A 70,827-nucleotide genomic window follows, 5' to 3' on the forward strand; every position below is an offset into this window, starting at 1 on the left:
TGGCACAACTAAGGGAGCTCCGCGAGAGACTCCCTTGCCCGGCCCAAGCTGGCACTGACTCCTTTCCCATTGCTCCTTTGGCAATGCCTGCTTCCTCCTGGCATCCTCCTGGTTTCCCGAAGCACCCCCACTCCACCGCCGGCGGCCTCCGGCTTCAAGCCCTGACAGTGTCCTGGCTGCCCCCATCCGCTCCTCTGATCTCTGCCCTGGCAGCCCCTCTTTAAGCCCACTGCCTGCCAAGCCTGGGCAGCACCCCCTCTTCATGCCCAGGCCCAGGATTTGGCTTGGGCCTCCCCAAATCTTCAAGCCTCAACACTGTCCTCGCCCACCCATCCCTGGGCGCTAGAGACTCGCTGACTCTTGCCCTGAGTCGGCCTTGGCCATCCCCCTGCCTCGGGGGGCCAACCACCTTCCTTTGCCTCCAGCTGCTCTGGGCATGGGGAGGCCTCAGTCACTGCCTCAGCTTCTCTTCTGGGGTGACAACTTCATTTACTCCTTGGTGACAGCGTCACCTGGGTCAACATCATCAACATTAAAGGACCTGGAGCTTCCTCAGCTCATGAGGACACAAGTGGTGACAGCTACAAACCACAGTGGGCCACCTGCCACCCTGCCCGCACGCAGCATGGCCTGATGGTAGGGTGGGGAGACATGCCAGGAGAGCTGTGCAAGTGCAGCCGCCCATCCCAGGCTCCCTTCCCTGCTCTCCACCCGTCCCTCACACACACACACACACACACACACACACACTGTCCGACTCTATTCCATGCGGGGGCACCCCATCTCGTGCAAGACTAACTCTATTTGGTTTTGTTGAGCCTCCGCTGGCTCTCAAACCCCCCCTTCCCCAACGCTTTCCACAGTTCTCTTATGCTTTTTCCGTTTCAAGATGCGCTAATTACATGAAGCACATCAAAGAGGACAGATCACAGCCCAGCCAAGCCAGAGTCCCCGCCACTCCAGGAAAGAAATCCTGGGGGCAGGCGTCTGGCACAGTGTGGGACACCCACATTCCATAGCAGTATGCCTGGGTTTGAGGCCTCCCTCCACTTCCAGTTCCGGCTTCCTGCTAATGCACAGCCTGGGAAGAAGCCAGTAACGACCAGTCAAGGCATTGGGGCCCTGCCACCCACACAGCAGACGCAGAGGAAGCTACAAGCTCCAGGCTTTAGCCTGGCCCAGACTCAGTTATTCCTAGAACCTTAGAGTGAACCAGTGGATAGCTCATTCCATTGCTCTCCGTCATTCTGATTTTCAAATACTACTACTACTAATAATAAAATTTTAAAAGGGGAGAATAAAAATGTAATTGCAGAGAATATTAAAACCACCTGTGTCTTTGCCCGCCCTCCCTCCTTCCTGTGATGGGTGGCTGCCTGGGGTTGACCAGTTACTCCAAGAAAAATCTGCCCGCATGGGTGTGCAGCTGTTTGTAATAGAAGCCTGCTTTCAAACCCACATAGATGAAATTGTGCTTCAGGCACCTTTCAGTTCTTTGCTTCCTCTGCACAACTTTTTCCAAGTTTTACCCATATCTATGCTGACAGGCTAATTTGTCTGTCTTCACTGCTGTGTAGTATTCTGATGCCTGTTCTATTCATCAATAACCCCAGGCCTTGCCCCCTGGGTGTTGCCCTTGGGATGGTCACAGGCATGGCAGACTCTCCACATGGACCCTTCTCCCAAGCCAAGACCTCACCCTCCTGCCTGCCATCCTTCCCTCCAGCGATCAGGCCTGAGGCACTCTCTGCTCTGTCAATGCCCCCAGCCCTAGAAGCCCACCCCCAGGTCGCCCTGCCCTGGTGCATTGACCTCCATATCTCTAGCCCTCCCACTTCCAGTTCTTCCTCCTGATAGCTTCCCGTGCCGCCCCCCCCCCCCGGGCCCCCCGGGCCTCAGTGCCCTGCCTACCACTATTGAATAAAGCCCAACCCCTCACTCAGCAAGACACTCAAGCCCTCGTGGCATGGGAGGGAGTAGGGTGGCCTCATCTCTTCCCTCTTTAGCTCCCAGACTGACTGTACAGAGTCTTCTGGAACTTGGTATCTGTGAGACCCACCCTCAGTCAAGCATCTGCTGCCATGCTAGTCCCATGGCCCAGGACAAATGGGCTCTCACCAAGCAAAACAGCCTGTGAGAGCCACTGACCTTCCCTGCAGCACATCCCCCAAGCTCTGTCAAAGCTCTGTCAAAGCTCCACTCACTGCTAAAGATCCCTGGCCCAGTCTGCTGGTGCCAGAGACCCCTGCCAGTGAGCGCCATGGGCGTGGGCTCACTGCAGAAGCATGGGAGCAGGGAGCTAGCCCGGCCTGCAGGGCAGAGCCCAGCTTGCCTCCTTACTTGGACACTTGTCCTGAGGACTCAGGATCCTTATCCTGCCTCAGGCCACCACCCCTGCTCCCTGCCACAGCACTCACAGGCAGACCCATCACAGTCCCAAGGCCACCCCCTCCCATTCCCTGGGGACAGAAGCTGTAGGAGGGGACAGGAGGGCACAGGCAGCCTCTCAGCTGCATGGGCAGTGGTCAGCTTTGCCTTGACACAGATGCGATCCTGAAAGGGCAGGGCCATGCACCACTGTGCCTGCTAAGCTCCTGGCTTGTGGGTGCCATGTCTGCATGTCTGGCTCCAGAGCCAGCACACTGCACTGCGTGCAGACAGCTGGGGACTGGAGGCTCCACTCAACAGACAAAGGACAGTGCACGCTAATTACATTTCCAATTAGCCATTTGCTTTCCTCCCGCACTTGCTAACCAAGATCCAGGAAGAAAAGGCTGATTTTCATCAGGAGCTTTCTGCTGCCGCTAATGGGGTCAGGCTCCGGAGCCTTTACTGCCCACCAGCTCTGAAAGAAGCAAGGTCTCCGGAGGCTCAGCCTTCTTCAGAGCCACGGTCAAAGTCAGGGCAGGACCAGAACCCCCAGCCTTCGGGGCCTTCCAGCCTCAGACCCCTCCCAGCTTCTGAACCTTACCTCTTAAGGTCCTGGAGAAGGAGATCCGGCAGAGAGCTCCTAGTCCAATGGGGGAGCAGTGGCTGCTTCTACTCTTGGAAAACTCTCAGCCCGATGGCAAAATACCAGGGAACATCCTCTAGAGACTTTACCTAATCTGGGCTTTCCCAGGAAGTACAGATGGCCGCCATTGCTGCGCTCCACAATCAGATGGTCAGAACTACGGCTGCGTGGTAAGTGCCTGCTCTGTGCACTGATTCACTGAGCCATAACAGTGAGGATGTCCCCGTCTTGTACACAAGGTTAAGTGAAGGAACGTATAGTAATTGCCTAAAGTCACAGCTGATGGTAAGTGCTGGGGCCAGAATTCAAACTCAGACTATTACATTTGCTTTAAGTTTATGTATTCTTTGACTCATGTGAAAGGCATCTTCCAGCTGAGTTCTTCCCTCTATTGATTCACTCCCAAATGTCAGGTGGAAGCCAGGAGCCCAGAACTTCATCCAGAGTTCTCACATGGGTGTCAGGTGCGAAAGCCCCTGAGTCACCACCTACTGTTCTCCCAGGATGCATTAGCAGGAAGCTGGATCAGAAGCAGAGTAGCTGGGACTTGAACTGGCATTCCAACATAGGATATGGGTGCCCCAAGTAGTGGGTTAACCTGCTAGCCAACAACCCCTGCTCCACATTATCATTATTTTTAAAGAAGCACTTGTTTTTATTTTATTTAAAAGACAAACAGAGGAGAGAGAAGAAGGGAATGGGAAGAGAAGGAGAGGAGGATGAAGAGGGAAGAGAGAGAGAGAGAGAGAGAGAAGAGAATCTTCCATTTGCTGGGTCACTCCCTACATGCCCAAAAACAGTCTATGTTAGGCTGCAGCCAGCTCAGAATTCGGTCTGGGTCTCCCCACATAGGTGGTGGGAACGCCAGTACTTCAGCCATCATCTACTATCTCCCCAAGTGCACATTAGTAAAAAACTGGATCAGAAGTAGAAGAGTCAAGGACTGGAACCAATAGAACCAGGTACTCCAGTATGGGAGGTTGTCGTCTTAGCTGCTAGGCCACATGTCTGTCCTCATCATATTCTTTTTTTAAAAGAAGACTTATTTATTTTTATTGGAAAGGCAGATATACAGAGATGAGGAGAAACAGAGGAAGATCTTCCATACTTCACTCCCCAAGTTGGCACAATGGTCGGAGTTGTGCTGATCTGAAGCCAGGAGCTTCTTGCAGATCTCCCACGTTGCCGGAGTCCAGCCCCAGCTGAGTTCGGAACTCGCGAAGGGTATGTGGATGAGGCGCAAAGAAAGAAAGACCACTAGGAACTCTTGACCATCGTGGACGATGCACAAAAGCTGTCCGCTTTATTTATACAAAATCAGTCAAACTCTGGCTCAGGCTTTTTACGTCACGCTCAAGCGGGGGGGGGGGGGGGTTTCTAAAGATAACTCTGCCATTAGTTTCACCTAAGGCTAGGTTGCTATTCACCTGGCACCTGGCGCCTGGCTAGGAAAAGGTTTTCAATAGATGATGCATATCAGTCAGTAGCACATTCCTACCACAATTACTTTACAGCTAGGTCTTGAGACAGTCAAGGAAGGAAGGGGCCTAAAAGATCAAACAAAGAGGGAAAGAATAGATTCCCACTACACCTGAAGACAGAACACCCTTGATTAGCATAGGATCAAAAGGGGGGATTTAACACTCTTGATTAACATATTGCCACAGGATGCAGCCCTAACAGCAATAACAGCTCTTTGGCTAAAAACAGCAACAGCAACATTAGCTTCTAAGCTCCCATTGATATTAAACAGTAACTCCGCAGAGGCAGACAATGCCTAAATAGATTTCAGAAATCTCAGTGGGGTTGTCCGGTGTCCATGCAAAGGGAGGCAGAGCTGCATTCAGGTGTTGTAGAGACATCCACCGGGCCTTGCCACACAGCGGGACATTCCTTGCGGCCTTGCCTGCAAAGGAAGGATACTCTTCACACCTTCCTGTCTTCCACATCCATCACACGGACCCCAGCACCACGTGGGAGCCATCCTTTGCTGCTTTCCTAGGCCATTAGCTGGGAACTGGATTGGAGGTGGAGCAGCTGGGACCAGTGCTTATATGGGATGTCAATGTAGCAGGCAGAGACTTTACCCCACAGTGTCTGTGATGCGGGTGGAGGAGATGCCTGATGATGAGGATGCTATCAGGGACTGTTTTGAGTCATCCACAGAACTCCAATTAGCCAGGAGTGAAACTTTCGAAACCGTATAACAGCTTCAGGCCCTAGCAGCGACACTTGGGGCCATCACGGAGAGAAAGGAAAGCTGAGACCAGGTCATCTGCTCACACAGCCTCTGCAGCCTGGGGCAAAGACTGCATCTGCACGGAGGTCCAGGCCTAGTGACAGGGCTGGAAGAAATATGTGAGTGTGCCGGAGGGAAGGAGTGTGGGGGCCTTGCTCCGCAGGCCCGAAGCACGGCAGTGGCCACACGGTGTGGTTTAACTTTGACGCTTCTTTCATCTCCTCTCAGTTTACAAGGTGCTCGGTGAATGAAGGAAGGAAAGGAGGAGAAAGGGAAGGAGAGAGAGGGAGGGAAAAAGAGAGAAGGGAAGAGGAAACGAAACCTCAAAGATGGAGGGTTGTTGCTTTTTTTTTTCTAAGTTGAGCTTGGAGGTACGGAGGGTGGAGGGCTGGGAGTGCACAGGGAGCTGACAACTGCCCCACGCATGGGACTCCTGACTACTTCCATTCACCGCCCTCCTGCGCCCCGGGAAGGGCTGCGCTCCCAGCCGCAGGACCTTAACCTCGGCGCCTCACACCCCGCCCCTGACTTTGCTGCCTGCTCCTCTGCCAAGACACCGGTCATCAGCTGCAGGACGCGCCTGGGCCTGGCCTGGATCCCGCCAGCAGCGGGCGCTTCCACGCGGGGGCGCTGGAAAGGCGCAGGAGAGGCCGACGCAGGGCCCGACTGGAGAGACACAGTTGGTCACCTGACCGCGGTCCCTGGCCCCAGCAGTTCCTGCAAAGCTGCCGACATCCCTCCCCTGTTGTCTCGCGGTCGTCAGTACAGGTGGAGGCAGATGCAGGTTCCGGCGTCTCCCCCGTCCAGGGCTGCCCCGCCTTCTCCAGGGCACTCTACCTCCTCCCACCCGTGAAATGGAGCCGACTGTCCCGCCCACTGAGGCCCGAGTAGGGTCTGCGCACGGTCAGCTTCCTGCCCGCCCCTATCTCGTGTTTCCTTCTTCTCCCTCGGCTTTCCTTTTCTCTTCTTAATCCCTCCCCCTCCCTTTTCTCCCCAGGGCTCTGCAACCTTAGCCAGCCCGCAGCCTTTAGCAATCCTGCGGCGCGCCCGGCGCCCGAAGAGCTTCGCCGCGGTCGCCAACCACCGCCCCACTCCGCCTGGCACCGCCCCGCCTCCACGGAGCCTGCCCACTGAGAATCGCACCCCGAACCCAAACCAGCCCAGCTGGGGATGGCGCTCCTGCCTTGTCCTATAGGCTTCGTTTTTCCTCGGGCTGCCGGCAGCGTGCTCGCTGCCAGGGCCCAGCAGGACGCCGCGGCCAGGGCCGTGCCCGGGTGGCGGAGGGCACCGGGCGGGGCGCTGGGCTCGACTGCCGGGACCGCCAGCGCCAGGCTGACCGCAGCCTGAGGGCTTCGCTGCAAATAGCCGCGGTTGGCTGCCCGTACACTGCCTCCCTCCTGGCTGCCGGAACTTGGGGTTTTTCTCTCCCTTCTTCCTACCGTGTCTCTCCCCTCTGCTCCATGCTCGCCACGCTGTGAGCCCACCACATCCTGCCCCCTGGCTCCTGAACTGGCGCGGGTGGAGGGAACTCAGGCCAAGTCGGCAGCCCAGCTCCGAGGTTTGGGGGTGTGGAGGTCTTAAGGATCCCAGTTCAGGAATGATGCGGGGTATGCCCGCGCTGTGCTGAGGGCTTTACCCGCAGGAATTCATTACATCTTCAGTCTGTAGATAGAGAAACTGAGGCTCAGCTCCTCCCTTTGCACTGCTCCAGTGGGAAGCCATTTACCCTGTTCTGAGACCCCATGAGGAGTGGGGAAGAGCTGGCTGGGGGTCTGAAAAGCAAGTCAGCCCCGCAACCTTAGTGTGAGCCACAGCCGGCTTGCCTTAGTTTCTGGGTCTGTAAAATAAAAACAATGAACAGTGGACCTCTGTTCCCTGCTAGGAAGGACTCGTTATCAAAGATGGAAAAATCCAAATAGCATGTGAGCCTATGGGATGCCTGCCCACTACCCTCCAGAAGCCTTGAGACCCAGCCACCACCAACACAGGCTGGGTGGGGTCAGGGCTGAGCCAGGGACATCAGCACTTGCAGGAAACTCCTCTCTGAAGCCATTTGGTTTGCCACTCACCAGGAGCACCTGGAATAAGATGAGACACCTGTGTGGCCAGTGCAGAGGACAGAGGAGATACCTAGAAAGGGGACCAGGACCAACCCCCTCTTGCTGGAGGCAGAGATAGGAAAACTGCCAGAAAGGTCAGGAGTAAGCTGGCTCCCTAAGGAGTAAGAGTTCCCTAGGTGGCAAGGGAGCTCTGGGCCAAGGCCAAAGCTTTGGGCTGGGGAGTCTAGGCGTGTCCTGGGAGCAGGTGCTGTGGGTGCCTGAGACAGAACTGACGGCAGACTAGAAAAGCGAGCATGCCCTCCCCTGCCCCGCCCCCCCCCCAGCTCCACTGTGGCATAAACAGATCTGAACACGGTTTATCTGCCAGTCAGAGGTCTCCCTCCTGGACTGAAACAGTGTCTGATCCATCTTCAGGGGCCCAGTGTCTCCTTCAGTGTCACTAACAGTCTCAGTAATAATGGTTAAAGGGCATTAAATATTTACTGTCACACTGGTACTCAGCTACCCTCAGACTCTGCACACAGATGCTATTATCAATCCTGGTTACATCTGAGGAGCCCAAGATTTAGAAGGGTTCCATAAAGTGCCCACGGTCACCCAGCTATTCAGGGATGAGGCTGCAGGCAGAAGTCAAGTCTGACCACAAAGTCCTTGTTCTAGACTGATGGATGGACAGAAAGATGGATGAACTCAGTGGATGGGAGAGGGAGGAGCTAAAAAGACCATGAATGTCATGCTAGGGGTCTGGAAATAAACAGAAGGTGACGAGGAGATATTGGAAAGACAGCTCAGGGGTTTAGAAGATCATTTTGACAACACAGTCAATAGAGTTTGGGGGCAGACATTGTGACTCAGTGTGGAGAGCCACTGCTTGGGACACTCTCATCCCATATCTGAGAGTCTAGAAAGCCATCTGACCTCCACTTGCAACCCGCCTGCCTGCCTGTCAATGTGGCTTAGTTAAGAGGATGCAGATGATGGCCCAAATGCTTGGGTCTCTGCCATCCTGTTGGGTGACCCGGACAGAGATCCTGGCTGCTTACTTCAGCTTTGTCCAGCCCTGGTTGTTACAGCCCTCTGGGAAGTGAGTCAGCAGATATAACAAGTCTGTCTCTTACTCTGCCTTTCAAATACGTTTTTTTTTTTTTTTAAATAAAGAAATATTTAAGGACTGAAGCCTTAGTACAGTAGCTTTAACTACTGCCTTCAGTGCCAGTATCCTGTATAGGTGTTGGTTTGAGTCCCAGCTGCTTTACTTCCAATATAGTTCCCTGCTAATGGTCTGGGAGAGCAGCAGAAGATGACCAATGTCCTTGGGCCTCTGCTCCCATTTGGGAGACCCAAAAGAAGCTCCTGGCTCCTGGTTTTGGCCTGGCCCAGCTCCAGCCATAGTGGCCATTTGGGGAGTGAACCAACAGAAGGAAACTGTCTCTCCATAAATTTGCCTGTCAAATAAAAATAAATAAATCTCTTTTTTAAAAAAAATTTATTTATTTTTATACTTGATCTTAGCCAAAAGGCCGAGAAGCAATGATTTATTTATTTTTAATTGGAAAGGTGGATATACAGAGAGGAGGAGAGACAGAGAGGAAGATTTTCTGTCTGATGGTTCACTCCCCAAGTGACCACAATGGCTGGAACTGAGCCAATCTGAAGCCAGGAGCCTCTTCCAGGTCTCTCACGTGGGTGCCAAGGCTTTGGGCCGTCCTCGACTGCCTTCCCAGGCCACAAGCAGGGAGCTGGATGGGAAATGGGGCCGCCGGGCTTAGAACTGGCACCCATTTGGGTTCCCAACGCATTCAAGGCAAGGACTTTAGCCGCTATGCTATCATCCCAAGCCCTAAATAAATCTTTTGAAAAAGATTTGCAAATGATGCCATTTTAATGGCACATCTCAACTCACCTGCGAGAAGCCACATTTCTTTTTGAAAAAGCAATATTTATTTTCATTTTACTTGAAAAGCAGAGACACAGAGAGATCTTTCATCTGCTAGCAAGTTCGCACCTCAAATGCCCTCAACCACCAGGGCTGGGCCAGACAAAGCCCAGGAGTCCAGCCTGCAACTTCAGCTGGGTTTGCCATGTGGGCAGCAAGAACTCTACCATTTGAGCCAGCACCTGCTGCCTTCCAGGGCATACATTAGCAGGAAGCTGGGTTAGAAGCAGAGCCAGGATTCCAGTATGGGATGAGGGAATCTCAAGAGGCATCTAAACCACCGTGCCAAAAGCCCAGTTCCTTGAAGCACTATGTCATTTCTTAGGACAGGACATGCATTTTTTTTTAGCACTCATGGAGACTACGGATGGAGCAGAGTGCTGAAAGGGGGCTCTGAAGCAGAGGGGGAGACCAATGATAGGGTCTGATTCAGCCCTGGGAAGGGCCTCCCGGTGCAGAACAACAAGACACCTGGAGCCACACAGTCCAAGAAGACAGGGCTCCCTTGTGGTCTGCAGCCAGGGGGCTGAAAGCTCCAGGCCCCACACACTGCCCCATTGTGCACCTGTCACGGGAGGGAATGCAGCCAAAGGTAAGGCAGGTGTTGCATCAGAGTGGTAAGCCCTGGGAATCGAATGTTAGGGGGCGGCAGGGGGACGGATCTGTTCCCTCCTCTGGAGAAACTTTGGCTGTCATTGGCCTTTCCAGCCAGGAGTGGGGGTGGGGGAGGGTGTTAAATAAGCTGAAGGAAACAAAGCAGGATTGCTGGAAAGAGAACAGGGGAAGTGTCCCCCCGCTCACACTCAAGCAGCTGAAGGGCAGGCAACAGCCTGCTGCAGGTGGAGTCTTCAGGCCCTGAGTGAGGGGATCCTGGAGGGTCCCAGGACACAGTAGCCCTTGTCATGGTGCCCAGCCTTCCCCTGCTGCTCCTAATGGGGCTGTCTGTGTGTGCTGTGGCAGGTGACGGTGGGGATGAACTGACCCTCGGCACTGAAGCAGGATCCTGGGTAACCGTGAACCTGCAGGTACTGTTGGGGGACGCTCTGCCCAGGGAAGGGGGTGGTCCCCACTGGAGGCGCTGCAGATCTCCTCCACAGCTGCCAGAAGGAAATGCCATTATTAGACTCACTCTGAGCACAGGGTCAAGCCACGTTAAGAGTAGCAAGAAGTGTGTGTGTTGAGGGGAGGGAGGTGAGACACCTGCTATGTTTCTGGCTCCACCACTTAACACTCTAAATATTAACTTATCTAAGCTCAACTTCCTTGGGGAGGGGACCACAAGATTTCCATTTCACAGAGAAGGGAACTGAGACACGGAGAGGTCATACTACTCATGTAAGGCTGCACAGCTTTCCAAACCACCATACGTTCCATCCAGGGTCTGCCTCTGTGCACCTGTGCCTCAGACAGCTTCCAGAATTTGCTCTCAAGGGCATCCACTTGGGGCAGAACTACTGGTTCACCTCATATGGGGGAGATTATCTTAGATTTCCTGACAGGGACTGATGTGTGGTTTCTTCTACTGACCTGAACCAAATCCAGTCGCTGGGGAGAGGCCTATAGCGAAAGACCCAGCACCCACAGCACCCCCATCCTGCCCTGGGTTACAAAGATGCTAGCTTAAGAGAGTTCCCCATCAGACACGGATCAACACCAGGCATAAACACAGAGCAAGAAGAGACTACCAGTCAGCAATGGGTGAAACCTGGCTCATTCCCTTGGACAGGGAACACATGGGGGCATGGTCCTAAGGCCATGTTGAGGCCCCCTGGAAGCTCTTAAAGATGGGACCACAGGAAGAACCAGGCATGGCCACTTCCTGTCTGATTGGTCTATTCAGAGTGTGTGTGCAGCTGGAAGGCAGCACACTGGGAGACCTGGGTTCGAGTCTCGCTTCTGCACTGCCTCCTGTTGCTTGCTGGACATCAGCTTCCTGGCCTGCAGATGCGGGCAGAGGAAAAGGACTCCCCATCCCCTCCAGGATTTTCTTAAGCTTTGATGAGGCTGTTGTTGCAATACACTCAGTAACTGTGGGCTAAGTTGTGGGCCAAATCTGTCCCCACCCATCAGACACATCATGCTGTAGCTGGGGCCAAGCTTTCCTCTCTCTTCCCTGTCATTTAATCTCCTGTTGCTTCCCAAGGTGGGAAGGGTGGGGACATGGGAGGGGACACTGGGTTAGAAGACAGGAGGGACTCACACCTTAACAAATATCAGGTTGCTAAGCATTTATACAAACGAAGTGTTGAGGTGACCGTTGAGGTGGGAGCGCCTTCCGGGATGGGGTGGTGGCCTTCCAGGCTCTCAAGGCTTCCTGCCCGCAGCCATCCTTGGAGCTGGGGGAAATGGGGGGTGAGGAGGGAGGGCTAGGGAGTGTTAGGGGATGACAGGAGTCCTTGCTGATGGCCTCTTAATGCCCAGCTCCATGTAGAAACCGTTGAATCCATAAACAGCCCTTCTCTCTGGCTTGCCTTTGAAGGCCGCCTTTTATTCAGGCAAAGTGGTTTTCATGGGCAGAAATGGGTCCAAATCTCCGCAGAGACTGTCCGTCCGGGTTTCTGGCCAGGCTGGAAGACTCCATCGGAGACAGCTTCCCCAGCCACTGACGCCCCAGGAAGGAAATAGACAGATTGGAAAGGACTGAATTAGTAAAAGGCTTAAGAAACAATCCACCCTGGGGCCGCAAAGGGGTTTCTATGGCTCCCACTCCCCAGGCTCCTGCTGGTCCCAAGAGCTCCAGGGGGCTCTGTAGGGATTGGCAGGGAAACAGGCCCTGACTCAAGTCCAGCACCCAGCCTGCTGGTGGGCAGCCTGCATTTACCAGGAAGGTTGAGCCTGTAGAAAGGCCTCATTCCCTGAAGCCTCAGGTTATGGTCAGGACAGAGGGCACAGATCAAGGTCTCAGGGCTAATGGGGGAATAAGACGCTCCATCTGCAGCCCTGTTCAGGATGTCTGCCCCACCTGCTTGATGGCTCTGCCAAGGGACAGCCATGGTCCTCTTGGGAGGTATAGATTCTAAGGTAGGGTGAATCAGGGCCCTTTGGGGAAGGCCTGGAATGATGGGGGAGCAGGGGTGGGGGCCCGGGAAGGGGCCAGTCCCACCCTGAGTGCCAGGGCTGCCCCTTCCTCGTCTACACCAGGAACGCTTCCCAAGCTGGAACAGAGTCTTGCACAAGGGCCAGACTGAGTGGGACTCAGCCACTGCCTGTGTGACTTCAGGCAAGTCTCAGCACCTCTTCACATCTCAGGTTTTGCATTTCCTACTTGTGATGGTGACTGTCAGGATTAAATGGGATTGGTGCTGTAACACAGTGGGTTAAGCTACTGCTTGGGATCCCCTATCAGTGTGTCTGTCTTGACTGTTTCACTTCTGACCCAGCTTTCTGTTGATCCCTGGAGGCAGCAGGTGATGGCTCAAGCAGTTGACCCCTTGCCCCCAGAGGGAAGATCCAGATGGAGTTTCAACCCTCTGGCTTAGCTTGGCTCTGCCCTGGTTATCATGAGTACTTGGGGAGTAAATTAGAAGAGGGAAGACTTCTATTTCTTTTTTAATTAATTAATTTATTTTTATTGGAAAGGCAGATATACAGAGAGGGGACAGAGAGGAAAATCTTCCATCTGATGATTCACTCCCCAAGCAGCTGTAATGATTGGAGCTGAGCTGATCCGAAGCCAGGAGCCTCTCCTGGGTCTCCCACATGGGTGCAGGGTCCCAAGGCTTTGGGCCGATCTCAGCTGCTTTCCCAGGCCACAAGCAGGGAGCTGGATGGGAAGAGGGGCTGCCAGGACATGAAATAGTGCCCAGCATGTGCAAGGCGAGGACTTTAGCTGCTAGGCTACCACGCTAGGCCCCAAATAAAATAAATCTTTAAAACACACACACACACACACACACACACACACAGTGACCATTGTAGCACTGAGACAATTACCTAATGACTGTGAGCTGCTGCCACTGAGATGGTGGCCACTCAAGCTTCCTTCTCTGTCTCCTTGCCCACCCCCTACTTCCCCAGGTAGGCGCTGTCGCCAGTATTCAGCTCCAGCTGCACGAGGTGAAGAGGGGCAAGGCCAGCCAGTTCTTCGGGCTGATGGGGAAGCGGGTGAAAGGTGAGTGATGGGAGGCAGGGGGCAGAAGCCCAGGGAGGAATGGTTTAGAAGATAGTATAGGAGCTGGGAGCAGTTACTCCAGCCCAGTAATAGGGGACACTCATGACACAGGGTACAGATGATTGTATAAATGAATGACCAGCCAATCAAAATGATTTGGGAAGTGCTGACAATTACAACAAGCAACAGCTGAAAACCAGAGCTGACCCCCCACATTATGGGAAGAATAGTGACCCCTGGGGCTCCCTGTGGAGGGTCAATGCTCTGCATCTGGCTGGTGCCCTTGTAGGTGCCTTGAAACCTGCATCCAGATGGGAGTAGCTGCCAGCCAAGCTTTTCTAGCCCATTCTGTTAGGCTTAACCAGAATTGCCGAGGTGAACCTGTTTCCCAAGGGCATTCATAACAAGGGAGCCCTGTCCTGCGGGGACAGCGAGCATGTCGTCTGTCATACAGCTGTCCTCACTGCTCTGTCAACATCAGATGTTTCAAGTGGTTATGCCCTATGTTGGCAAGGGGGTGACAAAATGGAACTCCTGTGCCTGGAGGACATGCTGGCACTATCCATCAGAGTTGGAAATGGGTGTGCCTTTTAACCCACTGTCTCATTTTAGGGAATCTATGAGATGTTTGTACAAAAGTACCAACATGGTTGTAATGGAAAACACTTGGAAATAACATAATGAGGAGGCAGAGAAGGGATGTCCGGCCAGCATTGTGGCACGGTGGATTCAGCCATGGCTTCCCAAACTAGCATCCTATATTGGAGTGCAGGTCTGAATCCCAGTTATTCCATTTCCATTCTGGATTCCTGCTAATGTTTCTGGGAAAGCAGCAGATGATGACCAAGATCCTTGGGCCAATGCCACCCTTGGAGCAAAATGGTGAAACTCCTGGCTCTGGCCTGTTGCAGCCATGTGGGAAATGAAAGAGTGAACAGATTATAGCCCTCTTTCTCTCAATTCCACCATCCTTCCCTCCCTCATCACTCTGCCTTTCAAATAAATAAACCTTAAAAAAAAAAAAGTATGGATAGGGGGTGAAGTGGATGCTGTAGCACAGCAAATTAAGCCACCGGTTGCAATGCCCACATCTTGTACTGGGTTGTTGGTTCAAGTCCTGGCTACTCTGCTTCCAATCCGGCTTCCTTCTTTTGTCCCTGAAAAATTGTGGCTGGTGGCCCAAGTACCTGGGTTCCTGTTACCCTTGTAGATGACCCAGATGAGGTCTCAGGCTCCTGGCTTTGACCTGGCCTGACTCTTGAAGGCATCTGTAAAGTGAACCCAGAACTTTCTCTTCTTGTCCCTCTGCCTTTCAGATATATAAATGTTCTTTTAAAAATATTTAAATGTGTGAGGTATAGCCATAACTTTTGTGGATAAGGCAGATCTGTGGGAATATATGGAAAGAACTCCATAAAACATGCTTAAGCAGAACGACATGCCCGAGTTGAACCTACTTGTTTTCAAAAAACTAGACTCACACATTTATGCAAATGCACAGGGAAAGTATAAACAGTGGTTATATCTGGGACAGGAAGTAAAGATGAGGAAGAGAGTGAGGAGGGATTTTAATTTTATTGTACAAACTCTGCATATTTTTTTTATAGTGGGCATGCATTCAAAGACTGCATTTGTAATATAAAAAATATGCACTTAAAAATAGAAAAAACCAACTTGTGACCAAACACTTTTGGCATCAGTTTCCTCTCCTACAAAACAAGGTCTAGACTGGCCCATTTCCAAGTGAAACAAATCCAACAATCCAGGAGGAGCAGGGGATGGAAGGCTAAGAGAAATATTTTAAAATTTATTCATTCATTTATTTGATAGAATAAGATAGGCAGAGAACTCCCATCCACTGGTTACTCCCCCACATGCCCATGGCAGCCAGGGTTGGGCGAGGCTGAAGCTGGGAGCTGGGAACTGTGTTCAGGTCTCCTCTATGGATGGCAGGGTCCCAACTCCTGGAGACATTAACTTCTGCCTCGCAGAGTGTGCACTAGCAGGAAGCTGGAATTAGGACCAGCACTAACCCTGACCCTCAGGTCTGGGTTGAGGGTGTCTTCACCTACACCTGCCCCCAAGAACTCCTTTGTAGCCCTTGCTATGCTCACACAGGACTATATTGCCGTAACATCCTCCTTATCATCAGCAGGGGAACTAAGGCTCAGATAAGTCAAGTACTTTTCCCAAGGATGCCCAGCTGGTGCCAATGATTCCTGGGTCAGTGTCTTTCCCAGCACTCTGCACTGTCTCCTTTGGGGCATGTCCCTACTGCCACATGATGACCACCGAGGGACTAACATGCCTCTGAAGGCCCCCAAGGTGCCTAGCCAGAACCCTGAGCCTTTCCCACCTCCCCATGTCCCCTTGGAAGCCCACACTCCTCTTTGCTCCTTTCTCCTTCCCCAGGAATACATCCAATTCAGTCATGGAGAACAACTGCTCAGTTTGCCCAGATCTTCCCCTCAGCATGTCCTGGAAAGGTGGAGGTCTGTGATCTCGACCACTAACTAGTCAGGGAGGAGGGGCAGGCATGTGGCTTGGCCGGGCTTTCTGATGGTTTCCTCACAAGGGAGGTCCCTGCATGCCCAGAGTGGTTGTTGGGATGGGAGGAGACAGGGATGGGCGAGTCTCACTTTGCTAGAGTTGCAAAATTTTTTCAGCCCCATACTGAAAAAAAACTAATCAAGCCCTCAAAACTTCAGCCCCTTCCACCCAGACGGCTCTTCCAACCACAGAGCTAACAGGCCTGGCCTGCTTAGAACCTTCCGGTGAAAAGGGAGAAACAGGCTTGAAATTAACCAATCTCACTATGCTTTCATGGTCAAGTCCATCAGTGCCCTAATAGGTGCAGTCCTCCCTGTCAGGTCTCCTGTCCTGCCTGCCAGCTCAATGGGGCTCACCCCCTTGGCCCAGGGCGCTGTGCTCTCCTTGGCACAACATGCCCTCAAACCTCCCCGTGGGCAGGGGAGTCTCTACACCCTGGCCTATGAGAAGTGCCCACTGGGTATCTGAAGAAGGGAAGAAGGCATGATAGAAGGAACTGATGACTGTAATCAGTGTGGGAACCAAACCAGGACGTCTTCTTAAGTTCCAGGAGGACTCAGAAGTGGCCCTTCAATAAGGCCTTAGCTCTGCCCTTGTTCCTGACGTTTCCCAAGACAGCCGACCCCTGATGCCATGTTCTCTCTCTTCTTTCTCCCTTGCCAGGATATCAGACGGGACAGATGGTTCAGGGCAGGAGAGGATTATCCACAAAAGGTAGGTGGAAGCTTCCAGTGGGTGGCAAGAGCATTAGGAGAGTGGCCAGACACGTTGTTGCCATTCCTCTGGGGGGAAGAGAAGACAGGGAGGAAACTGGGAAAGTAGGAGAGGGGAGATGGGGCAGGAAGCTAGGTAGGCAGGCTCCCCACAAGCCATCAGGCAGTCAGGCAAGGCACTGGGAAGTGGTCACTGCGGTGGCCACTCCTTCCCATCCCCCCTCCCATCAGCCCCAGGCACACTGTGACCCCAGTACCCCTCCGCAAATGAATGGAGCATGCTCTTATTCTCTTACTGTGAAGGTCTGGTCATTAACTATTAGTGAGCTCCCATCAAATGAGTGCCCATCACTCCGGGAGGACCAGCACCCTCAGCAGACACCTTCTGGCAGGAGCCTTACCTCATATAGCTCCCAAGGCAAGAAAGCAGAGAAGTGAAACAGGATGGTCCCAGTTCAGTGAGACAAGCAGTGGGTGCCCCAGCTGGGCAGGTGTCAAACAAAGCCCAGTAGGCCTTCCTTGGTGTCTAAGGTCTCTCCTCATCCTCCCTTCCAAGGGCTGCAGACTCCTGGGACCCTCCCTGGCTCCCCTGGTGGAAGGCACACCTCCTCATTCCAACGTTGGCTCCTGGACTAAAGATTTTCCCTGTTTTTGTTTTGTTTGGGATCTATTTATTCGAAAGGCAGAGTGAGAGAAAAACCCTTGAGGTTCACTCCCCAAATGGCCATGACAGTTGGGGCTGGGCTGGACTGCAGTTGGGAGCCTGGAGCTCTATGCCTGACCTCCCATGTGGGCAGCAGGGACTCATGTACTTGAGCCATCATCTGCTGCTTCCCAGGAGCACTGGCAGAGAGCTGCACCAGAAGTGGAGTAGGTGGGACACCAACTTGGCCCTCCCATCTAGGCTATATGGGGATCTCCCAGTAGTGGTTTAGCTCACTGCACCACAGTGCCCACCCTATTTCCCCAGATTTTCATTTTCAGTATTTGAATCACTGTATTTAGAGGGTCATAGAAATTACCCCAATACTAAATAGAAATAAATGCCCCTATGTGCGTGTGGTGGGCAAGAAGCTTAGAGACCAGCATTTGAGGTTGGCACTGTGGCAAAGCCACTTATTGTACCAGCAACCCATTTTCAAGTCCCCCTGCTCCACCTACCTGATACAGCTACCTACTAATGCTCCTGAGAAAGCAGTGGATGATGGGCCAAGTCCTTGGGTCCCTGCCACACAATGTAGGAGACACAGATGGAATTCCAAGCTCATGGTTTTGAACCCAGGGATGAAAGCTCTCCCTCTCTCTGCCTTTCAAATTAAAACAAACAAAAGTTTAAGTCATTTTTCAGAGATGGAAAAAAACTTGCCAAGTGTCAACAGTGAGTTAACAACTGAGCCAGGACTGAGTCTCACTTGTCCCCTGGAGGCCCCCCCCCCATCCCCCTTGGGAAGTATTCCGACAGAGCACTGAGCTTTGGCTCCACCCCCATTGTAGAAGTGCCTGCAAATGAGTGATGGCAGGGCAGCAGATGAGCCTGCAGTCCCAGTGCCTTAGGCAGGGAACCAGGACCCCCAAAATGGAGACCTCCCCTAACCACCATCACATCCAGAATTCTCCCCAGGCAGCGCGGATGTGGACCAACGTTCCGAGTGAGAGCCACTCACGCGTGCTTCCACAGGATGCCTGTCCCTTGGCACTCCCTGGATGTTACCACAGACCAGCCCAAGGCCAGCTCTTGTCCATAATGGGGCATTCCTGTGAGGCCCATGCTGACATTGCGGGGTTTCTTCCAGAACTCTGGGTGTCCAGCAGCAGTCGGGCCTCATTGAGCTGCTTCTCTCCCTGGAGAGATGAAGGGACCCTGCCCTCCCTCGCCCTCAGCTCCCTGTACAACAGCTACAAGTCTGTGCACTCTACCCTCATGCCGGGCACACTGTGGGGGCTCAATAAACGAATGACCAACAAATGGCTTCTTCTCTGGCACGGGGCTGAGGGCAGGATGAACTGGGCTCTGGCACCCTGTCCAGGAGTCTTCCTGGCAGGTGGCAGGCCAAGAGACCCTTTCGGAATTTCAGAAAGATTGCATAGCCCTCTTGCACAGGTGACAGATGGGCTTGGGACGGGTGAGAACGAGAGGTGTCCATGGGGCATCATGGAAACAGGAAAGGCATCATGAGGCAGGCGGGGGGTGGGAAGACTGTGGGAAGGGATTTGAGAGCGAGGGGTCCTCTCATTTAGGATCCTATGCTACCCAGTCCACAGAGTGACACTCTCCCTCCCATCATAAGCTCAAGGCTGAGCTTCAAAAGCATGCACCTCCTGACTGAGGAGCAGAATGGCCCCCAATTTCAGGGGCTCTTCGTCTTGAGGGGTTGACCATTAGTCCGGTCCTAGTTTATGAGCAGGTGGGGCACAGAGGGATGCTGAGGACACATATCAACCAGCATGAACTAAACCATTGAGGCAAACTAAGGAGTTGAGCTGGGAGGTGTGCAGGCAGCATCAACAATACAGCAGATTCATTCACTGGGCATTCAGCTGCTTGGTGTCCTGCTATCCACAAAGGAGGAAAACTGAGTCGTTTCTCAGGGCCATTGTGGCATGGGGCAGGGAGCCAGGCTGCTGGGGGTAGGGGAGGGCAGGCATGGTAGAGTGGGCAGGATCCTCTTCTGGGGATAGGGAGGCGTCAGTGGCTGCAGAGACTACAAGGGAGAGGCCAGTGGGGCAGTACAGCAGGAAGACCCTGTCTTCTTGGCCTTGGCTGATGAGCATCTTGAATCCCAAATCAACCTTGGACCTGACTGCTTCATTTCCCACGGCTTGCCAGCATACCCAGATAACTGTGGGGTATGGAGAATGCATGCCTCCTCCTCCTCAGAGTCTGATCCTGTTGCCTCAGTTTCCCAGTCAAGTACTTGTGATGCCCGTCGTCCTCTCCTTGTGACATACCAGGCAACCCCATGTCTACCTCCCCACTACCCAGGAAGTGGTTCTCCACAATAATGCAGCTCAAAGAACCAGCAAAGGGGGCTACACACTTCACTCTGTGGACGCAGTTCAGGACACTTGGGAGATGAAGTCTGCCACTTAGGTGAGGTTCCTCCTCATGCTGGCACTTCACTAGGTGCTCTGTTGGGCCGATGAGAACCAAGCATGCCATTGGCATCTGCCCTAGAGGACTGCACTGCCTTACACGGATGCCCCGCTGACATTCACCCAGGGCAAAGCCCACTGCCTGCTCTCCAGCTGATCTGCTTCAAACCCATAACAGCCACCCAGTTTCTGTACTTCTATACTATTCTAGCAAGGGGGCAACTTTTCTCTTAGTGCTGTCCAGTCCAGGAACCGCTCCTCTCTGCTGCCTTCTTGGTGTTCTCCAAATGCTTAGCACATTTCTCTACCAGCAGTTAGTATCTGTTACACTGTAGATGCTGAAATGAACAATTTATCTCCACAATGCAGGGTCTCTCAAGGCTAGGAATCACATCTTACCTTCGTACTCTCAGCTCCAACAACAGGGCCCGGCACACTGGAGGACCCTGCAGTGTTCTGGTGGAATGAGTCCTATGTCCTGTCCTCAATGACTATCTCTAGGAAATCATGAAGATGCCTAACTAAATGCAAGTACCCTGGAAAAGTCAGGGTAGCTCCCACTTACTGAGTATGTAGTTCTCAACAACATGTCTTAACACTGAGGACCCTAAGCTCTCATCATCATCTGCACCTCTGCAAATGGTACCTCCATATACCCAGATTTCAAAACAACCACCTAGGAGTTCCACTCAGCTCCTTGCCATTTTCATCATCACCATTAACTCCCTGCCCTGGACATTCTAATCATCTAGGGAGGCAACTGGCAGACAGATCTATCTCTGTCTCCGTCTCCTTATATCTCTGTAACTATGTTAAGTAAAGTAAATAAAATTAAGGAAAAAGTTACAATTCTCTAGGTTGGCAGGACTGAGCCAAATGGTTCAGCTTCCGGTGGTAGCAGCAGGAGGCTGTTTGGCTGGGCCTAAAGCACTATGGCCTTCTTACACATTGTTGTTGTGTAATGAACTTCTCTCATTGTTGTTTTCAAGATTTATTTTTATTGCAACGTCGGATATAGAGATGAAGATGTTCTATCCAATGATTCACTCCCCAAGTGACCACAACGGCCAGTGCTGCACCAATCCAAAGCCAGGAGCCAGGAACTTCTTCCAGGTCTCCAATGTGGGTGCAGGGTCCCAAGGCTTTGGGCCGTCCGCCACTGCTTTCCCAGGCCACAAGCAGGCAGCTGGATGGGAAGTGGGGCTGCTGGGATTAGAACCGGCACCCATATGGGATCCCAGTGCGTTCAAGGTGAGGACTTAAGCCACTAGGCCACCATGTCGGGCCCTCTCTCATCGTTCTTTAGTTTAGCTCAAGTTCCAGTTTGGAAACATGTCAGTTCCTTTCCAATAGTGAGACTGTCACTTCTGTAACTCTCAGTCAGCCTACAAGTGCAGCTTGCACTCAAGAGTGTTCCCAGGGCTGAGCTCCACCGCTGCTGCCATCTTCAATCTACCACACCTCTGTGTCTGTGAGTGTACAGGCTTCTGATCACTGTAAGACAGAGTAGCAATAAGACGTATCCAGGACAAAAAAAGTTTGTGGGAAAGGGCCTGGTGCAATAGCCTAGTGGCTAAAGTCCTCACCTTGTACACTCTGGGATCCCATAAGGGTGCCGGTTTGTATCCTAGATGCTCCACTTCCCTTCCAGCTCCCTGCTTGTGGCCTGGGAAGATGCTAGAGGATGGGCCAAAGCCTTGGAACCCTGCACCTGCATGGAAAACCCAGAAGTTCCTGGATTCTGATCAGCTCTGGCTGTTGTGGCCACTTGGGAAGTGAACCAGCAGATGGAAAATCTTTTTCTCTGCCTTTCCTTCTCTCTGTAAATCTAACTTTCCAAAAAACAAACATAAGTACCATCTTGCCATGTAAAGGGAATACTGTAGTTTTTAAAGAATGACTATGAGCGGGCATCTAGCCTAGCAGTTAACAAACTCACACCCCACACTGCAGTACCTGGGTACAGTTCCTAGTTCCAGACTCTAAACTCTTGCCAATGCAGATATTGGCAGCAGCAATTGAAAGTAGTTGGGTTCCTATTATCCATACAAGAGGCCTGGATTATATTTCCAGCTCTGGTCTCAACCTCCTGAATAGGTAGTAATGGTGGCCCAAGCCCTTGGGTACTTGTTATCCATGTGGGAGGCATGGAAGAAGTTTCTGGCTCCCAGTTTTGATTAATTCAGTTCTTATTGTTGCAGCCATTTGGGAAGTAAACCAATAGACAGAAGACATCTGCCTTTTGGGGCCCAGCATAGTAGACTAGTGGCTACATGTGCCGGGATCCCATATGGCTACCAGTTCTTATCTTACCAATTGCTCCACTTCCCTTCCAGTTCTCTCCTTGTGGCCTGGGAAAGCAGTAGAGGATGGCCCAAGGCATTGGGACCCTGCACATGTGTAGAAGATCCAGCAGTGGCTTCTGGCTTCAGATCAGCTCAGTTTTGGCTGTTGCAACCACTTGGGGAATGAGCCAGCAGACAGAAATTCTGTAAATCTGCTTTTCAAAAAAAGAAAAAAAAATCAGCACGCCAGGTAACCACCAGATCTCCTGGTAGCATCAAAGATATAATGTTTAGACTCCATTGGAAAAGCAGATTTTTAGAGGAGAGACAGGAAGGTCGTCCATCCTCTGGTTCACTCTCCAGATGACCACAATGACTGGACTGAGCTGATCCAAAGCCAGGAGCTTCTTGTTAGTTTGCCTTGCGGGCACAGGTCATCCTCTACTGCTTTCCCAGGATGCAACCAGGGAGCAGGATGGGAAGTGGGCCAGCTGGGACATGAACTGGCACCGATGAGATGCCTGGTGGAGGATCAGCCAGTTGAGCCAATGTGCAAGCCCCAGCATTTGTTAAATTCTGTTATCACCTAGCACCAAGACCTCTACTTACTTTACATACTCTAGGAGAAAAATGTGCTGCCTGCCTTACACTAGAGACAGAGCTCACTCAACAGCCTGCTCCTCAACAGGAAGTAACGCTCAAGTAAAGTACGCCTTTTGTTTCTTGTTGAGAACTATGGCCTCAATTGGCTGCTTCCAGGCTCAACTAAAATCAGTTTCTTTGAATCTTTTCCTTCATTCTCCTAGCAATGTAAATCACATAGAAACATGTATATCTGTTTTTTTTTTAAAAAAAAAAAAAAAAAGCTTAACTACCAGGAAGGCTGATTAACCCCTGCAGCACAACAGTTGAAGCACAAGGTAAAGAGGCTGGGAGCTTCAACTTAGAGCCAGCTTGGGCAGAACAGAATGCGATTTCTGGCTTGCCCTAGGTTCCAGATTATTCTGCAGCACTGCTGGGAAGACCTGCCGCACAGCGCTAAGAAATGGGTCAGCTGAGAGTAAACATGGCAGGGGTCCAGTGCTGAGCACACGTGAGGCCATTAGCACGCGCATGCGTCTCCTCCAGAGGTGTGGCCACAGGACAGGCTTGAAGTTAGATGAGGACTAACTGCAGGCTTGTGCTCCTCCAAGGCAGGCAGCCAAGCAGCCCAAGCTTCTTTCACGCAAATAACAAAATGTTCAAGAAGCTTGAGAGCTTCCCTTGCTGTTGCCAAAGGAAACGAATGTTGTCTCCATATGTGTAAGGGCTACAACCTAGAGAAATCTTTTATTCTAAATATATTATTACAGCCCTATAAAGAAGGATCCTTGGTCTATCTACTGTGATAGACACCACTGCTGCCCACAATGAGCAAAACCAGCAGACATATGTGAGTGCTCACTCTCCCCTTTTCTGCCCTGGAGACTCAGCAACTTCCAGAAACACATTCCCCTCAACTTGGCACAGTCAATTATTAGCGGTGCCGCTGCTCGCACCGATGCTTGGAAGAGGGACATGCCTGTGCCTGCGTTCCTCAAGTTACTACTGACTGTACGCGCATCTAATCTAACTTCTTACTGTTTCCAATGCCCCTCCAAAACCAGAAGAAAATGAAATCAATATAGGAATGAGTGGAACTGACTGGTCAAGGATATGTATACCTATCAATTTGAATACAAAGTAGGCAAACTGAATCTGTTCCAGCAACTTGACAAGTTCGAAGTTAGCACTCCTTCTAGCAGACAGCCTGCATGACAGTGGAAAACAATTCCACAGCCACAAACCACATCCCTCAACGGTTTGCTGCTAGAGAAAACAAACCCCAGGTAGATTTACTGTTAACAGCAGGTCAACGACACTGTTTTCATACATAAATGAGAGCCCTGGATGAAACAAGACTTGAGCAGAGAACATGCTTTATTGAAGAGTAGATATAGAAGAGCACATTCTACCACAAGTGGGGAAGGGTTTAGCGGCTGTAAAAGGCCTTCCTTTACCCCTTAAGAAAACCCCTAGTGAAGTTGCTTTTGGATAAATTTTAACAGTGACACTGAAACTGGAGGGGAACTGCCACTGAACATGCTTAAAATTAGCTCCCCTGACCCACAGTGAATATAAGTAGTGTACAGAGATGACAAGAGAAAGGCACAAATGACCATCGTCGGGATTGTGGTGAAGGCGCCACATGAAGACAGCAGTGTTGTAGGAGACCAAGCTGGGCAGGGTGACATGTCAAGACATCAAAAACTGCTCCAAGATAGCAGGTTATAACGGGCCAGAGGGAAATTAGAGGGAGCATCTCTTCCTTTACTTGCACAACACCAGAAATAGGAGACCAGAGAGTAGAAGTTGGCAAATCCCAGAAAGGAAGCAGGGGAAGGCCAGGGTTAGGAGGAAGGGCTCCTGGAGGGGCAGAACACTTTTGTCCTAGCAGGAGGGTGAGGCACAGCTGAAAAGAGAAGCAGACCTTGGCGGGGGTGGCCATTCTGCCTTGCTGAGTCACAGGCTGAGACTCAGAAGTCATTTTCAGTCACTTTCAAATTCTCTCCCAAGATGTTTGGGATAAAATCCGAGCAACTCATGTAAAAGTATAGGTGCACAGTACCATGTACTGTTGGAACAAGTGAAAAGGCTTTTACAGTAAAATCAATGAGCTAACATGTTGCATGAAGAGAGAACTGTTATTTTGGCACCTGCAAACGTAAAGGACAAGGGAGTTAAAAAAAAAACTGACTACCGGGCACTTTTTGGTGAAGCAAAAAGAAGTTTCCATTCCTATCCACCAAGCCACTGTCCATTGCCTACAGGTAAACTCAAATCAAAATACACAATCACTCCCTCTTAATTCTTCCTTCCATCTCAAGATGGATTCTGTGATGTTACTGAAACTCTTCAGAACTATGTGGCTCTGGTCAGCTCCACTGATCAAAAGCACATCTTTGAATAAAAAAGAAAAAAAAAAATAAAGCAATATGAAATCCAAAGTGATGAATCCCTCCCAGTGCGTGTTCACACACACACACACACACACACACACACACACACACACACACACACACTCTCACAAGTGCTACCTCTTCCCTGCCCCTGCACAAAACACTTGCATCAGGAGGAACTGGAAGGGTCCTGGTGGCAGCAACCGTATTTGGAGGTCTGGTGACCAGGTGGCAAGAAGCACTAGTACAAAGTTCAGAAGACACAACACAACCTCATGGGGCTAGAGGACATGAGGAGAGAACCAGTGACTGGACAGGTACAGTACCATAACAGAACTCCTTGGGTCAGTGCTATGAGGGTTCTGCATCGAGTCGGAAGCAGAGCCCTGCCAGGCAACCTCACTGAGGCCGAAACAACAGTTCCTCAGAACCAGCGTCTGCAGTGTACACAAGGGGCGGAGCCAGGACAGTCCTGAGGGGGATGGCCTTCCCAAAGGATACTGTACTTGCCAATCACAAGAACAACAGAAATGACAGACAGATCCCTAGGGTATGGATTCCTACTGCTTGGGGTTCGCTGGCTCGGAATGACAGGTCACTTTAAGTGCCTTTTGGAGGGGTCCATTTTAAGCAGCTTGGATCCATGGTTTTATTGGAGTTGGACCGTTTGGCCTCTTTGGCTATCCATTCGTCAATCAGGTCCTAGGGAGAACAATGGGGAAAAGTATTACACACCTTCAACTAAAACATTTTTAGATTCCGAGAAGACTATCAATCAAGAAGGAAAGGGTTAACATTAAAAGTAATAAAGAGATAGCATTTGTTCAGAGAATTTAAACCCACTTCCACATACGTGCCCTAGAGTTGACAAAACTGCCTTTACAGATGGGCAATTTTCTTCAGTCTAAGAAAATTAAATGGTAATCATGCTGTGCAACCCAAAGCTGCTTAACTCTGTCCTCCACATTTCAAAGAGCTTACCAAAAGCTTCTGAAAAGGATAAGAGAGGCGATAAGCATCCTAACGGGGGCAATAACAAGAGCCCCGCCAGCTAAAGAAATGAACCCCAGGAAGAGGTGTGAATGGTCAAATAAAGCTCTGCACTTGGTTCAGCTAAGCCGCAAGGAGCAATCAATCAGCTGATAAAAAACAAAAACTTACCTGTCTCTTTAAAACTAAATGTTTTCCTTTCCAATACTTGAGCATCTGAAGGGCTTGCAGAGTGCTGACGATGTCGACAGGATTCACAGCCGTCTCCTGACTAATTTCTGCAATGGAAGAGCGAGTGAGAACCTGCCCAGAGCACAGGCCCGACACCTCTCAACTGCAGTCTCCTGTCCCGTAGCGGAAAGCAAGTGGTTTGAACCTTCGATACTCAACACAAACTGTTCAGAAATAATTCACAGACCAGTTGCATGATCCATGCAGCAAGAAGCTACTCTAGACCAATCAGAAATCGAGGCCAAATATATACCAAACTAAACTCTTCTACCCTTGTATAAATACACAAGGATGTTTTCTTAGTAGCTATTGCATGTGGCAAGATTGGAAGAATTTTTTTTTCTTCTTGACTTTTTAACATAAGCAACATCAAACTGCAGCGACAAACTCATTCACTCCTGGGGCTCAGAAGCTCCCAAGACCCATGAATACACCTGCCGTAAGGGGTACATTGCAGCATTTCTCTTGGCAGGTTACAAAGCATCAACAGGGCCAGGTGAAAAGCTACAAGAGTCAGGTAACAGCCATTCCAGTCAAAAACCAACCTTTGATAGAAATCTCTTTGCCTTGGAAATTATGCAGGTAACGGAGAAGCACTTCCTTCCAGTAGCTGCGATAGCTGATGAGTCCCAGATCTGAGAGTGGGCGTTCTGGGGAGCCAACTTTTTCCTCTACTTTGGAAAGCAAATAACCTGCAAAAGAGCCAATAGGTACTTTTTTCCTCACAACTCGGTAACACAGCAAAGAACAGCGTGGACACCCAGAAGGGTGTGATCCTGCTTGGCAACGGCAGGTAAAGCGATAGCCATTCAGCGGAATACGATCTGCGTGGCTCTCTCATACAATACTCTGTCATTGTACAGAGGAAAGAAATTGTACAGGGGAAAGAAATTCTCTCCAGAGGGCCTTACCAGAAACTGTAATAACAAGGTCTTCAGAAGGTGCTGGAATGGGGTAAATAGGAAGCCATGTTATCATAGAGCTTATTTTTTCTAAGTTTTGAATTTTAACAGATTTTCTGAGTATCACCTATGAAGTACTAAAGGATGTTAAGAAATTTGAAGTCATCTCTAGTTACAACATCTACACATCTAAATAGTCAAGGTTTACAAAATTACGTAAGAAATATAAATCAACACCATGGGGAAGCATTCAGCAAAATTCATCTCTTGGGAAAACTCAACAACTAGCCAGTTTTTCAGTAACAACAAAGACAGCTATAAGGAAACAAAGAATTAAATGGAAACTGATTAAAAAAAAAGAATTACAACTCATATCTACAAATCCTAGCATCAGTTTTACTTAGATCTGAGTATAAATGACTTTAAAAAAATTTTTAAAAACAGGGAATTGCTTTTTTTTGGGGGGGAGGGGGTATACGTGTGTCTCTTTCAAGACATGATAAACCTATCTTTTGCAGATATTGAAATAACTGAAGGTGAAAATTTAAGTAAGATTGGTTTAAAAATGATAACTACTGAAGTTGTGCAAAAGGTACAGGGGAATTTATTATATTCTACCTCTGTGTCTGTTAGACAATATCCATAATTAAAGTTTATGAAAAAAGCTGTTGCCTATGCAAAAACATAAGAGTCCACTCTCAGTAAATTATGTACTTCCTGATTCATCTTCCTTGGTGGCTTAAAAAATGGAAGAGGGGAGGGGCTTGTACAGTGGCACAGAATGCTCATTCTCAGCATGTAATGCTGACAGCCCATATGGCACTGGTCAAGTCCCGGATGCCACACTCTGGTCCCAGCTCCCTGCTAATAGCCTGGGAAAGCAGTGGAAGTTGGTCCAAGTCCTTGGGGCCTCTGCACCAACATGGGAAACCCAGATGAAGCTCTGGACATTGAACCAGCAGATGGAAGATCTCTGCTTCTCTTTCTCTCTGTGTAACATTACCTTTCAAATAAATAGACCTTAAAAAAAAAAAAAATAGCCACCTGCCAAAGTAGCAGATGATGCCAGCATGCAGGTCACCCAGGAAAGACCAAGATGGAGTTTCTGGCTCCTGGCTTCCCACTGGCTTCGTCCCGGCCAGTTGAAGGCTTTTGGGGACTGAATAGATTTCAGTCATTTTGCCTCTCAAAGAAATAGATACATCTTCAAAAAAGGCACAGAAGGCTAATTTTAATCTTCATTAGAGTTAAGTCATATGGTAGAGGGGACAATGAATAAGACACAGCACATTGTCTTCATTCACCATGGCTGTGTTCCATGGTCCCTGAAAACACCGAACCACCAGAAGAAACCCAGGACTGGAGTCCTTTGAGTCTGAACACATACTCACCAATCAGAACATACATCCTCTTATTTGATGTTATTTCTGTTCAAAACATGTGATACAGATATATAAGTTGATTTAGTTAATCCTGAATTCTTGACCAACAACACTGTAACTCATAACTGACCAGGCTAAGGTATATCAGCCTTTTGGCGCTGAGGAATACTAGGCAGCAATCCAGCACTACGCTAAAGGGCCATTTAAAGCACCATCAGCAAGCACACACGTACAGACAAATGGGACTAACAGCTAAGAGGTACCTGTTCGTGGCATAAAAGCATCCTGAGCTCAGCTAGAATACACATGCACCCAGTGACTCTGATTTCTCCTGGTGTGTTTGAAACCACTGACTTTGGGGTCACAAATTCATCGAGTAGGCAGATTTGCAAATAGAATCCTTGGTTAACAAGGACAATGTGTGCTACTCTGAGGTCTATCGACTGCCCTTCAACAGTGAAATCCCTAACATCAAGGAACAGATTTGTAGCCCTATGCATGGATGTGCCCTAAGTTTCAAACCAGGATAATCCTAAAGCGCTTACTTTTTCATCCTCTCCATCTCTTCTTAAGTACCCACTCAGGTTTCTGCATTGAGTATTCAACATGTATTAGGTGGACTGATGGTGTTCAGATTTTCCCCATTTATTCACTCACTTCCCAAGTATCAATGAACTTGCCCTACATACCAGTAATTGCAGGGGACACAGGATAGACAACCAGTCAGCATGCATGAGATTCTTGCCTTATGGAGCTTACAACTTAGCAGTTTCACTTACTGAAATCAATGAGCATCTTGCCATAGCCCTGTCTCATGTACTGAGGCATGGTCAGGATACAGGACACATTGTAGTTGAGGAATGAATTCTTTTCCTAAAATCAAGAGCAAAAAGATAAGCAGGTTCTAAAATCTGGAAGCAAAGGTTTCAGCACCCCCACGGTGGCTACAAACCAAATGGCTAACTAATGCTGGGGAGTGGCTGTCAGGCTAACAGCTGTCACACCCTCGATGATGGCAAAGTTATTAACCCCAAGTTCTTCCCAGCTCTGAAACCTCTGGTCTCATTTTAAGGGGTTACCCCTGGTGTCATCTCAGTCACAGAGCAGGACAACAGGGTTCCAACTGCAGGGTCAGTATATGGGAGTTCCTGAAGAGCAGTTAAAAAACAAAACAAAACAAAACACTGCTTAATGGTAGAGAAATGAAGGAAACAAAATGGTAAATTCTCATTCTGGAAGGGGGACCTAAACAACTAAATTATCTAGTGTACAGTTTCATTTATATTAAAAAGTCTTAAGCCAAATCTGACCTTTGATCTATAAAGGCAGAGTGGTGTTATGCCAGGAAGGACCATGCTAGGAGCCTGGCTAAAGAACCAGACAAAAGGAATGCATTCCTGGCTTTAAGCTAATGACACAGAGAAGGGTAAAACCATGAGTCAGCTTGTCTGTACAAAGTGGACTTGTGGGACAGCAGGGAAGGCCCTGGTCAGTTAATTAATAGGCAATTCCAGGAGTCAACATTGTGGCATGGTGGATTAAGCCACCGCCTGCAACACTGGCATCCCATTTGAGTTTCAGCTGCTCTACTTCCAATTCAGCTCTCTACTAATGGGCTGGGAGGGCAGTATAGGATGTCCCCAATGTTTGAGCCCCTGCCACAAATGTGGGAGACCCTGGCTTTACCTTGGCCCGGGCCTGGACTCTTTGGGAAGTGAACCAGTGCATCAAAGATTATTCTATGTTTCCCTAACTCTTCCCTGCAAATAAATACTACATATTTGTCTTTTTAATAGGCAACTGCAATCCACAAGTCCAAAAGCAAATAAGCCACAAGCTTTTAATAAAGAAACTGCACATTTTCATTAAATAACTCACACATGGGCTTCCCTACCCTCTTGTAAAGAAAGACTGTCATGTCATCATTGCTTTCAGTTCCACTTTTCCAGTTCATAATTTGAGCCCCCGAATGCCAACATTAATCACCCTTCTCCAGCCATTAGGTTTTTAATCTCCAGATGCTGCTAACCTTGGAAAAATAGCCAATCAGGTGACAGCCAGTGCTATCCGCTTCCGTCATCACATAGAACAGGAAGGGTTCCACATCATAATACAAGGTCTTGTGGTCCAGAAAAAGCTTGGCCAACAGGCACAGGTTTTGGCAGTAGATCTGGAAGCAGAGAAACAGAGTTCACATGTGGGTCAGTGAGTTCTAAACTTATCAGATAAAGGCCTAACTTCAGGATTATAGCATTATTGTTCAGGAGACAGAGCTCTCCTATTGCCAAAAAGACAATTTTACGTAAAGCTTTTTGTAAAGCTGTGATGCGGACAAAGGCCAGAGGCCTGTGAGGGCACACACTGCCATTGCTCGTTCTTGGGCCAGCACCTCTCACCTTGTTTTTCTTGCCATCCACTTCAAACACAGAGATTGAGCCTTTGCGATAGATCTCATCACCTGGTGGGTGTTTCCACACACACTTGGCCTGCAAGAGAATGGAGTTCAAACAGCAATCAAAGCCTCTCTGACCAAACTGCCTTGTACAAGAAGAAAGAACTCAGGGGTCAAACGTGGTTAATGAACTGAGGGGAAGCTGGACACATTCATCCAGCAAAAGGGACATTTTTTTCCTCCAGTAAAACAAATAAAGGCTTTGAAAGTCAAATATGTATTTATGACATTGTTACAGCAGTTTAGAACAAGTTTTCTGGATTATATTCCGGCATTGCTTCAGTCCAAGAGATTAAAATCACACACTACATAAAAGCCAGATAAAAAAGAATACCCTTGCTTATAAAATGGCACACACCAACAGGAAATTCTTAAGCAGCTTATTTCCGGCAGCTTAGTTAGTTGCTAAGTGCTTTATTTTCACCTTTCCCAGTAACTTCTCATTATCACCTAGGCTTTAGGGTCTTCTTTTCAAATTAGAAAAACTACCACACTGATAAAATCCGTGCTCCACTACACTTCAAACGTGTTTCCCTCATTATACAAAACCGAAAGTCTCACAAAGTCTCAGTGGCAAAAGAGAAGCCTGAGGGGTACTTGGCCACCAGGGGGCAGAAGGCACCACCTTTACCTATTACTACTGTTAACACAGCCAGTCACCCAGCAAGGTTAAAGGGTAACAACTATTAAAGTTCTTTTACACAAACACATTTAAAAATATTGTTTTAGAAGTATACGCACACAGAATAGAATATTTTTCTATTAAACCAATTTCTTACAGTGCTTTTGGTCAACTTGGGAATCATACTCTAAATTTGTCAGTATACATTCAAATATTTATTAATTGAAATTGCTTCAAGAAAAGTTCCACAGGGCTGGTACTGTGGTTTGTATAACAGGTAAAGCAAAGCAACTGACTGCAATGCAAGCATTCCTTGTGGGTGCTGGTTTGTGTCCAGGCTGCTGCACTTCTGATATGATGGCATGGGAAAAGCAGTAGAGGACGGCCCAAATGTTTGGGCTCCAGCCACCCATGTGGGAGACCCAGAGGAAGCTCCTGGCTTCAGCCTGACCCAGCTCTGCAAGTTAAAACACCTCTTGCTTACTCTCTCTGTAACTCTTTGAAACAAACAAAATGAATTTTTTTTTTAATGCAAACAGCAAACAGAGTTTATTGCACCAGCAAGCTGGGGTCAGATTGCACTTGGGGCACACAGGCCAGCCAAGCCGGCGGACAGACCCAGAACAGCCCAAGACAGAAGCTTATATAGGTCCTTTTGGGCTGGGAAATACATCAAAAGTAACAACCTTATACATGTTAATTTTTATGGCCTTTAGGCACAGGGCAAAATGAAATTTAAAAATACAATATTTTAAAAAGGAAGTTCCACCTATAGCTTGTTGCTATCTCTTGCCCCACCACCACCACACACACTCACGCCGGCTCTTTTACAATACTCAAACTAATGCAACAATGATTTACTTAGAACAGAAGCAAAGATTTCAGTTACACTAAAAGCAATGGGAATCGGACTACACATGGATTGAAACAAGCAGTATTTCCTGAAATTTGATTTTTATAACTCATATAATCCAGCTATTTAATACTCAGATTTATCTTTCCCGATGGTCTATTATCTGCAACAATGCCCTGTCCTCCTGACACCATTATTTTTACCCTCTAGTATTCCAATCAGTCCTCACCCATCACCTTCTCCTCCCACCCCATTATTCTATTCCCACACAAGGCAGAGCTGTTAGAAGCTGGAGCTTTAATTCAAGGGAGCAGTTCTGGGGCACAACTCTGCAAATCATGTGCTCCAAAACTGGGAACAGAAGAAGCAGAATCACCAAGCTGGGGAAAAGCATATATCAGAAACACCAGGAAGCCTGGTTTGGGCATGTTTAGCATATAGAAATCCTGCAGCAAACAATGGAAGGGGAAGGAAGATACTGTAAAAGGTCTCAGAGTGAAAATGAGATCCATTGGCTCCTCTGCCTTGTCCACAGCACAAATGCCCTTTAAGATGAAGTTGTTTAAAGCTACAAAAAAAATTCTAGTAAACACACCAGGCAATAATAAAACCAGAGGTTGAGACTATGACTCAACATGTTAAATCACACTTGAAATGTTGGCATGTCATGTGTCCTGGCTGCTCTGCTTCTGCTCAACCTCCCTGCTAATGTGCACCATGAAAGCAGCAGGTGGCGGCACCTGTCACCCATGTATGATGTCAGCATAGATTTCCTGGCTTCAGCTATTGTTGTAGCTATTTGGGAGAGTGAAACAGACCATGCTAGACTGATTTCTCTCTCCCTCTTTCTGTTGCTCTACCCCTCAAATAGATACATTTAAAAAAATTAAATCAGAAAGCATTAAACAGCTGTAGGAGGAGGCATCAAAAGACCCACTCTATCAATGGTATGATCCGTCACAGGCAGATCTCTCTTAAATCAATATTCATTTCCTGAGCAGCCACTGCCTGCATAAGCAGCCACAGATACCAAGGTCAGCCAGGCTGTCCGGATGCCAAGTGAAGACACACAGAAACTGTGGGCAGAGGTAATCCAGATTCCAAGGAGGAAATGGCTAAAAGGGCATAAGGATAGAAGACAGGGAGACACATGACAGGATGTGGTTAAGAGCTGTCAACTACACCCTCTGGGTGCCACCAGATACCTGCCATGCCACAGACTGCAAGGCCCAGCACTATGGCAACATCTTGCAGCTTAGTTCACAGAGTTGTTGCTTGCAATGCAGTTATCCCATATGGGCACCAGATGAATCCTGACTGCTAGTTCCCTGAAAATGTGCCTGGGAAAAGTAGAAGATGGACCACATATTTGGGCCCCTTCTACCTTACTAGAAAACCAGGAAGCTCTTGGCTCCTGGCTTCAGTCTGGCTCAGCCTCAGCTGTCAGGAGAGTGAAACAGCAGAGGAAAGCTCTATGTCTTTCTCTCAGTAACTCTTTCAAATAAATATTACACCTTAAAAATATAGAAAAACAAAAAGAAGCCCTGAAATGTGGCTTTCAATTTCTTATCCCTTTGTCTCACTGCTTGTGGACCACTTAGCTGGCTGGACAGACGTCATCTCTCGAGCAAAATCCGGAGAGCCTAAAGTGCGTGGCCTTCATGGGCAAGGCAGAACCCAAGGCAACTTACCATGTGTCGGCGAAGTATCGTTTGGCTCTTCATATATTTTAGACAGAATTCACACATGTAGAGCCGTCCCAGCCTTGCGTATTCCTCAGGATAGGGAGAATGGTACCAAGTATCAAGCTCATAGCGGCCAAAAGCAATTGTTTTAATCATGTTGTTCCCCTCTGTGATTTGACCTTGAAGCCTTAACTTCTCCTATTACCAAGAAGACACAAAAGAGGACTTGATCGTCTTTATTTTTAAAAGCCTAAACTTGTGTGTGTGCGCCACGTCCCAGGCAACGGAGATCAGATTTTATCCACGAGAAACTTACATCAAGGAGGACTACGTAAGCATGGAAAACCAGGCAGGCTTTAGAGCCAAGGCACTCTTTATTCCGCCCAGAGCACAGATCTCAATAAAGTGGCTTCTCTACTCCCTATCCCACTCTGAGCCTCATCTGAGCGAGTCTTTGGCAACAATTTTTCTCTGCCAAACCAAATGACAAGGGTAATCTGGCAGATACACAAATTCCTGCCAAACCAACCGATAAATATAATCTGCCACAGATAGGGACTCTCCACCCCTACAAAGTGTAACAGTGAAGAGAAGAGATCAGAATGTGCCCTACTTATCTGCAGAAGCTCTTACCCAGCAGTGTGAATCTCTGTGAGACAAACCCACAATGTCCACTTTCAAACTAAGTAATAAACCTTTTATTTTTTAAAAAATGTGTTGTGGCACTGGAGTTGATGATTTAATTCTGGAACTCTGAAAAGCAGAAAATGTTTGATTTCTCTCTTTACAGGCTGCAGGAGGAATTTGTAACGCTGGCTAAGAAGTTCACCAATCCAAAAAAAAATGGCAGCAGCCACAGCCTATACTAACCAACAAACTCTGCTTCTTTACAAGTTTTCAATCCCAAGCAGAAGGGGCAAGTGCTGTGGCTTAGCAAGTTAAGCAGCTGCCAGTATCCTCCACAGAAATGCTGGTTTTTGAGTCTTGGCTGCTCAGCTTCTGACATAGTTCCCTTCGAATGCTCCTAGGAAAGTCAATAGAAACTTGTCTAAGTCACCGAGTTTCTGCCACCCAAGTGGGAATTCTGAGAGCTCCTGGCTGCAAGGTGGCCCAGCTCGGGCCACTGCATCCATTAGGGCGGTCAATCAGTGGATAGCTCTGTCTTTCAAACAACTCACAAAAAAAAAAAAAAAAAAAAAAAGAAAGAAAGGCAGTAAGGGGTGAGGGTTAGGAGATACACTTTTAGCACAGTTTCCCCCGAAAAGGGGAGCTCTTTAGCTGGGTGTGGAAGCCCCCCAAGATGGTGATCACTCAGGCCAGAGACTCAGAAACGTCAACTATCCAACTGAAACAAAGGAGTACCTCCGGCTTTATCCAGTCTTCCACCTCCAGCTAAACTGGAACTTCCAGTTGAGACAGACAGGAAGGCAAAACTGTAGAGTAGGAGGAAGGGAGTTGGTGACTAGTTTTAAATAACAATGGGAAGGACATTGTCAAGATTAGCATAGCTGTCGGTGGAGGGGAAAGGAATCAAGCTGGGTCTTCTAACTCCCAACTGCTGACCATTTTTTCTTAACTGGCTGTTACCAAAGCCCTTCCAGGGGTTCTTGGCTCGGCAGTTTTCACTCACCAAATCCTCTGAAGCTCGGGCTTGGGCTCTTCGGAAGAGATCCAAATCATACTCGCTGGTCAGGTGTTCTAGAAGCGGTTCCCGAGAGCTCCCATAGGTCTGCCTGTGCTCCTACGAAAAAAACCAGAGTGTGATACTCTCTGCTTATAAAAACAACATTTCAACCCCTGCCAATCACGATCTATTAATTTAGTGTGTATGTGGTCGGTATTACACACATACTTCATCAGGTTAATGCCAGAAGATCCTGCTACTGATCCCGGCAAGCCTCCAGAAAGGAGTTTCATTCTTTTCCTCAAGACCTCAAACATCAAAAATCAAATGCAACAAATCCAGAATACACTACAAACTCCTAGGGTCCTAAGAGCTGGAGGAAACCTGGTTAGATAACTTTCTAATATAAAACCAGAACAAACAAAAAATCAGATTCTCCAAACCTTAGCTTTTAAGATTTTAGATGGAAATAGTCTGCAGGGAGGGAGAAACAGCTGAACCCTGTGGGAACTGCAGCACCTGCCGTTACACCGCTCCTGAAAAGTGCAGTTCTCCCATTTTCAAGCAGTATTTAGTAGGAAACGGGAAGTCAGAGAAACTAACTTTTGCATCTTACCATGGTAACCCCTGCAAGGATCCTTTCTCAGCAAAGAATGCTCTCCAGGGGAGTTTCCTCTTTTAAAGCTTCTTAGCCCTTCCCACTTGCTCCTCAGACTCCACCTCCCACCCAGAGAAAGGAGATAAAGGTTGCTAAAAGGAGAGCACTGTGCACCCCAGGAAGAACAGAACAGATTCCACACATCTACTGGCATTTGAAGAAACCATTCACCTTTTGCTGACACACTTTTCAAATCTGGACTTTAAGATTTAGGTTCTGGGCCCAGTGGCGTGACCTAGCGGCTAAAGTTCTCACCTTGAATGCACCAGTATCCCATATGGGCGCCGGTTCTAACCCCGGCAGCTCCACTTCCCATCCAGCTCCCTGCTTATGGCCTGGGAAAGCAGTCAAGGACAGCCCAAAGCCTTGGGACCCTGCACCCACATGGGAGACCTGGAAGAGTTTCTTGGCTCCTGGCTTCGGACTGGCACAGCACCGGCCACTGTGGTCACTTGTGATCTTCCCCTCTATCTTTCCAGCTCTCTGCATATCTGACTTTGTAATAAAAACAAATAAATCTTAAAAAAAAAAAAAGGAAGATTAAAAAAGATTTAGGTTCTACCTATCAACTGTTTCTTCTAGTTTCACAAAGGTTTAAAAACAATCCTATCTACCATTTCATCAAGGAGGTTGAGTCCAAATAACCTTTTCCTAAAGATTACAGTATTAAAATTTTCAGGAGGGCTGAGCCTATCAATAGTGCCTGTTTAGCATTCCTGCTTATGTCCCCCTTGAGAGGAGCACCTGAATGCCACCCAGGTAGGAGACTTGGCTGGCACTGCTCCTGGTTTTGGCCTTGAGCCTGGCCCAGCACCAGCTGTTGTACACATCTGGAGATGTGGAAGAAGGAATGCATGCATGCACACGCTCAATCACTTCCTCTGTCCCACCTTTCAAATAAGCAAAAAATAAATATTTTAATAAATAATAAAAAACCAGAATGGAAAAATCAAGATGTTATTTCAGATATTCTTTATACCTGTATTGTTTTGAGAAAATAACTTACAGTCTCAGATCTGGTATATAAAATAGGTGACACACCATCTCTCACACAGAGTCACTACAAAGTCTTAGGAAGCATTATCACGCATTAAATGGAATTGTTCTATCAGATAAAAATACTGGACAAGATGGGGCAAGTATACAACCTGAGACCCTATAGCCCACCATTAGAGTTCTCCCTCTCTAAACCCCATTCAGGCGTCTTCACTACAAATTCACTACTCCACAATCTGCCATTCATATCACTGTGGCCTATATCTGTTCATTCATAAAGTCATCATTTTCAGACAGTGATGACTGCCAAAAAACTAAATACATGGTTTGGCAGTATTTTTGTCTTAGTAAAGCCAATCTCTATTTGTAAACCATATGTTTAATAATTCATCCTATTGACTAAAGAGGGAAACATTCCAATTACACATTAAAAAAAGCTTCAGAAACACTGAAGACCAGGTTTCTACCTAACAGGACAATTTTTATCAGAATTTTTATTCTCAATGGTTAACACACCACTTGTGATACCTACATTCCTGATTAGGGTGCCTGCGTTTGAATCCCGGCTCTACATCTCCTAACGTACACCGTGAGAGGGAGCAAGTGATTGTGGTGGGTCCCTGCCACCCACCTGCGAAGCAAAGCTCCTGACTTCACCACCGTGGGTACTGAGGGAAGGCACTAAACCAACCTCTGTCAAGTAAATAAATTTCAGGGTCTATTTTTAGTATTTTCAACATTAAGCATAGATTAATATGTTTGTAATTTTTAAAATCTTTTCCCGAAAGCATTAAACTTTAAGCAAGAAATTCTAAGAATTTTTAATTAAACAAGGAAATTAGTGAAAAGACAGAACCCAATGTGCTAAGAATTGTAAGAGCTTAATAACTGTAAAGGATGCTAATGTGAAAGACTAGGACATATCCCAAATGCTAGCTATGGTTATTTTTTTTTTTTAATTTTTTTTTTATTATTTTTTATTGGAAAGGCGGATATACAGAGAGGAGAGACAGAGAGGAAGATCTTCCATCCGATGATTCACTCCCCAAGTGAGCCGCAACGGGCCGATACTATGCCGATCCGAAGCCAGGAGCCTCTTCTGGGTCTCCCACGCGGGTGCAGGGTCCCAAAGCTTTGGGCCGTCCTCAACTGCTTTCCCAGGCCACAGGCAGGGAGCTGGAAGGGAAGCGGGGCTGCCGGGATTAGAACCGGCGCCCATATGGGATCCCGGGCGTGCAAGGCGAGGACTTAACCACTTGCGCCACCGCGCCAGGCCCAAAGCTATGGTTATTTTTAATTAGTAGAATTAATGTTTTCATTTCTATACTTGCCATTATTCCATATTCACTATTATAAATGTCGACTACTTTTAAAGTTAATTATAACTATTTAAATTTTCTTTAAATATTACTTAATTTTAATGTAAGTGTTAAAGTACTATCAAAAACTATTATAGTATCTGTTATCCAGTTAATACTTTTTATCAAGGAGGAAATTTATTTTTCCATTAAGACAAAAAAGATTACAAATAGGCTTCAATTTTTTTTTTAATTTTACAGGCATTTCCAAGTCATACCATCTGTTCTAGTGAGTAAATTTAACCCTTTAAAATCCTAGCACAGCACAACTAGAGGACTGAAGTTTTATATATATATATATATATATATATATATATATATATACACACACACACAAACATACACACATACATGGCACAACAGGCTGATCCTCTGCCCGCCAGTGCTGGCATCCCAAATGGGCCTTGGTTCTAGTCTCAGCTGTTCTAGCTCCCTATTATGGCCTGGGAAAGCAGCAGAGGATAGCTCATGTCTTTGGGCCCCTGTACCCTGTTGGAAACCTGGAAGAAGTTCCTGGCTCCCAGCTTTAGACCAGCCCAGCTTTGGTGCTGCAGCCATCTGGAGAATAAATCAGGGGATGGAAGATTCTCTCTCTCTCTTTGCCTCTCCCCTCCTCTGTAACTCAGTAATTAATTTTCCAAGTAAAATAAATAAATCTTAAAAAGAAAAATATATCTTCTGGAGCTGAGTGGTTCAGAGGTCAATTCCTGTATTCCATCCTGGAGAGTCTGGGTTCTTCCTGCTAATGTGGGCTCTGTTGGGCAGCAGTGACTCTTCAAGCAAATAAATGGATTTCTGCTACCCAAGTGGGAGACCTGGATAGAGTACTTGGCTCCCAGTTTAGGCATTAGTGAGAGATCACTCTCTGCCAGTTTCTATCAAATAATTAAATTTTTAAAATACACTGAAAAACAGGGCCTGGCACAATGGTTCAGTTGGCTAATCCTCTCCCTTGAAAGCGCCAGAATCCCATTGGGCACTGGTTTCTGTCCTGGCTGCGTCATTTCCAATCCAGCTCCCTGTTGTAACTTGCAGGGTCCAAAACCTTGTGACCCTGCACCCACGAGGGAGACCTAGACAAAACTCCCGGCTCCTGGCTTCAGATTGGCTCAGCTCCAGCTATTGCAGCCATCTGGGAGTGAACCAGCAGATGGAAGATCTTTCTTTCTCTCCTCTTCTGTAAAAATCTGCCTTTCCAATTAAAAAAAAAAAAAACAACTAAAAAATAACTTTTTTCTTCCTCCTTTATTTATCTATTTGAAAAGTAGAATGAAAGAAAAGAAGTTCAGAAAGACAGGTTCACTCCCTAAATGTACACAATAGCCAGGCCAGGCCAGGCCAAAGCCAGGAGCCAGGAAAACTCCATCCATGTCTCCCACTTGGGTAGCAGGAACTCCAGTTCTCAAGGCACTATCTGCTGTGTCCTGGGTCCATCAGCAGGAAACTGGAATAGAAGCGAAGGCAGGACTTAATCCCAGGCACTCTAATACAGGATGAGGATATCCCAAGCTGTGGCTCAACTTACTGTGCCACAGTGCCCATCCCCCAAAATAAGCTAAAAAAAAATTTGCACTTAGTTAATTGCATTTCACTGCTCTCTTTTAATCCTATTTTTGATGATGCTATGTATTTCACTTTTCTAAGGCCTCCTGTTTCCAATCTCACCAGCCCAGTTTGGAGAGATTCTAGTAGTAAATTCTCCACTTACAGAGGAAAGGCCCCTGGCAATCACTTGTAGTGAGGACAGCAAGCTGCAAGGCTGACAGGTAGAAGAAGCTTAGGAAGCGAAAGGAATAGCTGTGACAGCGGAATTCATGCTAATGGAGAAGTTCACTCTTCCTCACCATATATTTCTCTTTCTGCTCTTTGCTCAATCCAGAATTTCTTTTCTTCCTGAGTTCAGCCACCTTTTCCTTATATCGCAGCTGCCTCTCAGTTGGTGCCTAAGAGGAAAAAGGCGAAAACTGAGAAGCCAGCCAGGCAACTCATGATAAAGCTTCAAAATGAAAGCACCAAATGTTAGGGGAAAAAAAAGGATAATGCTGGAAATCTTAAAACCACACTAACTAATGTGGTAATTTACAAATCCCAAATTATGTTTCATCATCACCTAAGTCACTACTCCTCACCACCAGCTACATGTGGATTTGGGAATGCAGATTTATTTAAAAAAATTTTTTTTTAAGATTTATTTGTTTTGAAAGTGTTACAGAGAGAGAAAGAGAAAGAGAAAAGAGACATCTTCCACAACAGCCAGGGCTGAGCCAGGCCAAAACCCGGAGCTTCTTCTGGATCTCGCAAGTTGGTAGCAAGGGCCCAATTGCTTGGATCATCTTCTGCTGCTTTTCTCAGGCCATTAGCAGGGAGCTGGATTAGAAATGGAACAGCTGGGACTTGAACTGGCACCTATAGGGGATACCAGCATTGCAGGCGTTGGCTTTACCTGCTAGGTCACAATGTCGGCCCCTTATTAAATCAAGGACGTAAGTCTCCATCAAAGCAACAGGAATTAAACAAAGATAATTACAACCCAATAAATACTTAACAACTCTTACTGTTTTCCAAGTTATTTTTATTGATCTGTCATAATAAAATAAACAAAAATAAACAAACTGGCTAAGAACAGAAGCCTAAATATAAAATGAAGAAAAGGTAGCTGTCATTTAGGGAAGATTTTTACCTGCCAACCACTGAAGACAGGTATTTTACATACAAAACAGCTGACTTCCTAGCCAGGTAAGCATTATTCACCTCTTTGTATTAACAAGGAAATAAAGTCGAGGCGAATCAGCAGACCTGCCAGAAAAACCAGCAAGGGTAACAGGAGCATTCAAATTCACATCTGTATCACTCCAAAGTCCAAATGCTTCCTTGTCCACTCATGACCTAACCACTAGATCAGACGTCTAGAACATTAGGTGATAAAAGCTAAGGCTAACATTACCATGGGAATGTATGAGAAGGGAATTCATTAATGGTGGCAGACGATCTGTAAGAAACCCTATAGTAGCTGAGGGCTGCCCAAGGTCTTCAAGGGTGAGTACTGTCTCTGCTTGGCACAGGTGTGAAGGGATAGGCAGGAAAAGAGCAACAGCAAGAGTTAAGACCCAAGGCATGGGGCAGAACAGGCAAGCAAGGGCAACCAAAGCAGAGTGGTAAGAGGCAGGAGCAGGATCAAGACAGAGCCAGTCAGGACACGGTCAGGAAATCAATGGGCGGGAAGGAAAAATGACAGTCAGCAAGTTGTCAAATGCTTAGGAAGTCACGGATGAAACGTGCCAGCAGGGTGGAGAGGTTTAAACGCAAATTGCAATGCATTAAAAAGGATGCAAACTGATGAAATGAAGCAGCAAGAGTCATCTTTCAATAATCAAAATGATATTTTGCTACTACTACTACTATTAGAGATAGGAAGACTTCCTTTTCACGAGGTAAGTGTTTGTCTTGTAAAGCAACACCATTCTGAGTTGACTGAATACCAGTAATTGAGACAGGAACAAGAGGCATGGTGTGGCTAAAGACACTGCAAGGGCGAAGAAGATCCCGATCTCCCACTGTGAATGGTTAGAGCTTTAATAAGGCCCATACCTGGTGCCTGGTTGCGTGCCTGTTGTTGTCATCTTGCCTGTGCGACAGCATCCTTTCTTCTATCTGTTTATCCCGGCTCTGCGCTCTCACCTGCAACCACCAACAACATCATTAATCCACCTGTTTCTAAGACTACATTTACTTAGAGCAGAAGGCACAAGAACAACCCCTTGAATCTGCAGTACATTTTCACTTTCAACGAGTCTTCACATTTATTACAAGCTTCACATTCTGCTTTCTCAGCCATTAGCTGAGAATTAGAAGTAATACGATCACAGCTAATTGGTGGTGAAGTCAGAATTTTAATTGTCTGATGATTCCAAAATTGGACTCTTTCCACTGTACAACAGATAAGAAATTGCAGAAAATCAAGAACACAGTTAAGAAGTGTCCAGAAAAAACAACAACAACAACAAAAAAAAAAACCCAACCATTGGGAAACCCTGGTTCAAGTCTATACAGAGTTAATTCTGTAGTTACATGATCATCTTGGACAAAGCACACTCTCAATAGTTTCATCATCTAAGAATTAAGGACTCATACAATTGCCTATTCAACTTCTCCATAAAATAAGAACACTAGTATGCCCCCCACAAACATCCTCCACCTCAAAATCTTCTCAATATTGATGAATAACACCACCACCTAAATAGATCAAAAACTAGAAAGTCATCCTGGACTTCTCTTTCTCATACCGAACTGTCAGCTGTCCCGCAGCGATGGACTTGGTGCACTGAGCGGATATTAACACACGTAGACTCTGACTGATGATGGAAAGCTGAAGTTTATTAGTGGCATCAGACTTTATACACTGAGAATCATATGGGATAAGGGAGGAGGTATTGAACTTATCAGCAAAACCCATCAAATGTTTCTATACTTTTGTTTGGAACTCTCTTTTGTCCAATCAGTTATACAAAAGGTATCCATTCAGTTATTCTCACACAAATCTTATCCAATCAACTGTAATCCTGTGCTCCCTGACCTTTCTAGGGTCACAATGTCCTCCTACACTGAACCAACAGTAAGCTGAGAAGCGTGCTTCCCTCCAAAACATATCCTGAATCCAACCTGCATTTAGAATCTCCACTGATATCACACCTACTGCCAGGTTGTTGGGGCATCCTTTGCCACATGGCAACCCTTGCTACTACAGTCCATCCTTCACATGCCAGCAAGCTGTCACTTTGCAAAGTTTCAAGAAACCATATCATGCCTCTGCTCAAGCTCTCCAAATGCTTCTTACTGCTCAGAGTAAAAGCATACTTCTGTGCCCAGGCCTCTAAGTTCTTCCTGATCTGAACGACTCCTTAATTCTCATTATGCTCCAGTTACATGAGCGGAGCTTGAGTCTCACAAACGCACCAGCTCATCCCCGCCACACAGCTGCTGTGCTTGCTCTTCTGCTTAGACTGTCTTCTCCCAGAACTAAGCAAAACTGCTTCTGGCCATCGCCCATGTATCAGGTCAAAGGCCAACTCCTTTGGTCTTCCTTGACCACTCCAGCCAGCTCTACCTCCTCAGATAGCTGGAAGAGCATCTAGCACATGCAGTCACAAAAACTCACATGACTCAGTCAAAACAACAACAACACTGCTGACTGCAAAGGTTTACTGGGGACCTCCAGAGTAATCCTCCATGTGTAGGTACTTTGAAAATTCTGCAGCTCTTCATAAATGTGAGTAAGTAGTCTAATCTTTCCATGTGAGATTCTAAAAGTAATAAACAGATGCCATCTTGGAGAAATTCTGCTCTTCCATTGCACAGGTGTCAGTAGTAAAGATGGACTGCATTGAGCCCAATTCCCTTGTGAAGCAGAGGGAACCAAAGAGGAAAAATTCACAACTGGAGTTTTCCTTTTTATACAATGTTCTTCCTCAGATTGACACTGCTGGCTACAGCACTCGGGACACTACTTGGGATGCTGCATCCATCCTGGAGGCCCCAGGTCCGGTCCTGTTCCTAAACCACCTGGGAGCTTCCTGCTACTGCACCTGAGGCAGTGGGCAATGGCTCAGGTACTTGGACTCCCAGCTTTAGCCTGGCCCAATCCTGGCCAATACAGGTATTGGGGAGTGAATCAGAAGGCAATTTCTGTCTATTTATTTAAAAGTCTTTCAAATCAAATGGAAATACATTTTCTTCAGAAACAGTTATGCCATAATAAGATTTTGATGTAAAACCAACCAGTTTCACATCACACTCAAGAAACTCAGCACAGCACAACCCTCAACCAACATCACAGTTGTTTCAAGCAAGTTCTCAAGGCCTGCCTTGCAAGCCTCTAATGCAAATGGGCAGAGCTGGTTCCTGTTTTGTAGCCGCAGACTAGTAAGACAATGGAAGCCCCACACAAAGAAGAAACTGCCTCGCTTACAAGAGATTTGGAATGAAGAAAAACAAGAGTCCTCAACCTTAAAACTCCATATACTCACTGAAAGTATACTACACTGCCGGGAGGCCTAACACCTAACAAAGCATTTACCCTTACAATTTAGCTTCAAGGAAGGGAACAAATTCCTGAATCAAAGAATTAATGCCCAGGGAACCATGTTTCTCTCAAACAACCCTGGCAGAGACACGAATAAGCCTACGGTGCTGGCTTCATCAGCAAGGGACCAACAAGCACCCAAAGAACTGTAAGTAGTTTGGATAACTTGTCTAGATATTCCTGAACAATCCATTTAATTAACATTTTCAACTTTCGCTTCCCCATAATTAGCTCTTCATCCTTGCTAGCAGCAACCCCTGGAAGCATGCAAAATACAGGACCTTGAGCTCTATGCCTAATGACATTACTCCTAAATCCCAAAGAATATTTCAGAACTACAGTTTTCAAGAATTTGAAAGAATCAGCCAAGAGTAGGTGTGTTAAGAATAACATTCTGCAGAAATGGAAAAAAATTTTTTTAAATGTAAAAGTAAAATGACTTCATATATTGAAGAGAACTTACTGTAGAGACATTGAAGTCATATATGTACACAAATTATTCCTTAGCAGAAGTGGTCCCTATCAATTTCTGAAGTCAATTCTCAATGGAAAACTTATTACGGCACTAGCAATTGATGTTCTAAATACTTTGTGGATAATCTCCTTGTTAATTTCTTTCAAAGCGGACTTAAGTCTTTAACTTGTTAGACTATCTTTTCAAAAAAGACAACTGTTCCTTATGTTCCCTGTGTCAGAATATAAAAACAAGGAACTTTCTCATTTTGTTCATCACTGTAATCACAAGTGTTTAGTAACATGCCTGGTAAGTGGTAAGAACTCCACAAGTAGGCGCTAAGAAGTGAGATTGAAAGTACCTTGCATTCGTCGGCTGAGAGGTTGTGATAGAGTGGGCATCCTGAGATGGAGAAATGTCTTTCGTGTTTTCCTGTAAGGTGTCCTGCAAAAAGAATGAAGATTTAAAAAATCTCAAGAAGATTTAAGCTAGAAAGTGTATTTTTATCCACAACAATCCTGTTTTACTATTTCATTTTACTTTTAATATTCATTTTATTTTTATTGTAAAGTTAGAAATACAGAGGAAGATCTTCCATCCACTGATTCACTCCCCAAGCGGTCGCAACAGCCAGAGCTGAGCCAATTCAAAGCCGGGATCCCAGAGTCTCTTCCAGGTCTCCCATGAGGGTGCAGGGCCTCAAGGATTTTGGGCTACCCTCTACTGCCCTCCCAGGCCACAAGCAGGGAGCTGGATGGGAAGTGGAGCTGCTGAGAATAGAACAAGGATTCATATAGGATCCTGGTACGTGCAAGGCGCGGACTTTAACCACTAGGCTACCACACTGGGTCCTATTATTTCATTTTAGCAACAGGTAGAAGTTATTTTAGAATTTTAAAAATGTATCAAGGCTGGGGGCCTGGCACGACAGCCTAGCGGCTAAAGTCCTCACCTTGAACGCCTTTAACTTGTTAGACTATCTGAACGCGCCAGGATCCCATATGGGCACCGGTTCATGTCCTGGTGGCCCCACTTTCCATCCAGCTCCCTGCTTGTGGCCTGGGAAAGCAATCGAGGATGGCCAAAAGCGTTGTGAACCTGCACCCATGTGGGAGACCTGGAGGAAGTTCCTGGCTCCTGGCTTCAGACTGGCACAGCTCCAGCCATTGTGGCCACTTGGGGAATGAACCATTGGACATTAGATCTTCCTCTCTTTCTCTTCTCCTCTCTGTATATCTGCCTTTCCAATAAAAATAAATAAATCTTTAAGAAAAAAATGTATCAAGGCTGGTATTGTGGCATAACAAGTAAAGCCTTTCTAGCTTCCTGCTAGTGACCCAGGAAAACTAGTGAAAACTGTTCCAAATGCTTGGGCCTTTACTCACCCACTTGGAAGACTGGGAAGAAGCTCTGGGTTCGGACTGGCCCAGCCCAGCTATTACGACTCTCTGGGTAGTGACAGTGAATGGAAGTCCTCTCTCTCACTATACTCCTTTCAAATGAATAAACAATGTTTCTATCTGAGAAGAAATCATTTGTGTGTGTTAAAGATTTATGTTACTTGAAAGACAGTTACAAAGAGAGATACCTTCTATCTGCTGGTTCACTTCCCAAATGGCTGCAAAGACTGAAACTAGGCCAAGCCAAAGCCAGCAGCTCCATTAAGCTTTTCTACATTGATTGGGCCCAAGTACTTGGAGCATTCTCCACTCCCTTCCCGAGCCCATTATCAGGCAGCTGGATCAGACGTGGAACAGCTGGACTCAACTCAGCACTCCTATGGGACAACAATACTGCAAGCAGTGGCTTAACCTACTGTCTCACAATATGGGCTACCAAATATTTTTATCTCATTTATATTTATCAAGTACTTAAAGCCCCAAGATCAAAAACTACTAGTTACAAAAAGCCAGAGTCTTCTATGTGCTCTTAAGTTTTACAGCCTCTTGAAATCTGTCTTCCTCATTCCCGTACCAGCCATAGCCATGCAATCACTAGCCTGCACTACCCTACGTTCTACTAGTGCTATTAAATATGACCCAAATGCCATTCCATGAATTACCTGTAGATAACTGGTCTTTTGTTCTTGTTGGTTTGTTTGCTTTTCTTAGGAAAAAACAATTATCCTCTGGGAAAAGTTCCCAATAGACTGAATGTTCATTATGATTCCTCAGAAGTAGATCCACCATTATGGATCAAGAAACAGAAATGCCTTTATTCAAATGAGCACTTCATTTTTGCTCTGACCATGTGACCCTCATGAAGGGGCCAAGAAACGAGATCACTACAGGTGGTAAAGTTATTTCTGGAAGACCCAAACTCCAGAGGGAGTTACAAGGCAGGGCACACCAACCTAGAGAGTTACAGCCTGGGGTAGGACACTTCATGTTGAAATTGTAGCTTTCATGGAAGCGACGGCGCTTGGGGCGATGAGAGAGGTCGCTCCCGGAGTCCTTCAGGGACATGTCCTTGGCAATGCTCTCGTCATGGGACACATTGGGGCTGGAGATGTCTATGTCAGACTCAGAGGAAGGTGCATTTCCAGTTGGAGTTCGAGGTGGTGATTCATCATGATCAGCTGTGTTTTTGGTTTCTAAAGCAAAAGCAACGAAAAGAACTTGTAAATAGGACTCGTTTGTAACACATTCATTTATTATTAAGAAGACTTTATGGACTTACTAGGTTTATTTTCTGTGGCTTAACCGGTACAATTTTAACTACTTATGTGACAATGCTAACGGAAAATGAAGAGACTCTAACACCATTTTTTTTTTTTGGTACAACCTAAAATTATGAATGGGCCCAGCGCAATGGCTCAGTGGGTAAATCCTTGCCTTGCATACACCGGGATCCCATATGGGCACTGGTTCAAGTCCCATCTGCTCCAGTTCCCATCCAGTTCCCTGTTTAAGGCCTGGGACAGCACTGGAGGATGGCCCAAAACCTTGAGAAAGTAGCACAGGACTGCCCAAGCACTTGCACCCTACACCCCATGTGGGAGACCTAGAAGAAGCTCCTGGTCCTGACTTCAGACCAGCCCAGTTCTCACTGTTGTGGCCATTTGGGGAATGAACCAGCAGACACAAGACCTTTCTCTCTCTCCCCCTCTACTGTTCAGGAAAGCAACTCATTTTTAAAAATTATATATATTCTTATTGGAAAGGCAGATTTACAGAGAGGGGGAGAGACAGAAAGATCTTTCAAAGCTCATTCACTCCAAGTCCCCAGGTGGCTGCAATGGCTAAAGCTGAGCTAATCCAAAGCCAGGAGCCAGGAGCTTCTTTTGGGTCTTCCACATGGGTGCAGGGTCCCAAAACTTTGGGCCATCCTCTACTGCTTTCCCAGGCCACGAGAAGGGAGCTGGATGGGAAGTGTTGCAGTTGGGACACAAAATGGTGCTAGTATAGAATCTTGGTGCATGCAAGGCAAGAATTTAGCCACTAGGCTAATTGCGTGGGGCCCCCTAAATAAATCTTTAAAAATTATGAATAAAATTAAATTTGGGGCTTACCCAATCGTTTTTACTTTGCTAATTATGGGTAATTAAAACTGAATGGAATGAAAATTTTAAAACAGGATCATCCAGGAGATATTACTGGATAGACCATTACAAAAGTGATTCTGAATGACACTGAACAGGCTTGCTCAGAGTGTGCAAATGGATGCACGCTCCTGAGTTAGCTTGTTGGGAGTTTAATAATGTTGATCTTGAAATTCCAGGCTCTAAAACAGGCACTGTAAACCAAATGCCCACAAGGTCAAACAGAGATTACTCAGTGAAAGGGGGAACAACTACTCAACTCTAGCCAATTATTAGTGTGAGGACATGGTCACCCTATGTTCCCAAATCTGTTTAAAAAATTAGACTACTAAATTAATTAATGAATTAACTAAATATTAGTCCAGGCTTCTTCAGAAAATCTTTTGATTTCAAATAATGGCAACTGGGCCCGGCGCGGTGGCGCAAGTGGTTAAGTCCTCGCCTTGCAACCCCGGGATCCCATATGGGCGCCGGTTCTAATCCCGGCAGCCCCGCTTCCCTTCCAGCTCCCTGCTTGTGGCCTGGGAAAGCAGTGGAGGACGGCCCAAAGCTTTGGGAACCTGCACCCGTGCGGGAGACCCGGAAGAGGCTCCTGGCTTCGGATCGGCATAGTATCGGCCCGTTGCGCTCACTTGGGGAGTGAATCATCGGACGGAAGATCTTCCTCTCTCTCTCTCCTCTCTCTGTACATCCGCCTTTCCAATGAAAAAATAATAAAAATAAATCTTAAAAAAAAAAAAAAAAAAAAAAAAAAAAAAAAAATGGCAACTAACCAAAAAAAAAATAAATAAATAAACACTCTGCAAGCAAACCAACCATGTCTGCATGCTAAACTCATGGAGGCTTCTGATTTGGGCTAATGAACCACATAATCTCAATAATCTACTATTCCCTGTTTACTAAAGGCCAATTTCATTCAGAAATTTAGACACATGGGATGAAAAGCCTGCTGCAAGAAAATCTGGTTCAAACCTTCTTTATCTGTGATAGAGGGTCCTAGTCCCTTTTCTCTTGTACAAATCCAACCTAACATCCTCTAGCTACTGTGGACCTCAAAAAATACCCTAGTACCATGCTGTCCTCAGGACACATAGGAAAGGAGCCAAACGGCATTAATTTCGCTGAATTTTGCCAATTAGTACGCAAGCCCTGCTTCCGAGAAAGCTGAGCAGATCCTCTCTAATGGGCCCAGGCCCCACCAAACTCACTCACCTCTATCTGAAAAATCAACCACTTGCTCTGTTTCTGAGCCAGAGGACCGCGTCTGCCGAAGGGGGTATTTTTTCGGAGTCACTGGGGTGGGCTGCTGCTGACTTCGCGTCACTCTTCTGGTGGAATAAGCAGGCTCCTCAGGGCCGAAAGACGGCAAATTTCGAACAGGGCTGGAATCTAATCCCCATTTTAAGTGATAATAAAATAAAGAAAAATAAAGTCCGCTTTAATTAGTATCCATATGATTAGGACATAGCTCCTCTTCCTCTTGATATTTAACAAATATTTTAAAAGAAATATGTGTATATATATATATATATATTTTTGGCACAGTAGCCAGATTTTATTACTAAGCACAGGAGCCTAGTCCTGGTATAGATGTACAATAAGGCACAGCATTAAGTTTAGGTTCTTAAGACTGAACTTCACTAAATTTCACTCTTATCATACAAACTAAGTATGGCAAGCTAAACGCTGCAAATCTGTTTCCTGACCTACAAAAAAAGGAAAATGCTAGTAGCACATTCCTTCCAGTCTGTGGTGAGAATAAGTAAGACAAAGTGTGGAAAGCAGTTAACCATAATCCCTGGAACACAGAAAGTGTTTCATCACTAATAAGCTATACCTTCTCTTTCTTCCCTTAGTCTGACCTACTGAAAGGCAAATATTCTATTACTACATATGCAGCACAATGTATAACAGAAGCATTTCCTTTAACAGAAGTATTTCCTCTCTTTAGGGTCCTTTTTCCTGATTACCCTCTCTTATTTTAGTAGTTTATTTTTATGCAAAATGCTAACAGACTCACAAAGATAAGGACTTCTTTAACTACTTCTGGAGAGGAAAACCTGTTTTAAGGCAGCTCGCTTGTATCTTTGCACCTCATGACACATAAAAGAAATTCAAAGGTACAATTTAATAGCTTACGATTTTCTTCCTTTATTTAGTTATTTGCAAGTAGAGTGTCAGAGAGAGAGGGAGAGAAAGATGAGGTAATTCCCATCTGCTGTTTACTTCCGAGATAACCCCAGAGCCAGTGCTGGGTCAGGCCAGCAGTCAGAAGCCAGGAACTCCATTCCCATCTCCCACATGGGCAGCAGGGGGTCCAAATTACTTGACCATCTCTTGCTGCTTTCCCAGATGCATTAATAGGACGCTGTATGGGAAACAGAGTAGCTGGGACTTGAACCAGAACTCGGATATCAGAGGTAAGCACTGTACATTAAGCTGCCATTTATAGACCCGGTCCAAGTCCTGGCACCTCCACTTCTGACCTCCTTTTCTGCTAATGCTCCTACGAGGTTGCAGGTGATGACTGCTTAAGTATCTGGGATCCTGCAGACCACGTGAGACCAAGTGGAGTTCCAGGTTCCTGGCTGCAGCATAACCCAGCATCGGCTAGAGAGGGCACTGGGGAACGAACCAGTGGATCTAAAATCCTCGTGTTTTTCCCCCTGCCTTTCAATAACTAAGTGTAAAACCAAACAAACAAAAAAATCTTCTAAGATACTGTCAATCTTACACATCTGAAAAGACAAACAAAAAACTTTCCTGAAAATCTCAAGGTTTCCTCACCAGGGAAGGTCAAAGGCACCCTCCAAACCTAGCCCAGAGGGCTAAAGGAACTCTCAAACCACCTTCACACTGAGATTCTTGAGTTGTCACTACCAAAGCAAAATTTCTGGTGTTTATACACTAGTATTAGGCTGTAACTATATCTATCAAACGTGTCTTGAACTATATTGCATAATGAAGCACAATTTTAGAAGTAGCAGGTCTTGGGGCTAGCGTGGTGGCTCCACAGGTTAATCCTCCCCTCCTGCAGCACCAGCATCCTATATGGGCAGCAGTTCATGTCCCAGCTACTTCACTTCCCATTCAGCTCCTTGCTTATGGCCTGAGAAAGCAGCAGAGGATGGCTGAAGTCCTTGGTCCTCTGAACCCACTTAGGAGACCTGGAAGAAGCTCTGGCTCCTGGTTTCCGACAGGCTCAGCTCCAGTTACTGTAGCCATTTAGGAAGTAGCCCAGGAAATAGAATCTCTGTCTCTCCTCTCTGTAAATCTTTCAAGTAAAAATAAATAAATCTTTTTCTGCCTAAAATATCTTAACATTGAAGTAAAAGGTAACATTCTCATTTTATTGATGGGAATATCATTGTCTAAAAAAGAAATAAGGACAATGCTGTGACCCAGCAAGTTTAACTGCTGCCTGCAACACTCAATATGAGTGCTGGTCAGAGTCCCAGCTGCTCCACTTCAGATCCAGCTCCTTGCTAATGGCCTGGGAAAGCAGTGGAAGATGGCCCAAATATGTGGACTGCTCCCACCCAAGTGGGAGATCTGATGGGAGTTGCCTCTTGGCTTCCAGTCATTTGGGGAGTGAGGCACATGGAAAATCTCTCAAATAAATACATCTTCATTTAAAAAAAAAACCCTCAGAAAAAGCAATCAAACGACACATCCGCATCTCACACAGCAGCCACTATTCCTTTGCATAGAGCGCAGAGCACCCCCCGCAGAGCTGCCACTGCCGCATCTGTCAGGAGCCAGCACAACACCCTGAGCAGCCAGCTGTGAGGAGGGGGCACAAGAACGAAAACAGTTACCTTGAGAACTCTGGCTCAGCCTGGCTGAGGAGCGGGTGACTCGGGCAGATCGTCGGGACGTGCCATCGCTCTCTGAACTATCTGTGTGCTCAAGATCTGTAGAAAAATCGGAATCTTCGGTTCCATCTGAACTACTGCCTGCATTCCTCTGTAACACCACAGATCCAGACATTAGCACTGAAGCATTTACTCTACAGTGTAGAGTATCAACACTGGAAAGAAAACGAACCGTGAAGCTGGAGACACCCAGTTCCAACCTGAGGAAGGATCCCACAGCATCTCCCCACCCAGCACACAGCCCCGGCCACCTTCCTTTAGGAAACTTCAACGAACAACCCACAAGCCAAGCATTTTTGTCCCCGAAGTAGACAGGACCCTTTGCCGTTATCATCTTGACCAAATCCCTCTGGAGAGTGAAAGTATCCGACTGGAAGTGAAAGTATCCCACTTGACAGTATGTATCTGGTTGACACACCCACACTCTCTAAATCCCAGTTAGAGTGGAAAAAAAGTGACACTTGGCTCCACTGAACTTTATTTTTTTTTTAAAGATTTATTTGTTTTTTTTATTACAAAATCAGATATACACAGAGGAAGATCTTCTGTCCGATGATTCACTCCCCAAGTGACCCCAATGGCTGGAGCGGAACTGATCCGAAGCCAGGAGCCAGGAGCCTCCTCCAGGTCTCCCCCCTACGCGCAGCAGAGCGGCAGGCATCCTCCACCCTATTGGCAAAGGAGGAGCTAACTTGCTCACAATCCCTCAGAATGCAGGACAGCCTCTGAGCCAGAGGTTCTACTCATCCCATTTCTGTTTCATTTAGGCATGACTCACTTATTTTCTTTTTTCTTTCTTCTTCTTTTTTTTTTTTTTTAAGATTTACTTATTTTTATTGGATAGGCGAATATACAGAGAGGAGGAGAGATAGAGAGGAAGATCTTCCATCCGATGGTTCACTCCCCAAGCAACTGCAACAGCTGCAGTTGAGCCAATCTGAAGCCAGGAGCCAGGAGCTCTTCTGGATCTCCCACACGGGTGCAGGGTCCCAAGGCTTTGGGCCATCCTCTACTGCTTTCCCAGGCCACAAGCAGGGAGCTGGATGGAAAGTGGCGCTGCCGGGATTAGAACTGGCGCCCATATGGGATCCCGGTGTGTTCAAGGTGAGGACTTTAGCCGCTAGGCCACGTTGCCGGTACCCCCACTGAACTTTTTCATAGCTTTTGCTCAAAATCTCCATGAGTAACTATTACATTAAAACAAACAATAACAACAAAAGGTACTACTTACAGATACTATGGCCTTTACCATTCTGGTCTCAAAACCATTCAAAAGAAAGACATTAAAAAATCATTTTTTCGGGCCCGGCATGGTAGCATAGCAGTTAAGGTCCTTGCCTTGAATGTGCCAGGATTCCATATGGGCACTGGTTCTAGTCCCGGTGGCCCTGCTTCCATCCCTGCTTCTGGCCTGGGAAAGTAGTTTAGGATGGCCCAAAACCTTGGGACCCTGCACCCACATCGGAGACCTTGAAGAGTTCCTGGCTCCTGGCTTTGGATTGGCTCAGCTCCAGCTGTTGCAGTCACTTGAGGTGTGAGTCATCAGACGGAAGATCTTCCTCTCTGTCTCGTCTCCTCTCTGAACATCTGCCTTTCCAACAAAAATAAAATAAATCTTAAAAAAAACAAATCATTTTTTCAGGCCCAGCACGGTGGCCTAGCGGCTAAAGTCCTCCCTTTGAACGCGCCAGTATCCCTTATGGGCACCGGTTCCTATTCTAGCAGCTCCACTTCCCATCCAGCTCCCTGCTTGTGGCCTGGGAAAGCAGTCGAGGAGGGCTCAAAGTCTTGGGACCTTGCCCCCACGTGGAAATCCCTGAGGAAGTTCCTGGCTCCTAGCTTTGGATCGGCACAGTACCGGCCATTGTGGTCACTTGGGGAGTGAATCATCGGACAGAAGATCTTCCTCTCCGTCTCTTCTCCTCCTCTGTATATCTGGCTTTGTAATAAAAATAAATAAATCTTAAAAAAGAAAAATCCTTTTTTCTCCTGCCATCTATCCTTGCAGTGCTCCACACAGAATGCCAGCAGTGCTAAAGTGCGGGAGAAGCATCTTGCTCCTATGTACATGAAGTATTCAAAAACATGTGTCAAAAAAAAAAAAGTATCTTTTCAATTAAGTTATTTACTCAGTTTATCAGCCTCTTGGGGAATGATTAATCAACAAAAATGTACCCACAGAACAGTAACAGTATACTCTTTAGTATGCCAGAAAGGAAAGAGTAATTGTTAAAATATATGTATACATACAAAGTTTCATTCTAGAAGTCTTAATTCTTTAACCACAACCTCTTGGGCCAGGTTGTTTGGAATGCTTCATTTGTTAAGATCCGGGCTGACGTATTTACCAGCACCCCTTCTGAGTGCGCTGAGTTGAGATCCTGTTCTGCTCACATTCCGGGTTCCTGTTCCCACCACCTGGGGGGCGGGGGAAGCAGCTATGGCACCCAGGGGCTGGGAGGCCTGTTATGAGGGCTTCCCACCCCATTAGGGCTTGCAGCATTTGCCATGTAAACAGCATATGAGAGCTTTCATGGTCTTTGCCTCTCATTTACATGGTTTTTCTAAACATTTATTTATATTGGAAAGACAGATTTACAGAAAGGAGGAGAGAGAGAAAGCTCTTCTGTTGGCTCACTCCCATACAGCAGGAGCTAAACTGATCAGAAGCCAGGAGCCAGGAACTTCTTCCAGATCTCCTGTGCGGCTACTGGGTCCTAAGACTTTGGGCCGTCCTCAACTATTTTCCCAGGTCACAGGCAGGGAGCTGGATGAGAAGTGGAGTTGCCGGCACATGAACTGGCATCCATAAGGGATCCCGGTGTGTGCAAGACAAGAATTTACCTACTGAGCCATCACACCGTGCCCTAAACTGGAGAGACTCTTTATAGAGTTTATGAAAGAGAATACTTTGCATATAACTTGTAAATAATACCTCTAGTAAGTCGCATTAATATTTCTATAATGAAATATATAGTCATCCTGAAAGAGATGTACAGAGACCCTGAGAAGCCTCCGGGTATTCAGGACACTTAGGACAGGTTTGGTACCAAACGAACTATTGAGAAGCATCCCTGTGTGAGGGAACTGCAGAAGAGACCCGGAGGCCACCTGTACAGCACCACTAACCTGTGGCTGGTGAGCCTCAACATCATCGCCCTCCAACCCCGCAGATCCTAGGGGACATTACAAGAGTAGATATTTGGGGTCAGCGCCATCAGAGGCATGGCTTGGTTCCTGCCTGCTCAAATACCCATTCAGCTCTCTGTTAATGGCCTAGGAGAGCAGTGGAGGATGGCCACGCCACCCTCCGGGGCCCTTTTACCCAGGTGGAAAACCTGGATGAGGCTCCTGGTTCCGGGCCAGCCTAGTTCCAGCCATTGTGGCCATCTGGAGTGACCCAGTGGGTGGAAGATCTGTCTCCCTCTCTGAAACTCTTTCAAGTAAAAAACAAAAAAAGAAAAGTAAATATTTAACATGGATGGCCTCTGGAAACAGAAAGACTTCTTAAGACACCAGCAAGAATATCATCTATCTTTCCAAAGACTGCAAGGGTAATCTTGTCTAAAAATGAATGAGGGTTCTGCAAGAGTTAAGACTCAGCGCTTCTCTCTGACCTTATCAATCAACTGCCCCCTCACTTCCCTCCATGACATGTTGCACCTTTAAGCAGAAAACTTATAGATCTTTCTTATGTTTTCCTCATCCGTGAGTAACACCCTTAAGCCCAACCAACTGTGGACTGTTCAGCAACAGTAAATGATCAATGGTTGAACTGCACTGTTTTTCCCGAAGTCCTGGCCCTACTATAGCCCCTTAAGGCTTCCGGGTGCTTCGGTGCGGAAAAAAGGAGGAGAGCAATCAGGGGCAAGAGGATGTTCCTCAGAGACCTCACAATTCTACAAAGTACCAAATTTTCGAAGGGCATTTTCAAGGCCGGCAGAAAGCAGGAGGTGTGCAGAGAGTGGCTTAAGCCGCCAGCAGCCTGGGCGGCAGCCACAGGGTGCAGGAGCCGTTCCCCCTCCGCTTTGTAAAGCCCCCACCAGGAAGGGACCGAGATCCAAAGCCCCCGCCTCCTGGCCTATCAACAGCCTCGGCCTGAAGGGCGGGGACTCGCGGCACCCAATCGACGTGCTGATAAGCCGCGCCCCCGCGGGACAGACTGCAACGCTCGGCCAATGAGGAGCAGAGGGATCGTTCGCTACAGCCAATGGGAGATGACAAGGGCTAGACCCGGACACCACCCCCGCATGCGGGGAGGTGACCGTTGGGCCCAAATAGGCGGTGTCATCAGCCAATCAATAAGCGCCGAGACGTTTCGGGGACCAATGAGCAGGAAGAACGCCTCCGGTCCAGGCAAGTAGAGGGCGGGAATAGCAGCGAGCATAGGCCGAGGCCAGGCTCGGGCCCACATTTTTCTGTTGCGTCTGGACACAGGAAAGCAGTGGATGAGTTACGTTCGGGGGAGCGGGAAACGGCAGCTTGGCTGCTGTGAGGCATAGCCAACAGCGTCACACCGCACCCTCGACTGTCTTTACCCGCCATCCCTCCTCTCCCGTTCCTCACCTTCCTGCGCGGCATTGCCGGCGGCTGCGGCCCGACGGTTCCGACTCGGGCAACAGCAGCACCAGCAGGAACGGTGGCTCCGGCGGGCTCCGTGGCGGCCTCTTGTAACAGTCCCCAATCCTGCGGACGATCCAAAGTGCCTCCTGCCTACAGCGTCTAGAGCCTTCTGCGCAGGCGCCGCGGGCTGAAGCGCTTTTTCCTCCACTTCCGGCTGGGGCTCGCGTCATTTGACGTCACGGGCCAGAGAGGGCACTGGGAGATTCACTCCTTTTCGGTGAGGCTAGCAGGCGCCATATTGGGGTTGGGCAGAAAGAGGCATTGGTAGTGGAAACTGCGACCAGCCAGTTTTAGTTAGGTGAGTTGCACCCTTTGTGGGCATGGATAGCCATTCTTGTTTGGGGCAGAAGCCTGACAGTTGGAGTTAACGGTTCTCATCTTTGTATCGGGCAAAATTCCCCTGGCTGGTCATTTTACTTTCTAGAGTCGCGCCGAGGAACCCCCGGAATCCATCAGGTTGCTGAGATTTAACTCCTTCGTTGCTCATTTAGGCAACGAAGTTTCCGTCTATCATCTAAAATTCAAAATCGGGAAGGAATATTTTCAACAAGAAACATCTCTGCAGGGTCCGTTTTGTGTCTCAGAGACGGTAAACAGGGAAGATAGGAATGCATGGCGTCCGTCAACAGGAAGTTTCCTGTCTGGTAGAGGAGACGTTGTCCTTGCCCTTAGCAGCTAGTAAGTTAGTCGTGGCAGGCGTGAAGAACATTCTTGTGAAACTGCAGTTCTGGAGAATGACCAGTTTAGCTGGTGAGCGTCCACCTCCTTCCCCTGGTCGTTGGAGTTTGGGAACCATGGGTGAAAAAGAGGCATGTTGATACGGGAGTGCTGGGCAAAAGTCAGAGAAACTTTGAACCCTATTTAGCCCAAATAACCTGTGGTTATTTTACGTGAGCCAAAATGTGGGGGTGGGGGAAGGGGTGGAGTTATGTTTTGGTGAAACTGAAGCCCTAAAAAGGAAGGGATATTTAAATACCAAAGGAAGAGTCTGGGAGGAAATTGATGCAGGGCAGTAGAGATCCTTCAGAAAAGGCTGGTAGATGGAGACATCTCTAGAAGCTTGACCAAGAGTGACTTGGGGCGGGGGATGGGAAATTCAGGCCACCTCAGTCCCTAAGTTAGGATCCTGAACCCCAACATCAACCTGAGACCAGCTAAGATGGAGATTCCCCCAGGAGTAAACAAAAGAACAAAGCAGCAGGCAATGAACAAATGTGCTGTTAAACAGAGCACTTGTAAGCCTTAAAGTTCTGGACTGACTGGCCTCCTCCCAGGTATGAGGACCAATGTTGACACAGGCAACTTTTTAGTGTTTATTGTTAAGCTTTCAGTGCTTAGTAGACATATCTGAATAGAATCTACTTATGGTGAACTGCGCACATAAGAACTTACTTGCAGCTGGGTCATGTTTCTTCCTTTGTGACTTATCACCATTTCATTTCACACTATTACCTGTTAGTTTCTAAGGTCACTCTTGAATATTCTGATTCCCAGCAGTGGCAAAGAGGACCTCTTATGTTAATGTACTCTTGTGCCATCCATATTACACTGCCCAGCCCATGGTCCACCCACAGAAACGTGTCATAATCAGAATGCCATCCCAGTTTATAGTCTGAATTGAGGTATCCTTCCTAGAAATCAGTGTTTTAGAATAACCCGTCATACTGACTTAATTGTTTAGCGCACAGATATCAGCAGTACAGCTCCTGTACGTTAGCTACTTCACCTCTTGCAGTGAATTCCCTAGAATCTCTTAACGCTTCGGGTGGCAACAAAGAGTTCATGAAAATAACAGTAAAAAGCTTTATTTATTTAACAAATAGAACAACAGAGAGAAAGAATCTTATGTCTTCTGTCCCTCTCCCAACATGGGAGCAATAACCATTTCTGGCCCAAGCAGGAGCCAGGACTCAGGAACTCCATCCATCTCCCACATTGGTATCAGAATCCCAAGTGCCTGCCCTTATTGCCTTCCTAGGCACATTACTAGGGAGCTGAATGGGAAATGGAGCAGCCAAGATTCCTTCCAGCACTCTGATATGGCATGCCTGTGTTGTAGATGGAAGGTTAACCCACAAAACCAGCTTTAGCTACATCAGCCCAAGAGTTCATTATTTCTTTGCGTGGTTGTTCTTGCCCTTGGAAAGTATATGCTCTGATGAAAGATGAAAGCCTAACACTAATAAGAAAAAGAGAAAACATAAGGGGCTTGTATGGTACAGTGGGTTGAGCTGCCACCTGAGACTCAGTCATTTTATATGAACACTGGTTTGAATCTTCATATGAGTTCACCAAGTCCCCGATAAAATTCTGAGCTCCTACCTTTGACCTGAACCAGTCCTGGCCATTGTAGCCATCTCAAGAATGAACCAGTAGATGAAAGATCTAGCACTCTGTGGCTCTTCCTCTCTTTTTGTAACTCTCCCTTTCAAATAAATAAACCTGGGCCCAGCACGGTATCCTAGTGGCTAAATCCCTGCTTTGCACATGCTGAGATCCCATATGGGCACTGGTTCTAACCCTGGCGGCCTTCCTGCCCATCCAGCTCCCTGCTTGTGGCCTGGTAAAGCAGTCGTCGAGGACAGCCCAAAGCCTTGGGACCCTGCACCCACATGGGAGACCTGGAAGAAGCTCCTGACTTCTGGCTTCGGATCAGCTCAGCTCAGCCTTTGCGGCTGCTTGGGGAGTGAATTAACAGATGAAAGATCTTCCCCTCTGTCTCTCGTCCTCTGTGTATATCTCACTTTGCAATAAAAATAAAATAAATATTAACAAAATAAATCTTTAATTAAAAATGAAAAACTGTCATCATAGAAGGAAAATGGGGGCTTGAGATGACAGTATACTAGCAAGGTACATAGAATGGGCAAAAGAAGGTCTAAAGAACTTTCAAAAAAAAAAAGAAAAACCACACACACGCACACAATTGGGACTGTTAGATTTGCTGGCCACCCATGTAAGAGAAGTATCAGCCCAATGTACAAAAGAATGCAAAAGACCTTTATTTAGGGAACCCTACTCTTGGGCCTTTCTCCTGCTCAGTGGAGAGAGACATGAAGAGGAGGGCTGTGAAGGAAAAAAGGCGAGGGAAAAGGCACCCAGGGGCTTTTAAGCCCCTCCTGACACAGAAGCTGAAGGGGTGGCTGGGTGGTTGTTTGTTCCTTATTTAGGTAAGGAATGCTGGCCTGAGCTTGTCATTGGTCCATCAGGGCTTTGCTGACCTGGTGACATGCCTGATCCCTACCACCCCTTCCGGAACCGGCCTGAGGCCCAAGTGATGTGTCGGGTCTGACACAAACTCCACCCAACTGTTGTAACCATGGCAACCATCAGGGACCATTTGTGTCATCCCATAATGAGCTCTGAAAGCAGGTTGTAAGATTTGACCCTGGGTCCCCACCTGTCCTCATCTACCGAACATCCCCTGAACCTGTGCACTGTTCCCCTACTACCTTGACACTTTTCCACAGGCTTCTCCTGCCTGGGTACCTCTTCCAACCCTGTTTGTGAGTTTATTTCTTCAAAAGCCTTTCAATTGGTAAGGTCATTAATGGTACATTATGTATGTACATTTTGTAATGCACTGCTAGATTTTTTTTTTCAATTTTCTATTTGAATGGCAGAGCTGCAAAATGAGAGAGATCTTTTATCCACCGATTACTCCTCAAATGGCCTCAATGGCTGGAGCTGAGCTGATCTGAAGCCAAGAGCTTCCTCCAGGTCTCCCATGCAGCAGCAGGGTCCCAAGGACCTGAGACATCCTCTAGTACTTTCCCAGGCTACTCTGCTACTCTACCATTGGCTCTCTGCTTTGGTTTTGAGCATATTTTTAAATTTATCCCAGCATGGGTTTTCTCATTTGTGAAGTGTCAATGCTAATGGCCACTGGACAAAGTTGCTACGAGGAATAAAGGGTGCGGGGTGTGACACAGCACATAGCACAGTTCCTGACATGTAGTAAGTGCTCGGGAAAGTGATGCTGTTTGTGTGTCCAATCAGCGTTCCTTGTGGCTGTCACATCCTGATGTTTGTAGCCGGATCTTTTTCATGGCCTCAGGGGTAATTTGCTTTTGTTTGTTCAAGCTTCTTTAACTCTAGAAAGAAGTCACTCAGATCTCACAGAGCATGCCTCAAGTCACACCAAATCGGGGAAACTGGCCTGTAAACTTATATTTCCAAGACACTAGAGTGTGTCACACATAGAAGAAATAAAGGAATGAGTAAGTGGGACATAGGTGTATAGAGGAGGAGGTGGATTCATCAAAGAGTTGTGACACCTGTGGAACTTTGTAAGATGAATGCCAGTGGAAAATAAGGGCTTTCTGTGCACAGGGAACAAACAGTAGGTGCGAACAACATCATGCGTGGCTCTGACTGGGTAGGCGTGAGGGCTAAGGCTTTGTTAAATGACACAGCTGGAGTGGTTTTAGGAACCAGTCCTGCCGAGACTAAAGTGCCCTGCTAAAGGAACTGGGCTGGAGCTGACTACCCAGAGAGGAGTCCTGTGAGCAGACCTTCTTCCTGTCAGCTATGAAGGAAAGGCTGAAGGTGGCCAGCAGGCTTGGACGGGACAGCAGTGAGAACATTGCTGTAGTGACCACCCACAGTTAGAAATGAGGAGGAGGGGAAAGGACAGTGGCGCTCCCCTGTCATGTCTCCTGGGATGTTTTCCTCCATATAGTTGTGTCTCAGCCCCTCAGTGAGATTTGTAAGCTCTGTAAGAGAGTGGCCTCAAAAAGGCTCCCCTGCCAGTAAAGTACTGGTGACTGTATGTCAAATATGAACCTAGCCCATTGTCTGCTTCAAAGACCTGGGAACTCCTGAAGGTTGGGAGCCTCCGCAGGTGGCCACACCATCTCCAGCATCTCCCTCTTATTGCCTGGCACCTAAAAAGGCTCAAGCAATTGGATGACAGTGGATTGAATGTTGCTGACCCCCTTCTAGGGCCTGACTTAGGAATGACTGACTGGTACAGAGCCAACCATCCTCTCCCCTTGCAGCCTCTTTCTGACCAGCTGTGTGCCCAAGAGGAGTTCAGTACAACCATTCCCTCTGTGTACAGATAATTGTCTTGGAAAGTGGAGGAAGCATGCCTTGACCTTGTAAAGACAACGTTATTGTAGCCGGGCTGGGCTCCTAACTCCTGAGGAAAAGGGTTGGCCCAGGCCCTATCCCTTGGGGAGAGTCTTAAGAGTTTGCTGATGTGACTATAATTCATATTAAACCTCTTTTCATTTTTAGCTGCCTTAAAAATAACAGTTGCTAACAGACCCTTCTGATTTACCCTTCTTGGGGATGGCATGAAGCTGCTGTTATCTTCTGGCCACTTGTTAATTTGATTCTTGTATCACCCTTGGCCTCCACCCCCAGTCTCACCCTGGAGGAAGTTGTTGGACAAATCCCAGCAGGCTCAGGCACAGCTCCCCGCCTCTGCAGCTGGGGTTATAAATAACTACCAAAGCTAAGCAGTCAAATAACCACATTTTGAAAATTGCTAAAAAAAAAAAAAAAAAAAGAGTCCCTCTGATCCTGATTGCATAGCAGTTCTCTCATGGCTGTTCTTGCTCCCCTCCCCTTCGCTGCTTGTCAGCCTCCTCTCCCTGATCCAAGCTCCCCTGGGAAGTCAGTGTGAGCACAAAGCTATCTGATGATGGAGACATGCACGTGTCAGGGCCCGCACCCTCCAGGGCTGTGCTTACAGTTACACACTGTAGAGGCCTCAGGGCAACATGTGTTCCTCACTGGTAATTGGGTTTTATTTAACAGATGGTCTCTTTTGGATGTTCCAAGCCCAAATCCACTCGTGGGAGAAGACAAGAGTTGCCATTAGAGATGGGCCTTTGTTGTGTGATTCCAGCCAAGACCCAGTTTCTCTCTGTTCCCCAGGATGGAGTAGAGCCAGGAAGCCTGGGCTGAGACTTCTCAGACTGCAGTCATTTTATTCCAACAAATATTTGTTGAGCATCTGATATGTGCTAGGCATTGGCCTGGGAGCTGAGTGTACCTTGAGAATAAGTAGACGTGGCCTTTTCCCTCTGTCAATTTGGTTAAGTGTGGATAGGAAGGGGCTGAAAGAGTGTGACTTTCCCCTGCCCTCATCACACCCCCCCCCAACCTTTTAAAAAAATTTATAACCCAGCGTAACAATACTAAATAAATGTTAGGAGAAAATAGAAAAAAATCCTTCATCACCTGCTGCCAAAGATAGATTTGTTTTTTCTCAAGTGCCTTCTAATTGTTCTCTGCATACATACACATGCATATATTATACCTGCGCATTAAAAAAAATTTTTTTTATATTGGAAAGGCAGATATATAGAGAGAATAATATTCCATCTGCTGTCTCACTCCTCAAGTGGCCACAATAGCTGGAACTCAGGCAAATCTGGAGCCAGGAGCTTCTCCTAGGTCTCCTATGTATGGGTGCAGGGTCCCAAAGCTTTGGGCCATCCTTGACTGCTTTCCCAGCCCACAAGCAGGGAGCTGGATGGGAAGTGGGGCTGCCAGAATTAGAACTTGAATCCATATGGGATCCCAGTGCATGTAAGGCAAGGACTTTAGCCAATAGGCTACCACACTGGGCCCCATTCCTGCACATTTTATATAGATGCAGTGATTGCATATAGTTGTTTTACACATTCTTGGTATTTTCTGATTTTCTCTGCATTTTCCTAATTCAACTGTACTCATCATGTAACATTGTACAGTGGAACTGTGACATACTGTGCTTTCCCTGTTGGAGATTATTGAGGATTTTTACAATTGATTGATTGAGTTAATTGGAAAGTCAGATTTACAAAGAGAAGGAGAGTCAGAGAGAAATATCTTCCATCTGCTGTTTTACTCCCTAAGTGGCCACAACAGCTGGAATTGAGCCAGTCTGAGGCCAGGAGCCAGGAGCTTCTTCCGGTCTGCCATGCGTCTGAAGGTTCCAACGCTTTTTGCCATCCTCTTTTGCTTTTCCAGGCCACAAGCAGGGAATTGGATGGAAAGTAGAACAGCTCAGGTACGAACTGGCATCCATATGGGATCCTGGCATGTGTAAAGTGAATATTTTAACCACTAGGCTACTGCACCAGGCCCAAGGATCTTTAATTTTTTTTTTTAACTTATTTAGGGGTATGGCACAATGACTCAGTGGCTAAATCCTCATCTTGCCTGCACCAGGGTCCTATATGAGCACCAGTTTGTGTCTCAGCTGCTCCATTTCCCATCCAATTCCCTGCTTGTGGCCTAGGGAAGCAGTTGAGGACAGCCCAAAGCCTTGGGACCCTGCACCCATGTGGGAGACCCGGGAGAAGCTCCTGGCCCCTGGCTTCAGATTGGCTTAGCTCCAGCCACTGTGGCCACTTGGGGAGTGAACCAGCAAACAGAAGATCTTTCTGTCTCTCCTTCTCTCTTCTGCTTTTCTTATAAAAATGAATATATACTTTAAAAGATTTATGTATTTACCTGAAAGGCAATTATGAAGAAAGACAGAGAAAGGCACAGGGAAAGAAAAAAGAAAGAACACTTCCATTTACTGGTTCACTTGAGGTCTGGGCTAGGCAGAAGCCAGCAGCCTGGAATTCCATCTGGATGCACACGTGAGTGGCAGGGGCCCAAGCACCCAGGTCATCTTCCACTGCTTCCCAAAGTGCATTGGGAGGGTGCAGGCTGGCGTGGAAGCCATCACCCGTCGAGGCTCTTTTGTGTCAGATAGTGTTGTATCTGTAAATATCTATAACTCGATTCTCTATTTGTTTCTGCGACAAAATGTATTTTTCCCAAAGACTTGTACAAATTTTTCATTTCACCATCAGTGTGGCAATGTCAGTGTAGTCTCAGAATTCTAATGACAATGAAGAAAACTGGATGTTGAATATGCTTTGATTTTATTTCTGGTAAAGATATAATTCAACTTTTTATGTGTTTCTTTACTAGTTCTGTTTCCTATAAAATTTTGTTCATTGCTCATCTCTACCAGGACCTTAATATTTGCTCTTCAAGTTTGAGTGACAGATCAATAGATGCTTTGGATCACATTCAGCTGCAGATTCAGTGTGCTAAGGAGGCAAAACATTTGCTTCGTAATTATTTCTCTAGTATTCCCTCCTCTGGCAGCCTGGTTACACCTAATGGTGGTGGACTCTGTCCAGTATAGCTGTTATGGGAAGATTGCGAAGAGGATGTGTAGGTGCAAAGTGTGAAAGCAGCGAGGAGGCATTTATGTCAGCACAGCAAGCGCAGAGGAGCCAAAGCTGCTCTTGCCCACAAGGACCGAGAACAGCAGACGTGGTGCTCCTGGTGACCTGAGAAGTGAGTTTACCAACCCCTCAAGCACATAAGGGAGGGAAATGACCCTGCTTTCTGTGATTTGTAAAATGTAGGTCTTTTTAAGAAAAATGTTAAAAAAATTTTTTGTGTGTGTGAAAGGTGGGAGGTAGTTCCCAACAGCTGGTTTACTCCGCAAATACAAGAGCCAGGGCTAGGTCAGGCAGAAGTCAGGGGCCGGAGGCCAGTCTGGGTCATCCATGCAGAGTGCACGGCTCATCCACCTGGGCTATCATTTGGAGCCTCTAGGGTCCACATTAAAAGAAAGCTGGCTTTGGGAGAGGAAATTCAAACCCAGATACTTCAATATGAAATGTAGATGTCCCAAGCAACTTTGGGGAAAAAAAAAAAAAGGAAAGATTAATTTACTTGAAAGGTCAGATAACAGAAAGGGAGTTACAGAATGAGACGAAAAGAGAGGAAGATTTCTTTTGTCTTTGTGTTCACTCCCTAAATGACCTTAGCAGCTGAAGCTAGGCCAGGCCAAAGCCAGGAATCTAGAACTCATCCAGGTCTTCCATGTGGGTGACAGGGGCTCAGACACTTGAGCCATCTTCTGCTGCTTTCCAATCCACAGGAAGCTGGGCTGGAAGCAGAGTGGTTCGGGTTCGAACTGGTGCTTTTATGTGATACTGGTGTCACTGTGGATGGTTTAACCGGGAGTGCTGCAACATTGGCCCTCCCAAGCATGTTCTTAATTGCTGAACCAAACACCAGTCCCAATAAATATTTGAAAGGCAGACAGAGCTTCCCAAATGCGCACAATGGCCAGGGTTACTGGATCAGGCCAAGGCAAATCTCCCCCACAGCTGGCAGGAACACAGCTCCTTGAGCTGTCACTGCTGCCTCCCAGGGGCCACATAGGCAGGAAGGTGAAATCAGGAGCCAGAGCCAGATGTCAAACCCAGGTGATTTGATACAGAACACAGGGCACCCCAAATGGCAGCTTCACCGTGAGGCCAAATGTAAGCCTTTTGTTTGTTGTTAATATAGGGCAACTAGGCAGGAAGATTAGGTAAGAAGGGTTGAACTGGAATCACAATTTCTGCCAGTCCTGCATTAACTCCACCCACTCACCTTTCCCACAATGTACCAGTGTTTGTGCTGGGATAAAGGAGAGGGGGAAGCTGGATGGCCACATGAAAGTTAAACTCCATGTGAAGGCAACATAAAATACCCAGAAAGCCTTAGGCACCTCTCCTTTAGAGCATTCAATTAGGACATTATTTCCTACTTCATAAAAGCAACTGAAAAATGTGCAGATGCCTTTTTTAGTTTTTGGCTGCTGGTCCTTGCTTCTGGGTCCTTCTCTCTGCTCCTCCCACACTTGCTCTCTTTCTCCTCATAGACGGCTCTCTGGCCCACTCATGAACAGTACCCCTCCATGTGGACTTGCCCACATCTTCATGTGAATGTCTGTCTGTCTGTCTCTTAAATCTCACTCTTAGTTATGTACTATATGCCACTGCTTTGAATTGTTACCTCTGTGAGGGTGAGAACTTGGAATTAAAATTGAGATTTTTTGCTATAACATTGAGAGATGCTTTCCCAGAAATCAGGGGCAGAGTTATTTTCACATGCTTGCCCAGTCTCTCTTGTGACTAACTGTACCCAAATGGGAACCAGTTGGCCAACATGAAGGATTCAAACCACATCCGGGAGCAACATTTTCTCTGTTTAAGGTAAACAAGCTCATACATGGTCCAGAGCCATAACCTTAACTCCATCATGTTGCTCAGACCAAGATTACTGACCCCAATCCTGTTTGGGGTGTTCAGATGGTTTTCTCGCTAAGTCTAGAAATTATACAGCCCTGAATGGGCATCTGGTCATTTTCTTACCTGCTCATCCTTGCCAGCAGATGTCACTACACCAAACCACATTCTCTGAAAGATACGCCTGAAAAAAAAGGAAGGACTTCAGAAAGTCCAACCATCACATCTGTCTTTTCTCATAGCTTCCATTAATGTTTCTAGAAATGTGTCCAGGGTGTGTAAGAACATATACACTTGGGCCCGGCACCGTGGCGTAGCAGCTAAAGTCCTCACCTTGAAAGTGCCGGGATCCCATATGGGTGCCAGTTCTAATCCTGGCAGCTCCATCCAACTCCCTGCTTGTGGCCTGGGAAAGCAGTCGAGGATGGCCCAAAGCCTTGGGACCCTGCACCCGCATGGGAGACCAGAAAGAGGTTCCTGGCTCCTAGTTTCAGATTGACACAGCACTGTTGCAGTTGCTTGGGGAGTGAGCCATTGGATGGAAGATCTTCCTCTCTGTCTCTCCTCCTCTCTGTATATCTGACTTTGCAATAAAAATAAATCTTAAAAGAAAAGAAGAACATATATACTTGTACATGCTTCCTAATACTACTGAGGGCTAAACTCAGCAGGCTAGGCGCTGGGCAGAGTCAGAGTTCTTATCCAAGGACTCTCTCCAGATTGGGTGGGGAACACAGCTGCTGGAGGAAGGGCAGCTGGGCCAGCAGACCACTGAAGTGGGGGTGTACATGATAGAGTTATCTAAGAACAAGGACTATAGTCTTGGGGCTGTTCCAACTGTCACCATGGCTCTGATACCTCAGGCAAAGCACTCCACCCACGCTCCACCCTTCGTCTCTGTGTGCGCTGTGGCAGTAGGCAGTGCAAGCCGGACTGATCCATCAGTCTGGGGCCTCCTTAGTGTCAGTCAGGCATAACCATACCATGCCAGGACACTGAGAAAGTTCCAAGTTAGATCGTACCATCATTATCATTCTGTTTTGAGACTAATATAGATAGTATTAGGGGAAAGGGTCACTGTTGGTTTTCCTGTAAGGATTTTGATTCCCTGTGGCTATCATGCTGGGATGAAGATCAAAATCCTTGGCTGGTTCTTACAGGATTGTGTGCCGTGTCTCCTCTGGCTAACTCTCCAGACCTACCCCACAGTACTCTCCCTCATTCTCTGGCCTTGCTTTAATTTCTTAAATGTACACTGGTTTCTTCTATCTCAGGACCTTTGCACATACTCTTTACTGTGAAATGTCCTGCCATCACACTCTAAAAACAAACAAAAGTAAGATCTGTTTATTTGGACTACAGAGTTGGGGGCCAGTGTTTTGTTTAGTGGATAAAGCCACCACCTATAGCACAAAGGGCACAAACAGGCACCAGTTGAGGTTACACCTGCTCCACTTCTGATGCTGCTCCCTGCTAATGTCAAAGATTTACTTGTCTTTTTAAAAAAATACAAAAGAGAGCAGAAAAAAAAAAAAAAGGAAAAAGAGTTGCAGAGGGAGGGAGAAACAGATCAATCTTCTATCTATTGGCTCATTCTCCAGATGACCTCAACAACCTGAGCTTCATCTGGCTCTCAGACGGCCCAAGAGCCATCTTCTGCTGTTTCCCTGGCACATTAGCAGGGAACTGAATTAGAAGTGAAACACCCAGGATTTGAACCAGTGTCCTTATGGGATGCTGGCATTGCAGGCCGTGGCTTAAGCCACTGTGTCACGATATTGGCCCTTCTCCTACCCTTGAGCTATTTCTAATAATCTTTCAGATCTCAACTTAAATGTAATTTCTCCAGAAAACCCTCTCCTGAGCCTTTCATACTATACTTGCATACTCTTATTGTACTCTCTGCTTTTGTTCATAACACTTGTTTCATTTGTAATTGCCTATTTGTGTGATATTTGGATTTTCTTTTTAAGATTTATTTATTTTTATTAAAAAGGCAGATTTAGGGCCCGGCGCGGTGGCGCAAGTGGTTAAAGGTCCTTGCCTTGCACGCCCGGGATCCCATATGGGCGCCGGTTCTAATCCCGGCAGCCCCGCTTCCCTTCTAGCTCCCTGCCTGTGGCCTGGGAAAGCGGTCAAGGACGGCCCAAAGCTTTGGGAACCTGCACCCGCGTGGGAGACCCGGAAGAGCCTCCTGGCTTCGGATCGGCATAGTATCGGCCCGTTGCGCTCACTTGGGGAGTGAATCATCGGATGGAAGATCTTCCTCTCTGTATATCCGCCTTTCCAATGAAAAAATAATAAAAATAAATCTTAAAAAAAAGAAAAAGGCAGATTTACAGAGAGAGGAGAGACAGAGGGAAAGATCTTCTATCCATTGGTTCACTCCCAAGTGGCCACAACGGTGACAGATGATTGATCCAAAGCCAGGGAACCATTAGCTTCTTCTGGGTCTCCCACGTGGGTGCAGGGTCCCAAGGCTTTGGGCCGTCCTTTATTGTTTCCCCAGGCCACAAGCAGGGAGCTGGATGTGAAGTAAAGCAGCAAGGATACAAACCGGCACCCATATGGGATTCTGGTGTGTGCAAGGCAAGGATTTAACCACTAGGCTATCGTGCCTGGCCCAATATTTGAATTCTTTACATTCTACCTCCCCCCACCAGACCTACTTCAGCCTGTGGGGCCCATGAAGATGGTGTCTGTTTTACTTTGCACTACATTCCCAGCACCCAGCAGAGCGCCTGGCGTTCAGTGGGCATTCAGTGACTGTTAACTATATGAATGAATGACAAGTGGATAGAGAAAAATTGGGAAACACAGCGTGAGTGTGCTACCTATTCACAAGTGAAAGTTAGTGCCTAATTGTGATCATTCTGTCTGCTAAGAAAGACATATCAGAGCCCAGAGAATATTATTCAGATTGATTAAAATGGGAATTAATGTATGAGGAAAAATGTAAAAGATGGAGGAAGATGAAAGATAAGGTTATGCTTCAAAGCCATGACAATACAAAGAAAAAGATTTGTTTACTAAATCCTAAAGATGATTGCTGAAGAAAATCTTTATAACACAAAACTATGGACTCTGCAGAGAAGGGCCCGAGTTCATCAATGTATCCTCATTGCCTCGCATGATGCTCAGCACATAGTAGGAGCTCAGGATATGCGTATTGAACTGTTTTGTTGCTGCAGCTTAAAAGACATAGATTTGGGTCTGGGGATAAGGTAGTGTTGCAATTATTCACTTGGGAAACCTCAGAGACAGAAAGGAAAACCATGAATAGGGTCACGAAGGGTTTCCTTACATGTATAGACAATAGCTACACAATGGACTGTTTCAGGGACATTAGGGCTATTCATGGCTCATCTCGACCTTTTAAGCTCATCCTTATGAAGGGCAGTTACCAATGAGTTCTCACAAAATGCATCCTTCCACTTGTGGGGACCAAATTGTAACATCTGTATAAAGCATTGCTCTCTGCCTGCCCCAGTGCCTC

General features: G+C 47.1%; 2 protein-coding genes and 1 pseudogene across 12 annotated transcripts; 1 reads left to right on the forward strand and 2 right to left on the reverse strand.

Moving 5' to 3' along the window:
• Positions 1-8,708: 8,708 nt before the first annotated feature.
• On the reverse strand, positions 8,709-8,844 carry LOC121170613 (annotated as a pseudogene).
• Positions 8,845-10,150: 1,306 nt separating this feature from the next.
• On the forward strand, positions 10,151-16,945 carry TAC4 (tachykinin precursor 4). The gene is made up of 4 exons (XM_041000968.1): positions 10,151-10,273; positions 13,266-13,359; positions 16,573-16,623; positions 16,926-16,945. The coding sequence occupies exons 1-4, from the start codon at positions 10,151-10,153 to the stop codon at positions 16,943-16,945; spliced, it is 288 nt and encodes a 95-aa protein (XP_040856902.1).
• Positions 16,946-23,941: 6,996 nt separating this feature from the next.
• On the reverse strand, positions 23,942-57,486 carry KAT7 (lysine acetyltransferase 7). Of its 11 annotated transcripts, none has more exons than XM_041001767.1 (15): positions 57,247-57,486; positions 52,624-52,835; positions 50,018-50,194; positions 47,618-47,857; positions 45,626-45,708; positions 42,320-42,409; positions 40,576-40,674; positions 35,726-35,836; positions 34,102-34,293; positions 30,880-30,969; positions 30,513-30,653; positions 29,263-29,356; positions 26,745-26,891; positions 26,140-26,246; positions 23,942-25,680 (listed from the first exon to the last, which is right to left on the reverse strand). In XM_041001767.1, the coding sequence occupies exons 1-15, from the start codon at positions 57,471-57,473 to the stop codon at positions 25,579-25,581; spliced, it is 2,112 nt and encodes a 703-aa protein (XP_040857701.1). In that variant the 5' UTR covers positions 57,474-57,486; the 3' UTR covers positions 23,942-25,578. The 11 variants fall into 11 exon arrangements, with proteins under 11 accessions (XP_040857701.1, XP_040857704.1, XP_040857712.1 ...); XM_041001770.1 differs by having other exon boundaries at positions 52,624-52,771; positions 57,247-57,409; XM_041001778.1 differs by having other exon boundaries at positions 52,624-52,719; positions 57,247-57,316.
• Positions 57,487-70,827: the final 13,341 nt, after the last annotated feature.

This window comes from Ochotona curzoniae, unplaced genomic scaffold, assembly GCF_017591425.1.
Source record: "Ochotona curzoniae isolate NIBS_2020 unplaced genomic scaffold, NIBS_Ocur_1.0 scaffold_2453, whole genome shotgun sequence".
Taxonomy (NCBI): Eukaryota; Metazoa; Chordata; class Mammalia; order Lagomorpha; family Ochotonidae; genus Ochotona; species Ochotona curzoniae.

Coding starts and splice junctions, on each gene's coding strand:
- TAC4 (XM_041000968.1), top strand. CDS start 10,151: ATGGTGCCCAGCCTTCCCCTGCTGCTCCTAATGGGGCTGTCTGTGTGT. Junction 10,274..13,265: donor GGGTAACCGTGAACCTGCAG/GTACTGTTGGGG, acceptor CTACTTCCCCAG/GTAGGCGCTGTCGCCAGTAT. Junction 16,624..16,925: donor GAGAGGATTATCCACAAAAG/GTAGGTGGAAGC, acceptor CTTACTGTGAAG/GTCTGGTCATTAACTATTAG.
- KAT7 (XM_041001767.1), bottom strand. CDS start 57,473: ATGACGCGAGCCCCAGCCGGAAGTGGAGGAAAAAGCGCTTCAGCCCGC. Junction 40,675..42,319: donor GGCACGCAACCAGGCACCAG/GTATGGGCCTTA, acceptor TTTTCCTCTTAG/GCACCAACTGAGAGGCAGCT. Junction 26,892..29,262: donor CAAGATGCTCATTGATTTCA/GTAAGTGAAACT, acceptor GCTCTTTTGCAG/GTTATTTGCTTTCCAAAGTA.